Raw genomic sequence first — 72089 nt, forward strand, 5'->3', positions numbered from 1 at the left:
TTTAAAATTACAAATTCAATTTCCTTAATAGAGATAAAGATATTCAAATTGTTTTATTTCATAATGGGTGAATTGTGGTAGTCTATGTTGTTTGAGGATTTGGCCTGTTTCACCTAAGTTGTCGAAATTATAATTATAGCATTGGTTTTTGTTGTTATTGATGTTATAAAGAAAATTTATTTGGACATAGATTTTAATCTCTGTAAGGGAAAAACCTAGAAGTAGATTATTTCTGGCAAGTATGTGGTAAATATATGTTTAATTATATAAGAAACTGCCAAAATATTTTCCAGAATGGTTGCACAATTTTCTATTCCCATCAAGAATATATGAGAGTTCCAGTTGGTATACACTCTCAGTAGCACTTAGCTGTGTCAGGATTTGTTGTTGTTTGCATATATGATTGGTATTCCCCTCCCCACCAACTCCATTTTAGTAGATATGAAATATGTAATAACATCTCATTGTGGCTTTATGTTGCACTTCCTAATGCTAATGATTCTTTGCCATAGGACATTTTCTGAAGTAACTGTTCAAATTTATTTTTCATTTGAAAAATGGTTTAAATGTTTCTTTTTTTAAAAATTATATTGATTTTGTTTTTTAAATTCATGACAGCAGAATGCATTACAATTCTTATTACACATATATACCACAATTTTTCATATCTCTGTTTGTATATAAAGTAGTTTGACACCCAATTCGTGTCTTCATACATGTACTTTGGATAATGATGTCCATCACATTCCACCATCCTTGCTAATCCCCTGCCTCCTCCCTTTCCTTCCCTCCCCTCTTCCCTAATCTAGAATTCATCTATTCCTCCCATGTTCCCCCTCCCTACCCCACTATGAGTCAGCCTCCTTATATCAGAGAAAACATTTGGGATTTGTTTTTTGGGGATTGGCTAACTTTACTTAGCATTATCTTCTCTAACTCCATCTATTTACCTGCAAATGCCATACTTGTAGTCTCTTTTATTGCTGAGTAAAATTCCATTGTGTATATATGCCAATTTTTTTTATCCTTTCATCCACTGAAGGGCATCTAAGTTGGCTCCACAGTTTAGCTATTGTGAATTGTGCTGCTATAAACATTGATGTGGCTGTGTCCTTTACTATGTTGTTTTTAAGTCCTTTGGGTATAGACCAAGGAGAGGGATAGGTGGGTCAAATGGTGGTTCCATTCCCAGATTTCCAAGGAATCTCCATACTGTTTTCCATAATGGCTGTACCAATTTGCAGTCCCACCAGCAATGTATGAGTGTACCTTTTTCCCACATCCTCGCCAACACTTATTGTTGTTTGTCTTCATAATAGCTGCCATTCTGACTGGAGTGAGATGATATCTTAGAGTAGTTTTGATTTGCATTTCTCTGATTGCTAGAGATGATAACCATTTTTTTCATATATTTGTTGATTGAATGTATATCATCTTCTGAGAAGTGTCTGTTCAGGTCCTTGGCCCATTAGTTGCTTTATTACCTTTGATGTCACCAGGGTCTATATCATATCCATGATGTCATTCCTGATGTGGATAATTTCTGTCTTCTCTCTCATTTAAAAACCAGTCTTGCTAAAGGTTTGTTGATTTTATTGAGCTAAAGAAATAGTTCTGTTTTTTTTTGGTTTTCTCTGTTATTTTTTTCTGGTTTTAATTTCATCGATTTCTACACTTTATTATTTTCTTTCTTCTTATTGTCTGCTTTATTTTGTTGTTGAGAGCTCAGAATATTAATTCAAGACTTTCCCACTTTTCTAATAGATGTATTTAGTACTACAATTTTTCTTCTCTGAAATTCAATGCCATATGACATATTCTTATTTAATTTAACATGTTTATTTTCTTGATACTTATCTTTTTAACCATAGATTATTTCAAGGCATACTGTTAGATTACCAAATATTTGGAGATTTTCTTATTTTTCTGTTACCTGTTTTTATTTCCTCACATTATGACCTTGTGAGGTTGGAACTTTAGGCTTCCTCCTCAGCCTTTGTTGGTGTAGGTTTGAGTTAGAACTATTTTTGTTTGTGTGCATGTGTGTGGTATTTGCTTACTTAGAATAGAATAAGTGTTGTCTTAAAGTTGTGTGTCTAGTTAGCCTGCCCCTGTTGCTCCTTTAATTGGAGAAGACAGGCTTTCCTTGGAACACTTTATGTGTGAATCCATTGGCATTCCTTGATTACCAGCTTCTTCAACCCCATGTCCAGGATATATACAACAAAAAGAAAACACAGGGAATGCACCACATGCCATTTCTTGGGTCACAAAATCCCTAGTCTCTTCTTTGTCTTTTTTACCTTTCAGAGTCTTCTTATATTTGACTTGTTCAATGATCTTTGGATGTTATTTTCTATTGCTGCTGTAAAACATTACTGCAAATCTAGTATTTTAAAACAACACCCATTTATTATGTCATAATTCTGTGGTTAGAAGTCTGATAGGGGTTTACTGGGCTAAATTCAAGGTAACTACAGGGCTGTGTTCCTTAATGAAAGCTGTGAGGAAGAATTTACTTCCAGAATTATTTATGCTGCAGAATTTAGTTTCTTGTGATTGTAGGACTGAGGAATATGTTTCTTTGCTGAGTATCAGCCAGGGGCTGATGATTGTTCTCAGTGGCTGTTGTTTTTAGTCAGCTTTTTCGTTGCTGTGACTTAAAGACCTGCCCAGAAAAACTGTAGAGGAGAAAAAGTTTATTTGGAGGCTCACGGTTTTAGAGGTCTCAATCTGCAGACAGCAAGCTCCATTCCTGGGGTCTCAGGGTGAGGCTTAACATCATAGCAAAGAGTGTGGCAGAGGGAGGCAGCTCACATAATGATCAGAAAACAGAGAGAGACTCCACTCTCCAGATACAAAATATACCCCAAAGCTACAACCCCAATGCCCACCTTCTCAAGCCACACTCTTCCACTTTAGTTACCACTCAGTTAATCCTTATCAGGGGATTAATTTGCTGATTTGTTTAGACTCTCACAATCCAATTATTTCTCCTCTGAACTTTCTTGGATTGTCTCATATGTGAGCTTTTGGGGGATACCTCACAAGTCATAACATTCTGCTTTTGACCTTCAAAAGCTCATTTGATAATGAAAAATACATTTAGTCCGTTCCCAAGAGTTCCCTTAGTCTCAACAGTTCTGAGATTGCTCAAAGTCCAAAGTCTTCTCTGAGGCTCAAGGCAATCTTACATTGTGAGCTCCTATAAAAGTAAAAGCAATTTACAAATATCCAATATATAAAGGTACTGAGTGAACATTTCCATTTATAAAAATAGGGGCATAGAAAGAAGATATGGGACCAAAGCAAGATAAAAATCCATCTGAGCCAATAGATCCTGAAGATCTATGTCCAACATCTGGAGCATAGTGATGTTCTCTTCAAAGGGCTTGTGTAGCTCAGCCCCTGTGGCCATGTTGGTTGCAGCCCAAGTGACCTTTCTGTTGGCTTGTCTGTGCTGGATTCCTGCAGCTTTCCTAGGAGGATGTCTCACATTATTGGCGTTTCTTAATCTCCAAGGTCTCCACTGCAGCTTTAGCTTCCTCCTCATACCTCCACACTTTGCCCTCTCAGGGGATGCCCACTGGGACTCTGACCCTACTGCAATTTGCCTGGTCTCACAGGATTTATTTTGAAATAAGGCTTCTTGATGGAAGCCTCGATAGCCCCCTAATTCCAGCATCTTGCAATCTCACAGAACTATCACCCCATGGTTGACACCAAGGTCTGCCACCATCTTGAGAAGTAGTCAGGAATCCAGGGACCATGGCTGCAGCAGCTTCTGAGTGCCTGGGTAGCTGAGTATGTTGGAGAAACTTCTTAGGGCCCCCTCATGCAAGAAGGGTACATCACTGCTGTCTTCTCAATAAAATTTTTACTTTTACTCCCTTGAGCTTGAGATGAATAGGATCTTATCAATTCCTGAGATGTCCTCAAGCCATCTCTTTTATTGTCTCTAGACAAAGGCTTTAGCATTTCTTTAGTAGCAGTAATGCCTTTAACAATGGCAATTTCCTTAGTCCCAGTTTTATTTCCACCTCATAAGTCCAAGTTTTAAAAATCTTTCTGCTCTGCTTTCTGCTCCTGATTATCAGACTGAATTTGGCTAAAAACCTCTAGCAATATCCATGCCACTTCCTGAATATTCTGCTGTCTAGAAATTTCTCCCACCAGATTAAGAAATCCCTCACTTTTAAAATCAACCTCACAAAAATTCTTAGGACATAGGTAAAATGCAGATAGCTTCTCAGCAAGAACATAACACTAATGGCCCTAGTTCAATTACTGATAATGTCCTTCTTTTCTTCTAAACTTTCTTGAGCTCTGTCTTCACTGTCCAGAAGACAGTGAAGAATTGGCCATTAAGTTCAACTTACAACCTAAAGCATTCCCAACTTGCACTGCTAAGCATCTTAAAATTCCTCCCACTAATTCCAAAATGCTCAAAAAGCTTCTGAACCACATGGTCAGGTTAGTTACACCAATGACCCCACTCTCAGCACCAATTTCTGTTTTAGTAAGATTTTTTGCTGCTGTGACTTAAAGACCCAACCAGAAAAACTGTAAAGGAGGAAGAGTTTATTTGGGGGCTCATGGTTTCAGAGGTCTCAGTTTATAGACAACAGACTCCAATCCTCAGGGCTCAAGGTGAGGCTGAATATCAGGACAGAAGAGTGTGGAAGACGGAAGTACCTCGTATGATGATTAGAAAACAGAGAGACTCCACTCTCCAGATACAAAATATATACCCCAAAGCCACACCCTTAAAGCCCACCTCCTCCAGCCATGCCCTACCATTTCAGTTACTATTTATTTAATCCCTCACAGGGGATTAATTTGCTGATTGGTTTAAGACTCACAACCCAATCATTTCTCCTGGGAACCTTCTTGCATTGTCTCATTCCTGAGCTTTTGGAGGATACCTCACATCTAAACCGTAACAGCTGTGAATTCCTTCTGACAAAATTCATGATCTCCTGAAGGCATTTCTGGGTTCCTTTCATATGACCCCTCCATTTCAGAGCCAGAAATGGTGCGTTGGCTCTTCTCATTCTTCAAATATCATTTCCCTTTCTGCTGCATCTCTCTTGCTTCCTCTTTTACCACATGCATCTGCTTCTAACTGGAGACAGTTCTTTGCTCTTCAGGATTTATGGGATCTGATGGAACTCAGCCAGATAATCTAGGATAATCTTCCCCTTTTAAGGTCAATTGATAAGGAACTTATGTTATATTTGTGAAATTCTTCACCCACATAAGGTAATATATTCATGTTCTAAGAATTAGGGCACGGATATCCCTGGACTTGCAAGGGACATTATTCTGCCTGCCACCACATTCAACTATAAAGGAAAACAGAACTCAGGTACACTAGCTCTCAGCATTTCTGTAGGGGAGAGCTTTATAAACTCTTCAAGTTCTTTTTGGTTAAAGTTTCTCAATCTACTATCCTAATATTTTCTGCCATCTCCTAGAGTGACCTACCATTAACTCCAAAGTCACATTTTAGATAGATGGAAAAATGACTGTATATGACTATCAAAGAATTTTTTTTCTCTGGGGCACCCTTCTATTTTTACCTATCCCCTCCTTCCTGAATATTTCTGAATAGAGATGAACTGGCCATCTATCACGATTGTTACATTGGGAGAAAGGAGGAGGAGAAAAGGGTAAACATTATGGGAAGAAAAGGAAAACATTTCGGAAGGGAGAAGAAAGGAAGGGAAGGAGTAAAAATGGCATTAGGAGGTAAGAATGCAGGAAAGCAGTTGGCAATGTGCATGTTTTATTTGCAAAATTACCCAGCATAGTCATCTGGAGGCATAGACACACGAGAGCACACAGGGTCCATGCTAGTTTTTATGGAGCTTTTGTGAAAATAAGAACATGCAGCTTCCCTGGGTAGGTATAGCTCATGTCTTGGCAAGTGGAGACCAAGCTGGGTTTCAGGCACACCTGCATTCTGTGTGCAGTCGTCCCAATAATGGCTCCCATGGACAGATGCCTTTCCACTGTTAGTTGAGTAGAGAGTAGAGATGTCTTACCAGAGAACTTCTCACACTATTTCTAAAAGAGAACCTGTTAGCAGACAAGTTTTGTCTGGTTATACATCAAATTAGGACTCTTTGATCAGAAATCTCCCCTTCGTCTCCATCCGAAAGAAGTCTCCAGTCTCGCCTGTTTCTCAACCCTCCTGGGATTAGTTACCAGGCCAGTGTTAAAGAAAGCAGAGAATCTGGCTGTCCCTCCCAGCACCCTCCCATTTACAGGAAGTCTAAAAATCAGGGACTGTCCAGTCCTTACTGGCTATTTCCTTTGAGACAGTGGCCAGAGGGTGGGGTGGGAGCTGAAGCAGGAAGGGGACTAATGTTGTTGTTTAACAGTGCTTGGCCCAGCAGATGAAAGCCTCCAGGCCTTTGGCTGAAGATAGCACAGAAAAGGACAGACAGAGCCAAACTTCAATCATCCCTCATCAGTGTTTACATCAGACAGCCCAGGGCATTGCCCGGCTGGCAGCCTGGGTGCTAGTCGTTTTTGGCTCATGGCCTGATTGGAGAAAGGTTCCAGACTGTGAAGCTCATGGAGGAAGGCAAGAACAGCATGTCCTGTTCATTCAGAGTCTATGGAGGCCTTCAGAGTGGCTAAATATGCAAGTCACCTGCATTTGGGGTAATACACCCTCCCACACCCAGGCCACAGGTGCCAGAAGGATTCCAGGTTGGAGTCTGGAAGAGATCTTACATTAGGATCCGGTACAGCTTTCTGACTCAGCTAGGGAACATGAAATCAGTTCATTTTGCAGATAAAGAAACCAAGGTCTAGCCTTACCTTAGGTTACATAGCTGAAAACTAAAAGACCAGGGGTGATAGAGGGTGAAATAGAAACACAGTCTCTGCACCCCACCTGGGGACCCTCTGGCTAACTTAGATCAACAGGAGCAGTGCTATGGGATCAGTATTACCTGTTTTCCCTGTCTCTGCCCCCTTAATCCATACACATACCACCACCTCTTTTGGCGGGTATCTAATAAGCCTCTTACCAAGGCTTAAATGTGTGGTGTTGATTATTTAGGGATGCCATTCCATTAAGTAGTAGTCAGGGAGACTTCATGGAGGAGGAGAACATAATTCAGGTTTGAAGTTTCAGAAACTTAAAAATCTCAGAATTTGAAGAAATAGAGATAAGATAATTAAACATTACAGGAAATTACTTTTTAAAAAAGCATTTATTGTGTTAGTCATTGGCAAAGCACTCTGCATATATTATCCCATCTAACCTGCAGCAATTCTATGATGTAGGTATTAATTAATCTTGGTCTTGGGAGGTGAAATTCCTTATTTGCATTACCAGCTGATTAAGTGGTATTGGATTCAAACTTAGGAATTATCCCTATTTTAACCCCTGCAGTATGTTGCTTCTCCTGATAGAACAGGAGAGAAAACAGGGAGCTCTGAGAAGAAATAGGGAGTGTAGCTCCATTAGCAAAGTAGGTGCAGTTTATAGAAATTTCCTGTGGTCAGACATAGCTTAGGTGATCTGTACTCCCTTCAGCATGCCAATGTAATACTTTACCCTTATATTGATGTTACAGAAAACCCAGTTGCAACAATATAAATGAGATCCCAAACTCAATTTCATAGGCTGCAGGGTCAGACCATTGGTGGGTTAAGGAAATGACCCAGACAGGTTGATCACCACCAGTCATATTAAAGCCAAATTCCTGTTATAACAGGAGAGGTGCTTTCACTGGTATTGTTGGCATTATTGTTTATGTTATTCTTATTAATGTTTGTCCATGTCTTTTATTGGTCCATGTGTTCCAAGGAGTGGGATTGCTTTTATTTTTTTCAGCTGACTTCTCTCCAATTCCATCATTCTTCCTATAGGCTCTCAAAATGAGTTAACGAAATCAAATTTATTTTTGCCATGTGATTGAAAAGAGTTACAAAGAAGTAAGACCCAAGAACTTTTTTTCAAGCCTTTATTTTATTTTTATGTGGTGCTGAGGATTGAACCCAGGGCTTTGCACATGCTAGACGAGAGATCTAATGCTGAGCCACAACTCCAGCCCTTTTCAACTCTTTTTAAGATCTAAAATATTAATCTAAATTTATATTCTGATAACCAAATATAAATTGCACAGGGACATTTAACCAATAGGTCCAGAAATGCTATCTTTATGCACTGCAAACATAGGAGACCTTCAATATTTTGAAATGTCCTAAAATTCTTGGGAAGTGTGCTTTAAATCATAAATGTAAGGTCTTATTGAATTTGAACAGATATATACTAAGTCATAATTTTAGACAAATGACAAAAAGCTCAATAGGCCAAGGTGGATAGGTTCTTCATTTGATTTCCGGTGTCAGCTTTTCTACTTATTGTGTAACCTTGAGTGAGCTGGACAAATTTTCAAAGCCTTGGTTTCATAATCCCTAAAATGGGAAAATAAAATAGAAACCACTACAGGTGATTCATGTGGAATTTAATTAAGAATACATAAGCAAAGTTCCTGGCACTAGTAAATGTTCCATAAATGTTCAGTTTGGAGGTGAGATAAATTAATAGATCTGCTCCCATTATTTCCAGTCAAAGCCTATTTATGTCTCTAAGGAATGGATAGGTGACAAGTGGTATGGGTGGAGGAAGTGTTGTGGGTTGGTTGTGGGTCAGCAGCTGCTTCAGCTGGTTACATGAATCAGTGGGGAAATTATACAGGTATTGCTAGGCCTCCAGGGAACTTGCCACTCCTGTCCCCACCATTAACTGGTCACTCTAAAAAGTCATTGCCATTGGCGACATCTTAGATATAGGGTCAAGGTAAACATAATAATGATGTATATTGATTGAGCCTGAAGGGCCCAGTGATTGCTTTAACTAGTCAGGATTGTTAAGACAGTTGGAGTTAGCACTTGTCTTCACACTTTGTATGTCAAATTGTGTCATCTGTCAAGGTCATGGGTGCCATCTGTGGGCTATGGATGCCTAAGGTGACTTAGGTTAAGTGCTAGAAATTTTGTTACCATCAACAAAGAATGGTAGTTTCTCGAACACTGGAGGCCTCTGTGTACTGCCTGATACCTCATTGATTTTTTTCTATTTCTGGTTAGTTAAATAAACAACTTTCAACAAAATCATATGATTTTCGATGTATGTGATGAAACTCAACCACATGGAACTTTATAAGAGTTGCATGAAAAATCTAGAGCCATAGATTGGAGAACTCTGGGATGGATGGTTTGTGGCTAATTTAGTGCATGGTTACTTTCATGTGTTAACTTGACTGGACTATGGGATGCCCAGATATTTGATCAAACATTATTTCAGTGTGTTCATGAGGATGTTTTTGGATGAGATTAGTACTCAAATTGGTAAACTGTATAATTGCCCTCAGGCAATGTTGATGGCCTCATTCCATCAGTTGAAGGCCTGAATGGAAAAAAATAAAAAAGAACTCTATCCATGTGCCTGACCTGAAGCATTGGTCTTTTTCATCATCCTATCTTGGGTCTCAAACTTGCCAGTTCCTGGAGGGGAAATTACAGCATTGGTTCTCCTGCTTCTCAGCCTTCATACAGGAACTATATTGTACTCTTTTGTAGGTCTTCAGTTTGCTACTCCACAATTACAAGAGCTGATTTCTTACAATAAATCTCTTTTTAATCTATCTCCCTGTCTGTTTCTCATATTGTCGTTGTCTCCTTGAAGAATCTGAGTAGACCACTTGGTAAAATGCTTTTATTTGTCCATATTAGTATGCTCAGGCATTTGATGGAACTTCTAAGTCTGCCCACAGTTAAATGTGTGTACCCTTTTCCCTCATCTGCTTATTGCCTGACTGTGAACAGAAGTGTCAGAGTATCAAGAAAGAGAATGTGGATTTATAAAAATAAGTTTACATCTTCTCTTACAAAAAATCCTCCAAATTTATGTGGATTTTGTTTAAATGTTTTTGTTAAATGAGTTAAAAGTTTGATCTCCAGAAAGTGTAAGGTGGAAGAATATGTTTGACCCAATTTTATGAATGAGAGCTTAAAGAATTTGTGAAAGAAGCACTAAGACTGAGAATGATCTATCGGAGTCTCTCCTGAGGTCTAAAAGTCAATGTTAAATCAGATTAAAGGAAATATTTTAGAAGAAGTTAGAATAACTTACATGTGATGTTGCTGTATGCTGCAGACAAAATAAGTTTATCAAAACTTTAACATTTTAACATATGATAGCACTATGATGGTTTATTAAGAGAAACAGGAAAATCAAAAGCAGAATCCCAGTCTCTGTAAGGTGACATCATAGGGAAAATCTGGTTGTCTTACCACATGTCCTTTTGTGCCAATTATGAGATCTCTGGCTCCTCTCTTGCAGACCAGCAAATGTGGAATATCTTAAGGTTTTAATTAAGTTTTTATGTTATTATGGTTATTTTTTCTTTGTTGCTTGAATTGAATGTAATTAGGCAACAGGCACTGGAAATGTTTACTGTAATGTCTAATATTGTTCTCAAATGTTTTATGCATTTTTTTTACTGTCTACCATGAAAAATGATCAGCTTCTTATATTCTGGGAGCTGATGTGCTTTTAATGTATCTCTGATAGTTTTGGGCTCTATGTATTGAGGTACTCAGCATATATTGTTGAATAAAATTGAGATTATCATCTATTAAAACATGTATTGAGGCAAAATAAGTGTTACTTGCCATCTTCAGTAAGTATATTTCCAAGTAGGTGATGAGTGTTGAAGATCCTATAGGAAGAATACAGATTAAAACAAAGGAATGTAACATTTTGATTTATACAGCATTGCTTTTCTGGAATACAGAGTCCTTATCATCTTTTTATAGGTCCAGTTTTCTTGGTAAGGATTTTATATAGCTTCCTGGGTAGTATCCCACTGTATGGCTATATCTTCATTTGTTCATCCCTTTACCTATAGATGAACATTTGGATTGTTTTCACATTTGGGCTGTTATGAATATTGCATGCAGATCTTTGTGTTGATGTATTATTATCCTGTCTCTCAGGTAAATATCTACAAGTGCGATTGCTGGGTTACATGGTCTGTATGTGTTTAGTTACATTTTTTATTTTTTAAAGCTCACTCCCCACCACCACACCCAATATTGGACATTGAATCCAGCAATGCTCTACCACTGAGCTACATCCCTAGCTCTTTTTAAAATTTTGAGACAAGGTTCCACTGAGTTGCTGAGTCTGATCTCAGACTTTTGAACTTCCTGCCTCAGTATCTTGAGTTGATGGGATTATAGGCATGGACAATCACACCCAGCAAATATGTTTAACATTTTTTGTCTTTTACTTTCCTTTTCACTTTTAAATATTGAAACATGACCTTTAGTTTTATAAGAAATTGCCAAACTGTTTTATAAAGGGGTGGTACATTTTACATCTCTACCAACAATACTTTAAATTGTTATTCTGGAAACTCTGGGCTATATAAGCAGAAGATTGTGCCACACCATCAAGTATTTGTTAAAATAAAAATTCACACACACACACACACACACACACACACACACACACAAGCTCCACAACTTACAATGAGATCATCTCTGAAAAAAATCCATTATGAATTGAAAATATTATGTCAAAATCCATTTCATATACTTTACCTACCTCCAATCACAGCTTAGCCTAGCCTACCTTCAATGTGCTTCCAACATTTATACTAGCCTACAGTTTTGTGAAATCATCTAATATGAAATCTATTTTATCATAAAATGCTGAATAGCTCATGTAATTTATTGAATACTGTACTGAAGGTGAAAAAAAGTGGTCATATGGATATGCTTTTGCACTCAAAGTCACTAGGATGGAGCCAATTTTAGAGAATCTTGAGTCTACGTGTTCAACCTCTAGCTTCACACATCTCCCCTCATTCTCTCTCTCTCTCTCATCCATGTGATACCTTCCAAATATTATGATACAGCAAGAAGACCCTCAGTAGGTGGCCTCTCCATCTTAGACTTTCCAGTCTCCAGAATTGTGAGAAATATTTTTTTAAAATAAATTACTCATTCTCTGGTATTCTGTTATAGCAGTACAAAACAAACCAGGTTATCACAAATGCTTCACTCTATTACACAGATCACTTCTAATCTGATTTCCAAAAACAAATTTCTCTGCTGCCCACTGACTAGACCAGAAGCAAATGCCTTATGTAAGATTTCTCTTATAGAAGCTTTGTGACCCACTCTTGGTACTATTTTATGCATTAATCTGTTCAAACTAGATCAAATTGTTATAATAATCTCCAATTTTCAATTGCTTAAAACACAAAAAGGTCGAGTGTATATATGTCATGTGTACTTACGTCGAGTGTATATAACATTTTAAATACAATTCACTGTACCTATTGATAAGCTTTCAAATTACTTTCTTGAAATAATTACTTGTATTGACATTTCTTTGCAGATATATAAGTATATTTAAAGGTTATATTTCTAGAAATAGAATTGCTAGTTAAAAGGATATGCAAAGTTTCAAATTTGACAGACTTACTGAATTATACTCCCATCAGCTATTTCTGAGCCTGTTTTCTTCTGCCTACAACAATATTTTCATGAACTCTTTTAATCTTTGCTCACCTGAGAGTGAAAAATAATATATTATCATTGCTTGACTCTTCACGTTTCAAATTATAACAGATGTTTTCCTGCTTTTCATATAATTTAGAACTTTTTGTTGTCTTATGTGTTGTTCACATCCCTTTGTCCATTTATCTCTTAGGTTTAATCCTTTCCTTATTGAATTGCAAGAACTATTTACATCTTAAACAAGAAGTTGTTTGTTATAGAACTTGAAAATCTTTTTCTAGATCTTATTTATATTTGGATGCTACTCATTATATTTTCTGCTATGCAAAATTTTTTCTCCCTTTTATATCAGTTTTTTCTTTTTGGGATATCTGGGTTCTGGTCTTACTTCAGAACTGCCTTTGCCAGCACTAAGTCATTAATAGATTAATGCATTCAAAGAATGCATCAGGAACAACTCTCTTCTTGTAAGATGTTTTTAGTTTCATATTTCATGTTGAAATTTTTAATCTAGATTAATTTTGTTGTAAATTGTGGGAGAGGGATACATATTTATAGATAAGAACTGGTTGGCTGCAGGGTAAGGGTAGTAGTTGACCTATATTTCAATGAATATGCTTTCTTTCGCATTTTGAGTTTTGTACCTTTTCCTGTGAAATCTGCCAATATTTCATTGAAATAAGGAAATTACTGGCAGTTATGAAAATATCTTACGAAGGATGTTTCTACAGCTCTAATTGAATATCTCCCTGCAGGAATGTGAAACCAGAATTGTCAGATCTTCCAATTTTTCAAAAGAAGCTGAAATCGGGATTTTCATGTGAAATTCCCTGATGTTTAAATGTTGGGAACTAATTCAGAGTTACAAAAACACAGTAAAGTCCAAACAAAACACATCTGCAGGCCAGATGGGGCCTTTGAGTGCCAGTTTGAGACCTGTGGTTCAGACATTTCTTTCTCTTACCCTCAGAGATTCATTTAACTGTCTCTTTTATGGCCTTCGGTAGCATATTGTGGTCAACCCTTATCACAGTGTATTGTGGCTGGCCTAGGTTTTCCACTGGACTCTAAGACCCTTGAAGGTAGTATTTACAGAGTTTGATGTCCAGAGCCTAGCACAGTGTTTTGCACTTAGTAGACATTTAATATAAACGAGGGTCGAATGAATAGGTGGATGAATGAATGAACTCTCCTCCAGTAGGCTCCCTGCTCTGTGGGTCTGGACAAGGAAGATTACTTAGGTTCACAAAGATTGGCCTGATTGAAACACTGCCCCTTCTGGCTCCTCTTCAAGTCCCTCAGTGCGCCAAAAGGTCAAAGATCACTCCCCACAATGATTTTACAAACAGGTGGACTTTTCTATATTGTAAATCTTGGCCACCAGATGTCTCCCTTTGCTCGAAGGACATTCTGAAGTACTGAGGTCAACCTGAGGTTTGCTAAAAAGAAATAATAATTTAGGGTGTATCTCAGGCCACATCTTCTTCAGATGTTTGTCCTTTTGAAGAAGTGCGTGCGGGTAGCTACCATTTTTTAAAGAAAGATGCCCAGGGATAGAATACGATTTATTTTGTTCTAGAACAGCTTCTGATTCACAGGAATGCATCCTTCCATCATTGAGTGACAGTTTGTTAGTTTTTGCCTCTTGGCCACTTTATGGTGGGGCAGAAATTCATCTCACTGCTAAGGGTCTACTACTCTAGAATCTGCACTATGAAAAGCAGGATCCCTGTAAGCTGTAGCCCTCCATTGAAATGACCCTTTGTGAATTTCTGTGCATCACGTGATGGCAAGAGAGTTGTTCTCTGGCTGTGGCTGTGCCTTTTCCTGACCCCAGGAGAGTCTTCTGAGCTTGAAGAGGTGGGTTCTTATTTTAAAGACAAGGCAGAAGGAGGGAAAACTGCTATATTTATTTTATGATTCATAGTTTTTTCTTCTCCATGTTATTTCTAGCATCCATATATTGTACCTTCTGAACTGATCAAAGGCAATGGACAAATGGAGTTTTTATCTAACTCTGTCGAATTTACTCAGGGCTTTGAATTTAGTGAAGCTTGATTGTTGAATGAAATGAAAATATTAATTCTACAGGTTTTTGGTGGGTCTCCAGTTTATTATGGAAGGTTGATAGTAAGAAATGCTCTTTATTTGCTTTTTGGTTATTTAACATGTGTTGAACGCCTCTGGTTATGTTCCTCATCTTTCTTTGAGAAGCAGTAGAGAATAGGTTAACAGAACAGACTTTGGATTCAGGGTGATGGTTTCTTAGCTTATCATCTACTTAACTGTTCTATGCCTCAACTCATTTATCCTAGGGATGGTAACTGCCTCAGGCATTGTTCAGACTGGAAAAACTCATGAAAACTGCTCAGAACAGTACTTGGCACATAGTAAGTACTCAGTAAAGGTTAGCCTATACTAAGTGCTTATAGCTCACCTTTTCCTCTAATTTGCTGTCCAGGTCAGCTCTCATGTTTGCAAATTGCTATCCTTGTCTAATATGTACAGTAAGGATTTCCTACATTTTGTGAGCTGTTCCTTTGTTTCTCTGAATGCCTTTTATTTTAATGTTATTATGCAATGCCACCCTTTTCCCCTCTTAAATTCCCCTCTTAAAGTGTCTCTTAAATCACAATGACCAAGATTTGTCCTCAAATAGTCCAATAATTTCCCACCTACCTCTCCTTAAGTCTTAGTTTTGAGTCTATATCGGCTTTAAGTCTCACCATATCAGCCATAAACATCTTTTTACTTTAATTTACATTTTACACTCCATTCTTTACTCCTCCTTTCAGTTTTTTAAAAATATTTTTTAGTTGTAGATGGACACAATACCTTTATTTATGTATCTTTATGTGGTGCTGAGGATCGAACCCAATGTCTAACCCATACTAGGCGAGTGTTCTACCACTGAGCCACAACCCTAGGCTCTTCTTACAGTTAAAAAAAATTATAATAAAAAATATTGTTTTGAAATATTTTGAAATTTTGGAATAAAGCCCCCTGAAACAGTACAGGGTCTCTCCCACTCCAAATCACCACAGCACTCCAGTCAGCCATTTGTATTTGGAGGGGAGCTTCTTTAAGACAAAGCTCAAGGAATGCCCTGTACTTCTGACACACGGCCCCACCATTGGCCCTCTCCTCTGAGAGGGTTCATGATTTTCTTTGGTCTACCTGCCTAATTAAGATATTGCCTCATGAAGCAGTAGTCACTCAGAAAAAAGTCTGTTGACATTATATGATTCAAGCTTCAATTACATGATTCTGTTTGCCATTTCCTTTATTCTAAGACTCAGGTTTGCTGCTGTTTATTTTGAAAAACCAGCCTCTACCTCAGAGCAAAGCCTGTCCAAGAAAGGGACATGACCTTTGTCCTTGGAAAGACCCACAGAGCACTCCTAAGCACATTCCCACTCTGCTAAGTTGTTTATCTACAAATAACAGGAGAGATCTGCTGTGCCAGGTGTCCCTGACTCAGTCAGGCTAGGTGGGGACCCATAGCAACCCCCTAGTAGCCACCAATCAGCATGATACAGGGAAATAAATACCTGGGATGCCAGATGACCCTCCCAATAGTTTATGGTGGTTGATAACATGTTGGGAAACCATGTAGTTCAGCACAAACACTCCCTTTTGGCTTAAACCAATCAGTTCAAATGAATCCCCCTCTTGTACTTACCAATCACCCCTACCCAACTTGTTCTCGCCAGTGAATGTGCTAAATCATGTTTTAGAGTTGTCATTTGATTTTCCCGTGGTATGTGATGATTTGCTAAGAGATGCTATGATGTATGTGAAGTCCCTGCCTTCTCCAAAGACTGTATAAAACCGCTGCAAATCCTGGGCTGGGGCCTCTCAGCATCACCAGTTGCTGTGTGTGCACGCAGTAGAGGACCAAGCTAGCTCACAATAAACACCTCTTTGCTGTTTACATGGATCTTGGTCTCTGGTGGTCTTTTGTGGGTCCTGAATTGGAGCATAACAATTTCTATGATTCTGCTCTTGGGCTGGCAAATCAAGTCACCAGACTGTACATAAAACAAGCACAAACAAAGGATGAAGTTACAAGGCTAGAAGGGCTCTTCCTCAGCCCAAGGCCTTCCTCCTTCTCCTCCTCCTTCTCCTTTTCTTTGTGGAATACTGAGTCTCTGTGGGCAAGATCATCAGAGAAAAAAATGTAAGGTAGAGCAGATGGACCAAAACACATTTATTCAGCAAGTTTTGCTGCTTAGGTGAATACCTTGTTCCTGCTTCATAGGTTAGCATGTGACATTTTGTAGCAGATGGAACATTACAATCAAATTCAAGGGGCAGCATTTCCGCAGCTCTGCCTTTGCAGAAAGTTAACTTTACTTTGGCCTCATTATGTAATGACATTTCCCAGTGCTCAGCCCCATGCTGTTTCCTTTTATTCCATCCTTTGCAGGTACCTGGGTTAGGCCCTGCAATCAGGAAGCCCTTAGGAATTCAGAATTGAATTTGTTAACAGATTCTTAGGAGGAAACTGAAAGGGATAAATGGTTTATTGGTGAGTCACCAGTTTCAAAAGTACACCTTGTTTATTAAACAACCTAAATATTGGACATACCAGGAGCTCCTTTTATTAAAAATGGAATTTTAAAAACTATCAAGGGCAATCATTCATTTCAATTCAAAAAAATCAATGCCCTTGTGACATCATTAATGTCTACGTGTTTCCTCATTTTCTAGTACCTACTAAAATGCTTTTGACTAATAAGAAACTGTAGGGCTTCTTTGGTTCTGAAGGACATATGCTAGCCCCTAAGAAGTTGCTGGGTTTCCATGACACAGTGCACTGGAGGTAGATAACAGCTTCCCTCTGAGCTTCTGGCCCTCCTCACATTCAGCTCTACACATCTTGGACATTTTGTTATCTCTTCTCCTGCCTCCCTCCTCCTTCTCTTTTTCTCCCAATTTCATGGACACTCTCCCTCCCAAATAATTAGCTTATTTGCCCTATTTTATAAATACATTCCTTCTAAGAAGTCAGTGACTCAGGTGCCCCTGAAAACCATGCATTTTTAAAAAATTTTTAAAAATTTGTTCTAATTTGTTATATATGACGGTAGAATGCATTTTGACACATCATACATAAATGGATTATAACTTCTCATTCTTCTGGCTGTGCATGATGTAGAGTTTGACAGGTTGTGTAATCATATATACACACAGGATCATAATGTCCAATTCATTCTACTATCATTCCTACCCCCTTGCCACCTCCCCTCCCTTCACTCCCCTCTGCCTAATCCAAAGTACCTCTAACTCCCCACCATTGTGAATTAGCATCTGCATGTCAGAGAAAACATTTGGCCTTTAAACCATACATTTTTATATAGAGAACAGGAAAAGGGTTGTACCAAATTGAAAGGAGGGCATCTAATCCTACCTCATTAGACACTGGATCAGCTGGGTAAGAATATGTATTTTTATAAGCCCTCAGTTATTTGTATTGAGTGGAAATTTCATCTCTACTCAAAACTGGTAGATTCTGAGACAAGTAAACTGATGTAGAAAAGGCACGTGAGGAGAGTGGAATTTAGTTGACTAAATCATGAGATCAGTTTTATTTCTCCTAGGCTATTAAGAAGACAAAGGAACAATGTTAGTGCCCTGGAACAACTGGGGGCTAAAAGATAGGATCTGCACTCCTGAAAACTTTTCTATTGGGCCAGCTCTGGACCTGAGACCATAAATTTGATATTATATAAATGAAATGGCCCAGCTAGGTGGGAAAGAAGAGTGTGATCGTGAGGTGAGGCCTTCTGGGCACTATGTCTTCAACATGGAAGTCTGTAATCAATAGTTATAAGAATTTTGTCCACTCACAAAAGATATTTCTATTAGAATTTGCTGCTCTAAGGGCCAATTTCCTTCCTAAGAAGATGGATGCTTCCTCTTTTCTGAAGATGAGAACAATGTGCTTGACTGACTTCCCCTTTTCTCTGACTGCTGGGAAGCTCTGTCCCTGGAATTAGGTTCAAAATTTCTAAAACACAATAATCACGTAGATTTTTATTTGCATGATTTTCTTGTGTTTTCTATAGTTTCCCTTTCTATGGTTCATTTAGTTTATAAAGAACTGTCCCAGTTTGTGGTTTTATATTTTTATTCTTAATACTATTTTGGTCTTGTACATTTTATTGTAAACCACCTCAAGTCATGTAGAACATGGAGTACTTAATGGGACCAAGATAAAATTAATAAGTTAATGGAATTTGAAGATATCCTATCCTTTCTTTCTGGTGACTTGTTTTGTTTTAGAGTTAACGTATTATTGTCCCCCTTACCATTACACTACAGAATGTACCTGGCTCATTTAGATCTGGGGGCTATTATCGCAGATCCCTTGACCAAAGTAATTTATGAGCCAGTGTGCCTAACTTTAATACATAATAAAAGTTGACCCCTTCATACTTTTCAAACTGGATAATTCCTTAGAAAGGATACCAGTCTTTATTTAAAATGTTAATCAAGTTTAGCTCTAGGTTTTCTAAGGACCAAAACAAACTGAAACTTCAGCATATACCCTGGTGACACCTATTTGTCAGCCCACTCTATACTACCTCACCCAGAGGTCTGAGTTGATCTGGGGACGAAGTGAATTGATCATTGAGCCCTGAGAGAGAAAGCTGGAAAAGAAAACACTATTCAGCACCTCTAGCGGGCCACTGGAGCACCTACCTGCCCTCCTTGGAATTACACACTAAGGGCTGCATTCCTTCAGCTTCATGGGGTGTGACCCAGGCTGTCCAGGGTCAGGACAGGAGAGCTCCAGACAATTTGCAGTAAACTGATCTAGGGTGGGAGTGTTCCGCGTTCCTCCAGAGCATTTTTCTCACATTTCCCTTTTGTAATTTCAGATACTCACCTACGGTGGCGGGTGGGGTTGGGGGCGTGTCATTAAGTGCTTTTCTCTCCTTCCTCTCCCCAGCCCTGATGTTGACGACTCTAAGGGGGAGGAAGTGTTAGCAGAAAAATTTTTTATTTTTTTAATTTTCCTTCTCAAAGGGGGTGTGTCCCTGGCTTGTTTGCTGCTAAGGCAGTAACCTGCCCAGGAGTTGCTGGTGACTCAGTGGCAGTGTGCCGGGGCCAGCCAGCTGCTGTGCTTCAGTGCAGCGCTCCCGGGTGTCTTTCCAGACTGCTTGGGAAGGACTGAGCCTCCAGCACTCTGGACTACGGGCTGGGCTTTCGGGGCTACAGGGTGAGAAGGAGTCGCGCCAGGTAAGTCGTCCCACCGCTGCGGTGTTATTCCTTAGAATGAGGATTGTTATCACAGTGCTGCCCGTTAATGGGAGAGATTTTTCTTCCCATGGGGAAAATTCTGATTTGTATATTTCATTTCCTAAGGAACTTTAAATAAATAAAAAGATTTGAAAAAGGCAACTAGGGAAATAGGGTCCATTCAGCTTCTTGCTGTTTGACTTGAAGCCATCTGCTGGATGTCAAAGCCCAGGCCCCTCGCTAGAACACCCAGCACCGTGTAGAGTTCTTGGGGGCCCAGGAGGGACACCAACATCAAAAAAGATGACTTCACCAGGGATATCTGTTAAAAACATCAGCCACAAAGCTAGTGATAATTAATAATATGTTAACCAGAGCAATCTCCTAAAATAAATTTGTGCTTTGGAAGATTAAGTTTATTTTCTCATGAATTAATTTAAACTTTACCTGAATCAGTATAAGCATAAGCCTGGGAGGTACTTCCCAATTTAAATCCCTCCCTGGCCTCCAGAAAATCCCCAAATTGACCCTCATCAACAGCTCTTGTTCCTTCCTCAAATAAATGTAAAATGACATACTATCTTTTCTAACTCTCAAGCCTCAAAAATTTATGCTTTTTCTTTCCCCTTTTTCTTTTTCATAACAAATCTCTTTATGTAAACCTGATATCTTATGTGATCTATTCATGCAGGAGTCTAAATGATTGGCAGATACTGAATGAAGTATACAAGGAAGGTCGAGGTGGATGAAGTGTGAGGAAGTGATGGCCTTGGCTTCTTCTTGGTGATTTCCTTAAACAAAACTTTATAATGAGCCAGGCCGGAGACGACAGAGAAGAAAATAATAAAGATAAAAGTACATTATGTAATCTATCAGAATATTAGCACATTATTTTTTCCATTATAGATCCCCCCCATAACCAAAATTAAAAACAATCTTACAAAGATGGCCAAATAGTACCACTTACTAGTACTATTGACAAGTAGTATAACCTTAAGGAGGGCTGGGGATATAGCTCAGTTGGTGGAGTGCTTGCTTTGCATGTAAAAGACCCTGGGTTTAATCCCCAGCACCACACACACACACAAAAAAACAAACCTTAAGGAAATTATTTAACTTTTCTTACTCTGGTTACTTAAGTTAAAAAATAGTAGCCGCACGTAATAAGATTGAAAATGGGAATATGTGTGCACGTTGAGCCTTGGAATAAGCTTGACTTGCCAACTCTATTCTTTCATGTGCAACCACAAGTTGATATGAATTATTACTGAAAATCACACATCGTTGTTCCTCCAGAACGGCTGTAAATTTCTTAAAACATAGGGAAAGCATCTCCATTATAGATCTTTCTTTTGCTGAATTGAGGACAAGGGGAGAACATCCCTTTTGCATCAATATGCCCCGGACTGTCTTTCATTTCACAGTGAAGGATAGCAAATATCCTCCTAGAAAAAGATGAATGAGTGCATTCATTCAAACTATAGTATAAGTGAATTATTTTAGTGCTCTGGATGGGAGCAAGCAGACTCGTCAAGAAGCAAAAGAATACTGAGTATGTCAGGGCACAGTAGTGGCAAGTACATGTGTTACAAAGAGGGAATGACTCCGAAAGTGTAGGGGTGGCATTCCTACAACAAATGTCACTGATTTCACAGTTTTGCCAAGGCCACCCCATATGAAACTATGTGGTGTGTAACCCACCCAATTTAAATGTGTATGTATGCAACATTCAAAATATTTCCTTTAGCCTCCTTTTTAGCATTCTATATAGGGAATACCTATATCTACAGAGAAGGAGAAATACTATTCCCAAATATATCTTAAGATTTTGCCTGGATGGAGATGGGCTCACCTTATAGTCAAGATCTCCACAGTCCTTTACTGGGTTCATACACAGTCTTGGTAGTTGTGAAAATAATTTGAAAACTTGAAGAGATGGTGCAAACTGTCTGTAGCCATATGGCCTGAACATATTCTCTCCCAGCACAGATGGTTGTAGACTTGCTAAGCTTCACACTGTACCATACATACTAGTGAGATGGGAAGACCCTCTTATCCCCCCCTACACTCAACTCACCACAGGTAATATTGTGGAGGCACCTGTTAAATGGCTGATGGAAACCTGGGCTCTGCCATGTTGAGAATGAAAATTCATAGGAATTAATAATAAAAGTAGAAATTATAAGTAGCCCTGAAATTTCACGAAGTTGTAGATACAATAAATTCCCCACAATCCATTAAATAAAGAAAATGCAAAGAGGTGAACAGCAATGAGATTACATATATTATTTATTTATTTTGAGAAAGTGGAAATAAGTCTTTTTTTTCACACAAAACCTAAAATAACTCCAGAAGGACTAAAGATTCAAATTTATATCAGAGAAAACATTTGGCATTTGTTTTTTTGGGATTGGCTAACTGCACTTAGCATTATCTTCTTCAACTTCATCCATTTACCTGCAAATGCCATGATTTTATTCTCTTTTATTGCTGAGTAATATTCCATTGTGTAAATATGCCACATTTTTTTATCCATTCCTCTACTGAAGGGCATCTAGGTTGGCCAAATGTTTTCTCTGATATAAGGAGGCTGATTCATAATGGGGTAGGGAGGGGGAGCATGGGAGGAGTAGATGAATTCTAGATAGGGCAGAGGGGTGGGAGGGGAAGGGAGAGGGCAGGGGGTTATAAATGATGGTGGAATGTGATGAATATCATTATCCAAAATACATGTATGAAGGCACGAATTGGTGTATACAACCAGAGATATGAAAAATTAGGTTCTATATGTGTAATATGAATTGTAATACATTCCGCTATCACATATAAAAATTAATTTAAAAAATCTAAGAAGCCTAAGACTTTTTAAAAAATATATTCATATCATTAAAACAGATGAAATAAAAAGATTCAAATTTGTAAAAATTATAGCAGTAAAAACTAAAGAAATATTATAAAAAAGCATAGGAGAATCTTTTTTACAGTCTTTTTATAGGAAAAAAATTCTTATCATGACCCTAAGTTTAAAAATCCATAGTGGAAAAGATCGACAACTCTGATTTCATAAATATTTAAAAATTTTGTGCAGAAGAACATAACATAAAAGGTTAAAAGATGAAAGACAAACCATGAGCAAATATTTTAATACAAATGCCCAAGATCTAACACCCATGTTATATAAAGAGCTCCAAAGAAGTGATTCTTAAGAAAAAGATGTATATTCCAGGAGAAAAACTTAGAACAATGCCTTAAATAGTGAAGCCAGAAAAGAAAAATGGCTAATTAACATCTGGAAAATCTTTAATCTGACTAATTATCAAAGACATGGAAAACAAAACAACAGGATATTTGGCTTATTAATTTGTCAACATGAAAAAGATGTTGGAAACAGTGTAATGAACAGGCATTTCCACACCTTATCAGGGAAGGAGAAATGGGTATCAGTTAGGTGGGCAATTTATCATGTCTGTCAAAATTCAAAATATATAAACTGTTCAAAACAGCACTTTTAGTTTAACATAGAAACATCCTGGTTTGCCTGGAATTAGGATGCAGGAGGAGAAGTTTATGGAAGGAAAGCCTGAGGGCAGACTGTGGGAGTTCAATCTGCCTGAGGGCAGATTGTGAGTGTTTGGTCTTCATTCTGTACACAGCATGGGGTCTCCAAGGCTTCTGAGTATGGGTGCAGGCAATATTTTCAGGACAGGTGGAATGACAGGTAACTGGTTCTGCTTATAGAAGAATCATTTGGGAAATATTGAAAAGTTTACTTTTCCTTTCTGGTAAATTGTGATGAAAATAAAAACAATTAAAAATTGTTGATGAAAATAATATTAAGATGTATAGGAAAACTTTAATAAGAGTTACTGATTTGGAGTAGATTTGAAATGATTAAGATCTGGCATATAGCCTTGAATGAGAAGTCTTGATTCTTTACTCTTAAAAAGTAGGTCACAGAAGAAGAGATGGGAGCACCTTTAAGTGGACCATTCACACGTGAAGCCCACAGAAAACCTGTTCTGTAGGTTCTTTCCAGAAGGCTCTGTGGTTTGTGTTTCAGCCTGAGACATCTGAGTCTCCTCCAACCTTCACGGTACTCACATTTATTTTTCTGCACAAAGAGAGCTTATGTGTATGGGATTCAGATGGGGATCAAATGAACAATCATGACTGTAATTATATCATACCCCAAGCAACAAAAACTGACTGGCTCATACTCCAAAGGAGGTACTAGGTTCTTCTGGGAGAGAAATCGAGGAAGATAATTTAAAAATTCTTTTTATTTAGAATTCAGGTCCATCCTTTTAATTTTCTGTAAATATAAAATGGAAATGGTTCTTTTCTATTTTTTTTTATTTGCAGATGGACACAAATCTTTGTTTATTAATTTATTTTTATATGGTGCTGAGTATTGAACTCAGTGCCTCACAAGTACGAGGCAAATGCTCTACCACTAGGCTATAGCCCTCGCCTGGAAATAATTTTTATTTAATTTATAAGATTGCCTAAATCATCAAATCAACACATAGAAAAGCATTTAGTAAATTAGAAAGAATTATTTTTATTTTACTTCTCTGGAGTGCTGCGGCTCAGGTACATTTTTAAAAAGCAACCTACCTAAGAGGAAGCTCTATTTTGTCCTGGATTTACCTACCCTAATTACACAGTTATTTATGCAGGGGAGATGAAAATTGTCTGATCTGGGAATTCCAGGAAGGCTGGATGCCTCCTACCAAGTTGAAGGCTTGGCTGGAGGAGACAGCTGGTCACCTTCTCTGGTATGCTTTTAGTCATCCTGTAAAGGCTTGGTGAACCACTACTGATTGGAGAAAATCTCCAGTTACAAGGGGTTGGCAGGGGGCCAGCCCGTGAGGCTTATAGTCAGGAATTTTACGACGCAATTCAGCTGAACTTGTCTTCCATGGGAAAAGAACTCTAGCTGGACACCAGCAGACACAGGGCCATGAGCTAAGAAGAACTAATCATTCTGAATAATGCTCTTTGAAGATATAGAGTGTAGGATAAATAGATTGGAAAACAGAATCCTTGTTAGGACACACAGGGGACTGTGCTAGGTGGAAAGCACCAGCAAAGGGAGCAGTGCTGTCCAGTTGAAGTCCTAAGGAGTGGCCAAGGACGTGCAAACTTGTAAAAAACCTATCCCCATTGTGGGCTTGAAAAGGATGAGTCAGGGAGTAGGGTCACCACCTGGACTCTGACAGGACATTCATTCAACCAAACAGGAGGGTTTAAATAGGGATCCTACCAGCAACACTCAGCCATCCACCAGTGGTTGGCAAAAGTAGGTCTAATCATGGCTTTTTGAATTTCTCTTAATGTGTGCAATGACAGTACCTGACAGCCCTGTGTGGCTCCATTGTTAATAGCCAGAGCTTGTCACAGTGTCCAGGAAAGGGGAAGCTCTCCATAGGCAGAGGCCAAACAAACGGAGGCTTAACAGATCGCTGATGTGTCCCTGGGGAAGAGGTGACCAAGCTACGTAATTCTTTTAGTCCCTTTCAGACAAATAATTCTGGAATTCTTAAGAGTTATACCTCTGTTCTCAACCCAAGAGCTTAGTTCTTAGTAGATTCTCAGACCATAAGCAGTTTGAGGAGAAAATAAAAATAAATTAAAAAAAAATTTGGGGGTCTTTTCAAGCTTAGACCTGGTGACTGGCAGACATTAACAGAAGAACAATTAAGTAATCTTTAAATGGGAAGCAGGAAATAGGCATGTTGTAATAGAGTCTGAATATGAATGAGTCTGAGTTTGCCTTGTTCTGCCCTCTACTAAATAGAGGAGGAAACTGATTCGAGAGATTCCATCAAGTTTCACAAGTCCTCACAGAAAAGGGAAAAACCTGAGGTTAGGATCTAATTCATCCGATCTCTTCCCACCATGCTTATACTCATAAACATGCTAAAAACATGCTAACCTATAAAGTAGCATGTTTAAAGTTTTACTGGACACACACATATATAGACATCCACTGGAATTTTAAGTAATTAGATTATTATCCTTCCAGAGGAAATTAGGCTCATAAAACTCCTCAAATCTCCAAACATTTTTTTCAGATATGGAATTGGTTATATTTCCTGTCTTCCCACCTATTTTCTCAACTATCTTCTGTATTAATCTGCCTACTTAAGAAAACACAAGGAACGCTGCTTCAAAGGCAAGTGGCCTGAGTATTCCTACACAGACAGATCCCAGTGGAAATCTCACCAAAAACTTAAAATGTGAGAGGTAGAAACAACCAAGGCTTGATAGGTTCTCTTTCTAATTCTATTTGAGCCATGATTTCTTTTACTTCCTACGTGGTGACCTGCTCTTTCTGTTAATGTGTATGTGTTTTCGAATGTGTATGTGCACATGTGCAGGTATGAAAAGAAGACAGAAGAGGCAATTCTACTGGGAACTCTTCTATTTACAGAGAATGAAACATAATCCCACAAATACTGAAGCCAGAAAAGCAACCCCAGAGTTCCACTGTACCTAAGATTAGATTGTCGATAAAAATGCTGACAAGTGTGCATGTGAATAGCAAAAGGAGACAGCTGTTGACATAAATAAATGATATTTGGAGTCCATAAATACATAACTGAAAGAATAGGGGGACAATAGGCTGCCATCTCCTGAAGCATATAATAGCAAATTCTGATGATTGTTCACTGGAGACTGAAGGACACGGCTTATCAGAAATGAACCCGCTTGCATGAATTCAAGGAAGTGTCAGGGTGGGGTGCCACCCAGCCAGGCCTTCTCATGGGAGCCAGTGTTAATACAGCCATAGGTCAGGCCCAGCTGGCCTCCAGCTGCCACAGGTGAGGTGTGATGCAAATAAGCCATGCTCTGGTGACGACAGCTCCTCATCTGTGGAAGGACACAAGGATTCTGAATTTATTTTTTAATGATCAGGATCTTTCTAGCCTGGAAGGCAAGTGATAAAAGTACCATGGGGCTTATATCTAGGAAAGGAAAAGTTTTGTGGGATCTGTGATGACTCTGTACACACACACACAATGTGTTTCCTACATCCTCCCTGCTAAGGGCCTTCCTTTGAATTAGGTCATTGAATTACTGTGAAAATGTCCTTCTATTGCCTGGAGGCTGGGATCTCTCCATTTACACAGTGGTGGCCATCAAGCTGGGAGCACCATTTTTGATATGTTATTTATCGCAGAATTAAAATCTAATTCTAACACATTCCAACAAATAACTATAAAAATTGGCAATAAGATGGAAATAATAGTAATGCCAATATTTAGATACAGAGCCTCCCTCAAAGACTCAGGTGTTGAAGACTTGGACCCCAATGCAGCCATGTTCAGAGGTGGGGCTTTTAGGAAAAGATTAGATCATGAAGACTCTGACTTCATCAGTGGATTTACCCATTAATGGAGTAATAACTTGATAGGAAACTCTAGAGGGCGGGGAGCCTAGTTGGAGGAAATAGGTCATTACTGTCTCTATCTCCTGCCCCCCCCACTCCCCCCACACACAAGACATTTGGCTGTCACAAAGTGAGCGGCTTTCCTCCACCACATCCTTCTGCCAGATGTTTTGCCTTGCCTCAGGTGGTGGTCAACTACGGACTGAAATCATGAGCCCAAATCGCTCTTTCCTCTTAAGTTGTTTTTCCCAGGTATTTTTCCCCCCAGTGATGGAAAACTGATTAACAATGTCCAACAACACTTGAGGATTAGTACCTCCTAGGCACTGCTTTGGATATTTTATATGCAGTAACTAGTATGATTCTTCAAAGGACCTATGAATGAGATACTTTCCCCCCATCTTATAGGTAAATAAACTAAGGTATAAAGAACCTAAGAAAAAGTCAAAGGGCACCTAGATGATAAATGTCAGAACCAGAACCTGAACCCTAGGCAGTTTAGCTACAGAGTCTGCTCTGATCTTCTTTGATTGTGTGCCTTGAGATATCTTTTTCCAACTTTTGGTTTTCATTTATAGAATTCCCACTTAAACTTTAGATAAGTAACAATTTGTAATAACTAATAATATTCCACACTTATATTAAAAATTATTCATTATCTATTTGAAATTTCAATTTGTCTTTGTGTCTTGTTTTTATCTGCTAAATATTCAAACTCTATCCAAAAGGAATTGTATGCACCAAAGAACCAAAGGAAAAAAAAATTTAATTGGTTCAAGCTTTGGTACCCAATCCCGAAGCAGAACTTCTATCACAGGACTAGCCTAGGGTCATAAATATTTGTCTTATCCTGGAAACAGTATAAAATAGCAGCTCTCACACCTGCCTGGATGTGAGCATTGCTTGTATAGTTTTAATAATATACATGGTTGGGCCTAACCTGTTTAAGATTTAGGAGGTTTAGTACGAGATAGGGAGATCTGTATTTCCTAATGAGCTCCTAAAGGTTTTCTCCTTTCCCTCCCTCTCCTTCTCTTTCTTCTCTTCTTTTTCTTTCTCTACCCTTCTTCTTTCTTTATAGTTTCTCTATTCATGATCAGCTTAAAGACTAGTCCAAGCCCTGGCTGTCAGTTATAGTTAACATTGCTTGTGAATCCAAGGAGGCAGCCCAGGATACACCTGCAGAGTGAGAGGAAGAGGAAATAAGGAGACTGGGTAAGGAATTCCTCATCATGTCCAGAGCTGTGGCCAGGATTTTTTGAGCTGTTCTTCAGCCTCAAGCCTGAATTACACATGTAAGAAAGATTTTTTTCAGAGGAAGAGAGGGAGAGGGAGAGGGTGAGATCCATATGACTGCCAGGACTTTCATCTGGAAGCAGGCCATGGCATAAAAGAAAACAGATGACACCCACATGCACCAAAACTTGTTATGGTGTCCCTCCAAAAGACCATGCATGAGACAACACAGAAATGTTCAGGAGTGAAATGATTAGCTTAGGAAAGCCTTAACCTCATTAGTGGATTAATCAGCTGATATGGATTAACTGGGCAGTAACTAGTGTGACTAGAAAGGGCATCCCTTTGGGGTTTATATTTTGTCTTTGGTGAGCAGAATTTCTCCCTCAGTTTCTATACCTTGAGCCACTTTCCTTCCCCACTCCCTTCTGCCATGATGTTCTACCTTAGCCTGGGCCAAGAGCTTTCGAGAGGGCTGACCATGGACTTAACTTCTGAAGCCATGAGCTCAAACACACTAGTCCTCCTTCAAGTTGTTCTTGTCAAGTCCTGAGGTCACAGCATTGAACAACTGACTGAAACCACTCTGATCCTATTGGACATCTCCAGCACTACAGATCAAATAATACCTAGGAATTCAAATTTAAAGAATCTTCCCTGGAAGTGAGGAAACGTGGGAAAGAGGCTGGAAAGTACCCAACCTCCCTCTGCATTCTGGCTGTGCTTCTGGAGGTGTTGTAAAGTCAATTTAGTTAGGCTTGGCAATTTACCCATAAAAATAAAGTAAATAAAAATGAATAGAAGGTATTCAAGGCACATCTGAGAAACAGTTCAGATTTTTATGTATATATGTGTGTGTACAGACACATACACACACACATATAAAATAAAATACAGTAAGCCTCTGTATGCATGGTTTCAAATCCACGGATTCAACCAACCTGAAGGGAAAATATGCTTCTGAACTGAACACAGAGAGACTTTTCTTTCTTGTCATTATTCCTAAAATAATTTAGTATAACAACTATTTACATAGCACTTGCATTGTATTAGGCATTACGAGTAACCTAGCAATGATTTAAATAAAGTATGTGGGAACCTGTGGGTATGTTACATGCAAATTTTATGCATTTTATTTGAGGGGCCCGAACATCTACACATTTTGATATTTTCAGGGATCCTGGATCCAGTTCCCGGCAGATACAAAAAGACGAATCAGTATGTGTTTTGCCCATATTCATGTTGTACATATATTTCTTTCTGTGGGATCTCATCAAAAAGTTTGAAAAAATCCTTCTCTAGAGACAAATATCCATCATATTTGGAAAGTAGAAGCCAGAGATCATAGGCCTCACTGTAGATAAGCTTTGGGAAGCAAAACCTAGGAGAATGTTCTGGAGCATGGGGTATGGCCTAAAGATGTTTAGTGCAATGGATTTAGTAGGAGTCTTCAGTGAGCAAGATAGTGGGGCCTGAGAAGGCCCACCCACCCAAGAAGGAAAGTAAATGCATAATTGTATGTGTCACATTGCTTATTTTTCATGCTTCCTTGAAAACCCTAGGAAAGGTCTCTGTTATAAAATAGCTGTAGTAGTCCTTATTCTGCCTCTCAGGCCTTTCCCATTTCTTTAGATGAGGGAGCAGAATGTGGGACAGCTGGTGGGGATGGCAGGACTTGTGTGCCATTTAAAATGCACACAGGAAGCAGGGGAAGGGAAGGAAGGGACAGACCCACTTTGTTCTCTGTACTGCTAATCAAGGTCAGTCATTCCAATGGTGGGAATTACATTTTAAAAATATTTTCTCCTGTGGAGGTGTAAAAGAAATGTTGAAAGGCCTTAGATAGGGAAATGTTCTCTCAAGTCCTATCAATGCTATCCATTGAAACTTCTCAGTGATATGAGTGTTCATCATATGCCACCCAACATGGTAGCCACTAACATCATGTGGGTATTGAGCATTAGAAATGTGGCTAGTAGGACTGAGAAGCTGATTTTAAATTAACTTATGTTTTAATTAAAGTTAAAATACAGAGACCCACAAGTGGCTAGTTGCTACTGTATTGCGCAGGATATTTCTAACCTATTATAATTTTTCTTTGACACCAAAAAACTTGGGATGAAGGATTAATTTTGTGACCATGTCTATGTGCTGATTTTTGTTCAAATTATTTGAGATAGCTTTAAGTTTGAGAACGATTTGTTGCTAATTACATCAGCTAAAAAGAAGGAAATTTTCTGGAGTGGTTTAGTCTTATTTTTGTTTAAACATTCAAAAATCTATCCTTTTATTTATGGTTCTCAGGATCTTGGGTTATTTTAATGCTTTATTTCCTGAGATGAAAAGAAAGCATCAGTGAAACATAAGTGCACCTAGTAATAATGTTAAGCAAGTCATGATTTAAAAAGTCTCTGTTTAATCAAATTTGATCACCTAGAAGAGAGGTCTACTACAATTTTCTACTAAGCTTGCAAAGACAGAAATTTACTCGTTCCAAATGGGAGCTGAAGTCATGGTGTCACAGGCTATGTGAAGTGGAAAACTATTCAAACATGCAAGAGGACTGCCGGGCTCAGTTAGGCCCTTTGGTGGTGTGCATTTCTACATTTTGATTTGCAATTCTTGTCTTTGTATCTCAGCCTTAAGAGGTGCGCTGCCTGTTCAGTCATAGACTATGTACCTGGCTGCTCACCTGCAGTCCAGGGAGAGGAGAGGGACTGCGGAAAATGAGAGCCGGAGTGTTGTGGCTCATCTCTTTCTTCACTGTCTTTAAGGGCCACTGCAGCTTCCTTGGGGTGAGTTGGCAAATGTTCATTTTTCTTCTCAATCATCTCTCCTCTCTGCTTCTGGCACTTTTAGATTGGTTACTCCCCAGGTAACTGAAGCTGCATAATTTAATGGACTTGTAATCAGAAGTCCTGAGTTCTTGTCTCAACATTAACATTCACTATAGTGTCTTAGATAAGTCATTACTTCTCTTTGGATCTCAGATGACCGAACTGCACAATGATCTTTGAAACCATCTTGGAAAACTTGTCTAGTTCAAGCATTCTCTAGTATGGCTTTTTGGACACACAAAAAAGCCTATGGATTGACATGAGCAGTGTTGGAACCCTCTCCTTTATCTCAACTCCCTTTCTGATGCTTTTTTCCAGGACCAAGGTTTGAATGATTTCTGCCTGTTGATGACTCTCAAATGTGTATCTCCATCCCAGACATTTCCCCTGAACTCCCCCACCCCACACACACCCCATATCCACTTGCTATCTCTAGCTGAGCACCCAAAGGGTTCTCAACTTCATGTATCTAAATCAAATTCTTGATTTCATCTCACTAAACTGATTCCTCCTTTGCTCTCTCAGCAGGTGGTATCACTTCTTCAGCTGCTTAGGCAAAAAACATGGTGTCATTCCGTGATGGTTCTAATAATCCATATCTGAATCATTTGCTTTATCTTTAAGATACATCCAGACCCAAACACTTCTCACTCTCTCCATGACTCAACCTTATTCCACACCCTCTTTATCTCTCCCCTGTGTTGTTTCAAGAACCCCTGAAATGCTCTCATTGCTCCTGTGCTTGTTCATTTTCAATGCGACGTAAGAAGTGAGGCTTCCAAAAAGTAAATTAAAGCATGTGCAAAACTCTCCACCTCCCACTCAAGTAAAAGGTAAAACCCTTTCTGCAGCCGGTAAAGCTCAACACAACCTGCCTGCCCAGAGTTGTAAACTCATCTCCTCCTCCTCTCCTCTCACTTGCCCCCTTCAGCTGCTCTTTCATCTGGGCTTTGCTTTCACACATCAGGCATAGTCCTATCCCTGGCCTGTGCACTTGCTTTTCCCTCTGCCAGGAGAGTTGTTTCTCCCAGGGTTGACGCTTCCTCACCTGCTTTAGGTCTTTGCTCAAATTTTTCTCCAGGGCAACTTTTCCACCATGCTTGGCTTAGATTTTAGATTCAAGATTTTAATTCATCTGGGAAACTCAAACCCTTATGATGTTCAACTTTCTAAAGCCTCACCATAACCATCTTTTCTCCCTCTTCTTTTTAACAGAGAAATGATGGCGTCAAAACAAAAAGAGTACTCAGTGTGGAAAAGGCAGGTGAGACTCCATAGCCTGGTATAGTGGGCTTCAGTTCCAAGAGAACAGGGTTGTAACCCCAGCAGTGCCTCTGACTGGTTACATGATCTTAGGCACATTACAAAATAGTTCATGCCTGTGAAATGAGAATAACGGCAATTCCTAAGAGCAAGATATCTGATGATTAAATGATGTAATAAAAACATGTATCTTGTGCCATTCCTGGGTCAAATTGCAGCTCCATATTCTTCCTTTTCTTCTATGCCTTAGTCCTAGTGATGTAATTCATGGTAACAACCCTCAGGCTAATAATGGATTGTATTCTGAAATTCAATTCACAAATCTGATGTTTTAAGCACAGAATGTATTTCCTCACACAAACGGTGATCTACATGGATAATAATAAGTTTCCTGGGTCAGTCCACAAAAATCTTTTAACCATGCAATGTATTTGTTATACTATAATGTGCTAATAGTACCATAGAACATACATACCACCATGACAGACTACATTTCTTTAGGAGAATGAAATACAAATTTCAACTTGGAATGCTGCGAATACATTTTCCCTGACAGTAGAAATGCCAGAAAAAAATATTGAGTTGTTACTATTTGTCAGACACTATTTTAAGTACTTTAATCCTCACACCAGTCCTCTTAGTGAAGTAAGACTATTATCTATATTTTACTGTGTTAGTCAGCTTTTTGTCATTGTGACCAAGACACCCAATAAGAACAACTTAGAGGAGGAAAACTTTATGTTGGCTTATGATTTCAGAGGTTCAGTTCATCATTAGCTGACTCCATTACTCTGGGCCCAAAGTAAGGCAAAACGTCATGGTGAAAGGGCATGGTGGAGGAAAGTTGCTGACCTTATGGCAGGAGAGGGGGTGGGGGAGAGAGAGAATGAGCCAGGAACAAAATATAATCCCCATCCCAGTGACCTGCTTCTTCTAGCCATACCCCACCTGCATATAATTACCACCCAGTAATTCATTCAAATTATTAATCCATTAAATGGATTAATCCAGATTAGGGTACAAATCTCCTAATCATTGCACCTCTTCTAAATATTCTAAACATTTCTGCATTGCCACACAAACTTTTCAGGAGGACATCTCACATCCAATGTGCAACATTACAGTTAGTGAATTGAAGGCACAGAGATAGGGACTGTAAGTAGGATTTGAACCCAGTTAATCTGGGTCCAGAACCAGTACCTTTAACCACTGACAGTGTGACCAGCATCATTTATTCCCCTGTTCTCACCTCTTAGGAAGAGATTCAAGCCTTTAAAGAGATAGGCAGTGTATGAAAAATAGCTGAGATGATCTATGAGTCATCGATAGATGAGCCACAGAAATTTCAGAACAAGTTTTATGTGAATGTGCCAAAATGAATTTGGGGTGGGAGAAGACTCCTGGAATTCATCTTCTCTCTCAGTCAGTCAAAAACACTAGAAAGCTCACACTGGCCCCCAGAGTTAGGTACAGTGGTCATCTTTATTTTACAGATAGAGAAGCTAAGGCACAGAGATAGGGACTATAGGAAGGATTCTGGCTCCAGAAACAGCACATACAAAGATCCAAAGATGAAAATATGTGAAGGCAGAGCAAGGACACCAGAAACAAAAAGTGCAGCAGATCTGCTCTTGCAGAAAGAAACTTTCTAATTCCAGATATAGTTAGCTGGAGATAAAGATACACAAAATCTAGAGTCAAGGTTTAGTTTTCTTTTGCTTTTGTATTTCATGTCAATATTCAAAAGTCAGCTAATTAATGAAACATTTATACAGGAGAAGAAAGTGTTCCTTGGAAAGTGGGAGATTGGAGGGGTTTCTATTAGAGCTACTTCCAGGAGACCAGGGCTGAGAAAGGAGGAGGGAAGAATGAGTAGGATTTTCTCATTCTTCTCCCTTCAGTCTGGATGAGACAGAGGGCACTGGAACCATTGGCCTGGCAGAAGTGAGAGGAAAGACATATATTAGGCATGTGTGGGAGTGAACTGCTTGTGTTCACTCTGGATGTTCATGTTCAGTCTGCGTCTGGATGAGCAGAACTCAGTAACAAGCATCATGGTTCAGCTTGTGACCTCTAAACAGAATCTGTTGACTGCTTCTGAGCTACTTCCTCAGCATCTCCCCCAGCAAAGATGGAGACTGCTAACTGACAATCTTTCTGTTCAGTCCAAGATCAGGAATATGAGCTTTTGCTTCAGGTGACCTACAGAGATTCCAATGAGAAAAGAGAGTTGGAGAGTCTTCTGAAGCAACTGAAGGCTCCCTCGACATGCTTGTCAGCACCAATGGAGATCATCAGGGTGAAGACCACAACGTGTAAGTCCCCTCTGGTGACTGAGAGTGTAAGTGTGGAAGGTGAGCTCACCAGCCAGGGTAGGTTAGGTTATGCTGTGGAAACAATCATCCCCACAATCTCTATGGCATTAAAGAACAAAGGTTAGATTTCTTCTTCATGTTTTATGTTCTTGCAAGTTGGAAGAGGGGCCATGTCTGTGGTCATTGCTCAGGTATCCAGACTAAATGAATCAGGCCTTATGGCAAATATATTCATTCTGAGACAAAAAGAAATGGAATACTAGAAAGTCTCACATAGGAACTTTTGACTTAGAAGTGACATATACTAATTTTGTTCCCAATATATTGATCAGAACTGGTTCTATAGCAGGCCAAGATGTGAAATCCTTCCCTGTGCATGGAAGATAGCAAGAAATTTGGCAAACAGCACTAATAATCACAAAAGTGGGGTTCAGAGAAATTGAATGGCTTGTATAAGGCAGTGATTCTCAAAATGTGGTGCTCAGACAAGCAGGAGCAACATCAGCATCACCATCAGGAAACTTAATAGAAATTAAATTCTTGACTCCATTTCAAGTGTACTGAATCAGAAACTCTGGAGTGAGACCCTCCAGGGGAATTTTTTTTGTGCTTGATAAAGTTTAAGAACCACTCACTGAATATCTCCAGGGAACCATTCATTGCTTGCCACTGTGCATGTTTTCACAAAGGTAGCTGTTGACTTTGTTTGTCCCTGTCCCTTTTTTAGCCTATTAAAAATACTGATTTTTGTCCAAATACAAAACTATGAACATACAGGATTGGCTAATGGAACTTTTCATCATGGCTCTCCCCAAATAGTTTCTACCTTTGCCATCCTGCTTTTAGGGCCTACCTTGGAGTGGTAGCTTGTGGAAGAAGGGAAACTCCAATTAGATAGTGGTCAAGTGCCCTTTAGAATCTTTCAAATATCTCCCATGTTACAAATATACTCTTCTGCGTCTTTCTTCCATTGCAATGGATATTTATGGGGCATACATCCTTCTTTTGGATGCTAAGACCAGCCATGCTAGTTTTATATTTGGTAGGTTTCCATTACTAACCTTGGACTCTATTGAGGTGGACATTTCCTTAACTTAAACATACCACCATCTTGATTTTGTCTTTCTAGCTCTTGGTGAGATATACTTGCTTCAGATTCCAAGTCAGTGTCAAGGATCAGAACTTGGAAGTAGTCAGCTTATAGATGAGGCTTTGTGAGGCCAAGTTCTGTTTTCTTGTGCAGACTGTAGCAGCCTGAATGGGATCCTACAGTGTGACTGTGAAGACAGCCACCTCTGGTTTCCTCCTTCATGCCTGGATCCCCAGCACTGCTATCTTCACACAACTGGATCTCTCCCAAGCTGTGAATGTCACGTCAGCAACCTCAGCCAGAGCATCAATTTCTGTGAGAGAGCAAGTAAGCACATTGGAGTTCATTGAGCCTCTGGGCATCTCCCAATTAAAGGGAAGGTACTCTGGCCCTTCACCTCACTGAGGAGAGTTAATACTTAGAGGGAGATTGGAAGATGATGGCCATGTGCTTTTTATCCTTGTCTTACAGCCAGTCAGAGCTCCATAAGTGCAGGAGATACAGAAATGCAAGTTGGCATTTGGGTGTCATTTCAAAATCTAGGTACATCCAGCTCAGCTCTGCAACTGTATGATTCTATTAAGATTTAAAGAGAGCCCCTAAAATTCCAAGTAGGCAACTGTTTGAGTCACCAACATTTTTCTTCCTACTTTCTTTTCACTCCTTTGGCAACATCAGTTCTAATGATGTGAATGCAGGGAAGAACACATGCATAATGATTATGTTGAAAGAACTCTGAGTTGTCAACAAATATGTGTGCTGAGTGCATTAAAAGAAGAAGGAAAGGCAAGCAGGCAGATGTTAAAAATTTAGCTCTGGAAAACTGTTGCTTTAGGATGATTTTCAATGAATGTTGAGATGAACTAAATGATATGGACTCCAGGGCTTAAAGAAATTTAAGAAGCTTCCCCAAAGACTACTCTGGTCATCTTGAAGCTCTGGATTCTAGTTGAGCTCAGGATAGACAGAGAGGAGTCTGAAGTAATTGGGCATCCGTGGTTTTCTTTCCCACGACCAAGTTAAGTTAAAACAATGTGCATGTATTAAGTACCATCTTTATATCCAGTTCTAGAGGATACACAAGTGTTTTTGTTTTTTTTTTTTTTTGCTATTTATGAATTATCAGGCTATTTGGGGAGGCCAAGAGATGATACAAGAAAGGAAATGATATAATTTCTTCAGCGAATATAGATAGAAGCCTACCTTTTCTAAGATGGTCCATATCTGGTCCATCTTCAAGAAATACAAAGATGGATCGAAAGGGTATTACATTCATAAGGGTCTTCCCATAGTATTGTGGGGATGTGTATAGATGAGACACATATGTAGATATTTTGGTACAAGAGGCTGTAAGGGAGGTATGGAAAAAAATTCTGTAGGAATTCACAGGTAGAAAAGGAAAGGGTTTGCAGAAGAGCTGACATTGGACTAGGTCCCAATTGAAGGAAAAACAGGATTTGTGTATTCAGAGAGCTGTCCCAGTGCAAAGGAATACTAACAATGGGCAAGTAAGCAAGGAGTGTGTCAGGGTTAGCCAGAAGTGCTTTAAAAAGTTTTGATGGGGGCAGTGCTTAAGCTCAATGCCTAGATGAGGATTTCTTTATTTCAGAATTCAGTGACTATCTTTTCTATCCACCCATGAGTGGTCATACATTTATCTACTTCAAAGGTTGTCTTGATGACCAGCAGTTTCCCATTACTGTTGAAAATACACAGTTTGAAAACTCTGGTTTTATATGTTTTCTATTATTTAGTGAATATTCATCATAAAATAGTTGAAATACCACTGGTGATAAGATGTTTTCTTGAGTTACACCTTTATAATTTTATGCGGCTAATAAAATCAAGTTAGAAACTCATTATCTAAAAATTTCTTTCTATTTCTCATAGAGATTTGGGGCACTTTCCAAATTAATGGAAAATTTACAAAAGACCTTTTAAATTCATCTTCTGCTAAATACTCCAATTATACAACTGACATTAAAGATAAAGTAAGCACATTTTACTTATTGCATACGAATTGTTCACTAAATGCTAACTCAGATATTTTCAATTCAGTATATACATTTAAATACATTTAAAAAAAATTCACTGAGTTATTACAGAGAAGTTATTTGCTGTGCTCACAGTTGGCATTCCTTGATCATTTTATTTCCCCTAGGATAGTTTGTCAGTTGACTTGCTCATGTGTTCAGTTTTGCTCACTTACTTGAGCATTTACACAAAGGATTCTTGGTAATTTTCTGATTTTCATGTGTCAAAAGAAAATTTTTACAACCTAAGTTCAATTGTCAGCATTGTGGATTCTTCCATAAAAAAGAATCTCTTGTTGGAGGCCAAAGCGAGTTACTGAGCAAAACTCTGGGCTTCATAATGAAGTCACATGAAAACCAGATCCATCGTTGCCCCTCTGCCTGAGACTGTGGCCCAGGTGTGGTTCATGAAGACATGAACAAATGGATTCAGTTTAAAGACCTATGAAAATTAAATGGCTTGATTTTGATATGGATAAAATAGATTTGGGATAAATTTATTTGGTACCAAATCCATACCTTATCCTAAGCAGTTGGTCATTCACTCTTGAGTAGTGATCTCAAAATTAAATTTTACGAGTCTCTAAGTCTGCATGTGTGTGTATGTATATGTATATTCCCAACTGTGATTTTAACTGTGTATTTGTTATGACCTACAACCATTTCCCACAGTACCTCTTTCCTTTGCTTATTTGCTATTTTTGATTCCCTTATCTTCTGCAGCCATTTTTTGTTCAAATGTCTTTCTCAAGTGCAAGGACAGAGATAACACATTGCCTTTTGTTTTCTTTCTAAGCTTACAAAAGTATACAAAGAAATTCAAGGTTTTGAGTCAGTGGAGGTTACCCAATTTCGGTAAGTAGCACAATGTCCTTAGAAGGGCATCTCCAGAGCTGTGTACCAGTCCTGCTGAATGACACGTCCTATTCCCAGGTGACCTTGACAGAAAACAGGGCAGAGCTAGTCTTCCTACTAGGGTTCTTACTCTGATGCTTTCAAAGTTCTGAAGAGGAAAGTCTAGATTCTCCTTTAGGTGAATTTAGGAACTTCAACATTGAAGAACATTTTCAAAACTGTGGTTCAGGAGTAGAGCTATAAAAACAGACCTTGGAAGGAAACAGGAGTGTGCATGTCCAGGAAGGGGAGAGGGTGGGGAGGAGGGGTGAGGGTTATAGAGGGATGGATTTTTTCCTCCCACAGCCATAAGGGACATGATGCTGTATGATTCAGAGCCACGGGGCGGGGGCGGGGGGGGGAGACTTGGGTGAAATATTATCTTTTTGTGTAGATGTCACATATATATCATGATTCAGAATCCAGTAGTCATTGTCTATAGCAAATAAAAAGATATTTAGTAAATTATCCTTTTGTTTATGCTTTAACTCCAAAAGTTATTTGCTTAGTTAACCATGTGTACATTGATTGCCAACTATTAATAGTGTGCTTAATAGAGGAAATAGCTTAGAGGTCAGAGAACTTGACTCATTATTATTATTTTTTTTAACAATTAACTTTTAAAAAAAACATTGGGAATTTTCAACAGCATTTGCTATAAATTCGTTGTCTTGAGCATTCCCCTTTAAGTCATCCTGTGTCTCATATAAATAATTTCCTTTAAATTTAGTACCAGGAAAAACACTGCTTTCTTTTTTCAAATGTTGAGTCTGTATCATTGATCATATTTTCCTTTTGACTTTCCTGTCATCCAACTTATAGCCAAAATTGAAACTCAATCACAATGATTTTTGTATTCTATATTATAGTTTTTCCCCATCTTGGTCCTGATTTTCTGCCTACATTTCTAATTTACATTTCATCATGTGTGTTTTATAAACTGTCCCCAGTAATTTATAGACACAATCACAGTCAAAGGAGGCATAAGCTTATAAATATTAGGATTGACTCTTAATGTACATGATTTAAAATCAATCTTTCTCTCACTCAAATTACTTATCTGTCAAACAGGACATTTAGTACCATGAAACCTGTTTTAGTTCATTAAATCAAATGAAATTATAGGCAGGAAAATGCTTCGTAAATAACATAGAAGGGTGATAAAATGCAAAGACACTGTGACCACTGCTACACAAAAGGACATTTGTATTTATTGTGAAGTGAGCAGAAGTTTGACCTAGTAATTAAGGATTTGAGCTTTGGAGCATCACGGTTTTTAACCTATTAATTAATAAATAATGATCACCTGGCCCAACTTCTCTTTTGGCCTCATTTATCTTTAAATGTGGGTAACACAGTGAACCCTAACTGCAGGGTCACCTGATTAACACATGTGAGCTGATTTATATTTGATACCTTTAAACACATCTATAGGCTGGTAGTTTCTTTGCTACTTGAGCTTGGTCCCCACCCTAAAGTCCATTTTCAAATATCCAGCTGCCAACTTGACATCTCCTCTTGGTTTTCCAGTGGACATGTCAAACACAGCACACCTGCACTAGGTATCCCCACAACTGTTCTGCTCCTGGCCACGGCCCACCTCACCATCTTCCACATCTCAGATACAATAATGCTGTCCTTCCAGTTGCACAAACTTACACTTTGGAGCCATCTTTTGTTTTGATTTTCTTTTGAGATATGATTTGCATACAGCAGTGTGTTTAAATCTTAAGTACACTTCAATCATCTTTGACAAACATTTGTATAAGCCCTTCCTATGAAGACAGAGTATTTCCATCACCCAGAAAGTTCCCTCATGTTCCTTTCTAGTCAATTTCCACCCCTACCTCCCACACTCTCTACCGCTGGTCTGATTTCTTCTAGGTTACTTTTGCCTCCTCTAGAATCATCACCTCACCCGTGGATTTTTGTATATCTGGCTTCTTTCACTTAGCAAAATGATTGAGATTCATCTTTGTTTTCTGACTATTTGTGGTGCCTTCCCTTTTATTGCCCAGTACTATTCCATTATATAAGTACACTAAAGTTGTTCTTCCATTCCTCGAAATTATTCTTGACTGGTTTCTTTCTCTCAAATCCTGCTTCACTGGCAAGTTCTATACTGTCTTCCAGTCCAACCTGAATCTGACTCTTCTCTCCAATGTACACTACTACCCCACAAGTTCAAGTTCACTACCTCCTTCCTTACTTGTCTCCTTTGAATTTATTTTCTACATAGCAGCCAAAGTGATGAGCTTAAAAAATAAATATAATCATACTATTGCCTTTTAATAAATTCTAAAACTTTTAAGATAAAGAATCAAATTCAAACTCTAAGGTCCTTGGTGATCTGGATCATGGCGATTTATCCAATATTACCTTTTATGTCTTTCTTTTTTACTCATTGAATTTTATTCAGGCCAGTCTTTGTCAAATTTATTTTCCTGCCCCAGATCTTTGCATCTGGTGGCATACTATCCAATATTCTTTTTGTCACTGGAACTTTTCTTCTCTTCCTTTGGGCTTGAACGCTCCTTCATACAGAGAAGCCTCCCTGATCAGCTTTGTTTAATGTGGGGTCTCACCTCCATCTATTATTCTGATCACTGTGCTTGTCTCTCATAATACTGAATAAAATTTGGAAATATACAGAGGGGTACACATGTGTGCATGTGCATGTGTGCATTTGGAAGTACCTTGTTTCATTTCTTACTTACCCTCCTTTTGTACTTGAAGAAGCATACCAAGTCTGTCTGGTTTATGCCTCTGGAACCCTATGTCACGTACACACAGATTAGGCTCTGATTGAAGGAATGAATAGTGCATCTCATTTTTCTTTCCTGCCATCATTGCAGAGAGGGAAGCATTGTTGTTGGGTATGAAGTGATTGGCTCAAGCAGCTCCTCTGAGCTGCTGTCAGCTGTGGAACAGGTGGCTGCGAAGGCAAAGGCCAGACTGGGCAAGCTGTTTCCGCTGAAAGACGGATCCTTCATGGTGTTTGGAAAAGGTGATACTGGATTTCCATTTTTTTTTTTTGCTTTGATTAAGGGACTTCTTTAATTAGTGAATTTGTATCTTCAGGAAGTAGATTGGAATTTTTTTTTTCAAGAAGGAATTGTTCTAAAACAGACTTTCAATGGAAACAGGCAGCTGTTTCCCTCATCTTGGTAAAACTCAACTTTAGCTGACTATTTTAAATCCTTACTCATCGCTGATCTGATCTCCAACTCCTGGTATAAACATCATGGAAGACTGATTTCAGGGCAAGCTGTGATGGAAATTACTCAGAAATGGTGTACTGGTACATGTTGAAAGAGCCCTGGGGCTGACACAATTTCTAAATCACAGTGTGAGGACCCAAGAAAAGAATGCATACATCCTTGTCTTTAACGAAAACAGACACATGCACACACACCACTTTTTCTTGAAATAGTTTTGTTTTCCTTTTGCTTCTTTTTAAAATTTTTATTTGGTTTGACACATGATAATCATACATGTTTATGGGGTATACTTGCCTATATTGTGTTATGATCAAATCAGGGTAATTAGAATATCCCTCATTTAAATATTTATTTATTTATTTGTTGCAATGAGAACCCTCACAATGCTTTCTTCCAGCTATTTTGAAATATACAATATGATTCAACCATGGAAAAGGATGAAACCCTATTGTGGGATGAACCTGCAGGGCATATGTTAAGTGCAATAAGCCAGGCAGAGAAAGATAAAAGACAAATACTGCATGATCTCATTCATATGTGGGATTTAAAAACATTGATTGATGTCATGGAAGTTGAGATGGGGAACAGAATAAGATCTGGTATTCTATTCAGAGTAAGAGGCCTGTAGTTAAAAAATAATATGTATTTCTTTTACTTCTTTATATTAAACCCTAGACCTCTCTTGCCAAGATTTTTGCCATTGTCTTTCAATAACATTTATTTGACAAATATTTACTAAGTGTCTAGGCACTTAGGACATAGCAATAGGGAAAACAAACAAAACCCCCAGCCCTATAGCTTTTGCATATGATATTTCCATTTCCCAATTTCAGTCATAATAAGAATATATTATTAAGAGCCAGTTGCATGGGATCCTAATTAGAATAAGTTATACTTTGTGTATGTATAATATGTCAAAATGCACTCTACTTTCATGTGTATCTAAAAAGAACCAATAAAAAAATTAAAAGAGGAAAGTTAAATAGAGATTGATTGCAATGTGAAATGCTGTTAAAGGGGTATAGAAGATATCACCTTTTGACCACATAATTACTACTTTGAGCCATAATGCCTTGAAGATTTTCTGACTTTCTGGTATTTTCTTAAAGAAAGAAAACATGTCCTAGGGTTGATCATATCTTCCCTTATTTTCACCTAATACTTCCTAGTTGGTAGCTCATCAAAAGGCAAAAATCAGACACATTGAAGAAAGAGCCAGCCTCAAGATGGAGGCATCAGGAAGGAGTACAGGTGCTCAAAGGAAAGAGGCTAGGTTAAATGCCTAAACAGAGTCACACTTCCTCCTTCTGAATTTTGCCTGGGTTTTATATATGAACATATGACTTCTAAAGTCTTTAAACACTACTACATGGGTCACACAGAGTGCTGGATATTCTGTATCATTTTTCCTGTTTTTCAGTCCAGTGTAACAGCATTTTCTTTGGATTTGGGTCTAAGAATGATGAATATACCCTGCCCTGTAGCAGCGGCTACACTGGAAATGTCACAGCCAAGTGCCAGCCCTCTGGATGGCAGGTCATCAGGGAGTCCTGTGTGCTCTCTCAGCTGGAAGAACTGCAGAAGGTGAAGTCTTTTCCTTTTGTGGACTTAGCCTGGGGTTTGAGTTTCACAGTAAGCATCTCCCAGTAAGCACAGCTTAGGGAGAGGGCAGAATATATCAAGTTGTATCATTGGCTACTTGCAGAAGGTGAGGCTGACATCAGACTGTGGCAAACCCAGGGAGTGTGGGCATGAATGGCAGAGTCTAGCTGACAGCTGAAAAGGTCAGAAAAGGTCAGTCATGCCACTTTATTTCAATAATATTTATTCAACAAATATTTAATAAGTGTCCAACGTGTCTAGGCATTTAACACCATCAGAATTGATGGTTTTGTCTGAAAGGGTGCTGCAAAGGAGGAAATCAGTGCTAAAGTCTATCATAAATGGTAGAACAGCAACTGATCTGGCTTTAGAAGTCCAGTGGCCTAAGAAGTGAAGATTAAAGTAGAAGTGTGAGTCAGAGGGCAATAGGTTTAATACAAGTGAGGATGTACACATATCAGTCATTGGGGCAGGGAGTGAGTCAGGCAAACCTGAGCCACAGAGAATGACAAATCTGCAATGGACCTTAGGGTCATTGGGTTCACAACCTCCTTCTGCAGGTTAGGAAACAAAAGACCAAGGAGCCAATGGTCTCTCTAGAAGCAATAGCATTGATCTACAAATAGTTACTTGATTCCCAATCCAATGATTTGATCTCTTCTCTTGCTCTCTTAGAAAGTTTTAAATACCAAGACACAGTAAATAGAATGAAGAAAGTGAAGAGTCAGGAAATAGAAGAACTTAAATCACAGCAAAGAATGACCTCAAGACCAGTTTACAAACACCATTCTGCTAGTAGGTCTCTACATTGAGTAGTATGTATATCCTGGCCACAGACCTGTCTATTGCAGTAGAGAACCCCAGAAGAGTATTCATCAAAATGTTGAGGAATAGTCATTTCTCCTTTTATGTACTCAATTTCTTCATCTGTAAAGAGGAGTTAGAGAAGGGAACCTCTAGGATCTGGTCTCTCCTTTGGCCTTATTTTTTGGACACGGGCAATATTTAGAACTAGTTCATCCCAGAATGTGAGGAAGGTACATTCCAGGTGCCCTGGGCAGATAACAGCCCTCTGAGCTAAAAAGAACAAGGAGAAGAGGTGGGGTCTAGGATCGTGGGGTGACATGTGTTGATGGGAAGGTAGCACCCTTCCCTTGCTGCCTTCCACATTAACCCAGCACAGCAGAAGCAGATGGGAGCATGAAAGAAGGAATAAAACTCCAAATTCAAGGGCAAAGTCAGGGTTGGCAAAAGTCTAGTAACTTCCACCATGTCCCTCCATCTTCCCATCCAGTGGGGATATAGCCAAGCATTAGTACTATTAGACCTTACACACCACTTTCTTGCTGAGTAGTTTTCGGAAGATCATCAAATATCACGGAGCAACGGTTTCTGTATAATTAGGATAATGATTTATATAAAGATGCTTTTTTATCTGATAAAATTTATTTATTTATTTAAGTTGTGGGAATTTATTTATTTATTTCCTTTTTTTAAAATTGATTTTATTTTTAAATACATGACAGCAGAATGCATTACAATTCTTATTACACATATAGAGCACAATTTTTCATCTCTGTATATAAAGTATGTTCACACCAATTCGTGTCTTCATACATGTACTTTGGATAATAATGATCATCACATTCCACCATACTTGCTAACCTCATGTCCCCTCCCTTCCCCTCCCACCCCTCTGGCTTTCTAGAGGTCTTCTATTCCTCCCATGCTCCCCTTCCCTACCTCACTGTGAATCAGCCTCCTATATCAGAGGAAACATTTGCAACTTGTCTTTTGGGGATTATCTAATTTCACTTAGCATTTTCTTCCCCAACTCCATCCATTTACCTGCAATTTTAATAAATATTTTAAGTTTCAGTCTTCTTAGCTATAAAATGACAACAATAATGGTACCTCCCTCAAGGATGTTTAAGGAATTCAAACAGTGAGTCCCTGGTAGAACATTTGGCAGTGTCTGTAATAGACAGAACCCTGAATGACAGTCATTTTTTAAAAAAATGACTGCTGTATACTTACTTTAGTATACACAACCCATACAAATGTTAGTACTAGGTGGCCAAGATATTAGATTTAAATTTGATGAAACCCAAACATTTCTGTTTTCTAGAACGTAAACATTTTTTATTTTGTAGAATTTCAGCCTGATTGCAAACAGCGCTACAGAGATGGACATGTCATCTCTGGTGCAAAATCTTTCAGTCATCATTCAGCAAAATCCATCAACTACAGCTGGAAATCTGGCTTCTGTGGTGTCAATTCTGGGAAATATTTCATTCCTGTCAATGGCAAAGAATTTCAAGGTGTCTAATTTGACGTTGGAGGTATGGTTTTCCTGTGTTTGCAGGGCTTTCTTTAAATGCTGCATCTTGTAGGAGAAATGACAAAGTCCTTAATAATGGAGGATCCCTTTGGAAAGACAGAAGAGCCATCTAACAGTCCTCATGTGAACTTTGTTCTTTCTCCATAGGATACAGGAACTCATGAGATCAATAGTGTGAGTTCAAAGTAAAAGGGAGTTACACCTGAGCATTCGGCATGGGCAGCACCTGCCTTAGAGAATGGGATGGGCTTTTTTATTATATGACTTGGGCTCCAGAATTTTGATACATGTTAGCAGCTTATAATCATTCTTTCCTGTGGCCATAAGCTCTGACTTTAGCTGTGTACATTACAAGAACTCTCTTTTCTCAACTGGGGAATTCATGGTTTCGTTTGGATATTTAAAAATTAATTTAAGATCACACAGATGGTATATGATCACTATAAGAAATGCAAATAAGCAAAAAGAAAATTAAGTGATCTCTAATCTCATCATCTTAGAATAGCAGCTGCTGCTTATATTCCAATTATCACCCCAGTGCCTGGAAGAATAACAAGTGGTGCACAGCAGTGCTCAATAAATATTTGCTCAATAAGTGTCCTTCCAAACATTTCAAATGTTTGCATTTTATATTTGAAGGTCTGTAACATTTTACAAAATCATATTATGTAATTTATGTAACAATCATACTTGACTATGTATGATGAAAATTATGTCGATTATGACATTAAATTTGAATAAGTTAAAGTCATAAAGAAAAGATACTCAGGTTTGTTTTTTGTATTTTATTCATAAGAGACCAGCTGAAATAATATGAAACAAAAAGGATAAGTATAAAATTAAGAGTGAAAACAGCACACAAACAGAACAAGAGAAAGCAGAGGATCCTGGGGGAAGTAGAATAAACTCACTAGGCTCTGGGCCAGAAGACACAAAGGGCTGGATAGGGTAAAACCTGGCAGACACCTACAGCAAAATGCCCGGGAATCAGAGTCCAAAGCCAGAAAGAGGTCCTGTGGGAGGAAATAGCAATGTTTAAGGAGTTGCTTGGAAAAGGAATCTCTTAAACTCAGAGTGGCCCTAAAAACCTACAGCAATTCAACATCGATTTGATGCTTGGGTCTAGTTTGTAAGGATTTGTATTTTATATGTTGTATAGTAAACAAACAAAAAACATGAATTAAATCTTGACCACCCATGACATGGATTTTTAACTTCTGATGTTAGCAAAACAAACATCATAATATGGAAATTTGTCAAAATAATGTCTCCACATTATTACTCAGGAGAATGGGAATGCACCTTTGGGCACTGAAGGATGTATATTCAGCCCAGTGTGTTTCTGAATGCCTTGGGGTGGTCATCCTGGAACCAAGTTTCTTTCCCCAAAGTCTCTGCTGTGCAGAGTAGCAGAGCTGAATTTAATTGATGAGCTTCAATGTGATCCTCAGCTGAGTCAATTTTCCAAGCATTTTCCCTAAACTTAACACAAATAACTATCCACTCATAGACCTCTCATCTTTTTTACTGAAAACACTAACTTTCATCTTTGTGTTTCAGAATGTCATCAATATAGCTGATCATATTCTTAATTCATCATCAATAACTAATTGGACAATTTTATTGCAAGAAGAAAAGGATGTTAGCTCACAACTACTGAGGACATTGGAAAACATCAGCATTCTGATACCTTCAACTGCTCTGCCTCTGAATTTTTCTCGAGATTTCATTAACTGGAAAGGGATTCCAGTGACCGAAAGTCAGTATGAACTGGGTTATAACTATCAGATTGAAATGTTCCAAAAAAATACCTCCATTCCCATCAGAGGCCACGTGTTAATTGGACCAGACCAGTTCCAGAAGCCCCTTCCAGAAACTATCATCAACATGGCTTCATTGACCTTTGGAAACATTCTGCCCATTACCCAAAATGAAAATGTTCAGGTCAATGGGCCTGTGATATCCACAGTTATCCCAAACTATTCCATAAGTGAAATTTCCCTGATATTCTCTAAGATAGAGTCAAATCTGAGAAAGCCTCATTGTGTGTTTTGGGATTTCAGTCATTTGCGATGGGACAGTGGAGGCTGCCACCTAGTAAATGAAAGTCTAGATATGGTGACGTGTCAATGTACTCACCTGACCTCCTTCTCCATGCTGATGTCACGCTTTGTCCCCTCTGCGATTGTCCCTGCTGTGAATTGGATCACCTATGTGGGACTGGGTATCTCCTTGGGAAGTCTCACCTTATGCCTGATCATTGAGGCTCTGTTTTGGAAGCAGATCAAGAAGAGCCAAACTTCACGCGCACGTCATATTTGCATGGTGAACATAGCCCTGTCCCTCTTGATTGCAGATGTTTGGTTTATTATTGCGGCCACTGTGGATACCACCATAAACCCTTCTAGAGTCTGCACAGCTGCAGTGTTCTTTACACATTTTTTCTACCTCTCTTTGTTCTTCTGGATGTTCCTGCTTGGCCTCCTGCTGGCTTATCGAATCATTCTCGTGTTCCATCACATGGCTATGAGTTTGATGATGGCTATTGGGTTCTGTGTGGGCTATGGGTGCCCTCTCATTATATCAGTCATCACCCTTGCAGTCACACAACCTAGCAATAACTACAAAAGCAAAGATGTGTGCTGGCTTAATTGGTCTGATGAGAGCAAACCTCTCTTGGCTTTTGTTGTCCCTGCATTGACTATTGTGGCTATGAATTTGGTTGTGGTGCTGTTAGTTCTCTCGAAGCTCTGGAGGCCAGCTGTTGGAGAAAGACTGAATCAGGACGACAAGGCCACTTTCATCCGAATGGGGAAGAGCCTACTCATCTTGACCCCTTTGCTGGGGCTCACCTGGGGCTTTGGTATAGGAACATTGGTAGATGGCCAGAATCCAGCTTGGCATGTTCTTTTTGCATTACTGAATGCATTCCAGGTGAGACCCCACCCACCCTCCAAATAATAATCTATTACATTCTTACATAACTGGAATAAGTATAGATAACTCAGGTAGACAAAACAATTCTCTAGTAAGATTGTAATGAAAGCTATACGGAAACTATAAATTTTTTAAAAATGATCTATTTTCCTCCAAAATTAAGGTCATACTGAAGCAGAATATCCAGAATATCCAGATTTATACAGTAATCTACCATAGAGCTTTGAATCTGTTGGAGTTCCCATAACTAATGTTAATCCCTCTTGCTGTTACCTCAGTCCTCTTTCTCTTGGGCAGATCTCTGAAAAAACACAGAGACAGAGAAATAAATAAAAAGTACTTGTTGACTCTGAATGGTGCAAAGGAAGTCCCTAGAAAGCAAATAAGCAGGGCCAGCAACTGAACACCAGCAGCCTGTTTTTTTGTAAATAAAGTTTTATTGGAACACAACCATGCCAGTTCATTGGCCTTGGTCTATGGCTGCTTTCCCTACAATAGCAGAAAAGTTGCAATAGAGATAATGTGGCTGGCAAAGCCCAAATACTATCTGGTCTTTACAGATAAAAGCTTGCTGATTCTGCCACAAAGAATGAGTTTTACATTTTTATAGTCAAAAAGTGCTCAGAGTAGATGGATAAAATAATCCTTAGTTATTAATATATATGGAAGAAAGCTTTCAATCCTGGTTTAATGCAGGTATTTTCAGGTCACCTGGGACAATGACTGGAAAGTGGTGGTTAAATGTTTGAGCTCTGGAGTTAGGTATGCCTCAACTCAAATATTTATTGGAAGTCAACTATGTGGTCTTATTTGATCTCTCTGTCTTTCAATTCCTCATCTGTTAAAGGGATCTAATAACAATACTTACATCAAAGAGTAAATGTGAGGATTTGATGAGATAACTTAGCATTTGGCATAGTGCATGGAAATTAGTAAATGTTCAACATGTGTCTCCTAAAAGCAGCTATTTCTCTGCTCTTCAACATAGATCCTACAGGTGGTGGTGCAGATGGCAGTCATAAGGAACGTGCACCCCATGATGAGAAGCATAGGTGTTCCTGTCAGGGCAGGCACATGTCTGTATTCTGTCTGAACAAACATCAATGGAAGGTTCTCTGACTTGGAGAAGGATTTCAAGGTTGAAGAAAGCCCTTGCCAAGATTTTCTAAGAGCTGTGCTTGAAAGAAAGGTTGCCGATAGAAGTCAGCTTCCTCTGCTTGGCCCTTGGGTTGGACCTCAGTGCCAGCTGCTGTCATAAATGCATCGTAAATATTATTAAATGGCAGGTCTAAATAAGGACTGAGATACAGAAGCCAATGGAAGTGATTTGCTTCAGGCTTGGGATGGCACAGTAGAGGAGAACGAAGCTCCAAAGGCACTTATAACTTCATTCACTTCAATCATTTACTTATTTACACACTCATGAAAAAGTCCTTGAGTTCTTTGTGTTGTGCCAGGCACTGGGAAGGTCACACAGTGTTCCTGCCCTCAAGAAGCCTGCAGTCTAGTAAGGAGATAGACAATAAAATAAATTCAATGTTGGGTGATAAAACAGAACTAGGTTACATACAGGTGCTTTCTGTTCTGAAAAAGAAAAAAAAATAATGTGTGATTTTCTCCTTTTTCTTGTTAAAGGGTTTTTTCATCTTCTGTTTTGGAATACTGTTGGATAGTAAGGTATGTGCATATTCATTTCTCTCTTCATTCCCTAACACAGGCCTCTCTATGCTCACACCCCCACCCCTCACCCCTTGACCCCCCACCCCCCACCCCACTTCAGTTCTGAGGCTTTTATTCATATAGTAGGAGGTTAGGCAACAGGTACTTTTGTAATAAAATTCTATAATTTTACAAAGTGTAGGTTCAGCCAGAAGACAGAAATTAAAATGGTCAGTGTTGACAAAGTTGTATAGAATTAATCACAACATGTAATTGTGGACACTACCAGAAGAGAGAGAAATTCTTTCTACTTTTGATTTTTCTAACTTAAATTATGGTGTGACAATGATTCAAGAGCAAAATTCCTCTACTACGGAGTAAATTCCCTTTTGCCACTTTCATTGTTCATTCATTTAAAATATGCTAAAATTATATCTACTTGCTGTGTTTTTAGAGCTTTGCATAGCAAATGTTAAAATAGTTTTCCACATTAGATAAAATTCCTAAGGAAGGACCACCAGTTTAAGTGAAAGATAATAGAAAAAAATTAATGAAACTTATTATTTTCCCCAAGCATTGAGCAATTCTGTTGAGAGAGATGAAGACAGAGGTGAAGCTTATTGATGTGTAGACACTGTTTTAATAAGATAGGAATACTTTACAATTAGCATAATTGTTGCACATCACAAACCTCTATTTACAAAGAAACAATCTGCTGTTCTAATTGTACTAATAATTGCCTTGTTTGTACCATTCTCATGGTTAGGAAAACCTTTCACTTCACAGATAAACTTCAATTTAGCAATTATTGCCAATTACTGATGACTAGAATCTGAGTTATTGTGGCCTTGGAAGTGTTGTTCCTTGTTTAATGCTAGTTTTATTTATTAGTAATGAGGCTAAGAAAATAATCTTTTTACTAGATGGTCATGCCTGTAGTCTTAGAAATAATAATTTCAATCTGCAGTTTTTTTCTTAGTATGTTTGTATGTTAGTATATATGTATATTATATATATGTGTGTGTATGTATATATATACACACACATATATTTTATATATACATATATATGTGTTCCTCTTCTCTATTTGTTTTTGCCCTTTTAGCTACGACAACTTCTATGCCACAACTTGTCCCCACTAAGCTCTTGGATGCAGACACTAAAGGTAATTATCTACTGCTCCAATGCACAGAGTTCCAGTTTTGCATTTTTTTCTTTGCGGAATTTTGCAGCAGTCCAGTTCTATATGAACTCCTTGGAGGTTTTTGTCACCACTGTAATATCCTGGTGTCTCTAAGGGTGCCTGGCACAGGGTTGATACTCTTAAAAGGAGCTACTGAGGGAGGAAGAGATTGAACTAATTAATGTAAAGGCATGGGAACCAACAAGGATGCTGAAGCATGAGGTCTGTGGGTGTTTGTGAGTATCTTTGAGCAATATTGTTCATTTCAGTTCCTTGCAATTTTAGCTCTTAAGTCTGCCATGTGATAAATTTATATGAAACCGGAGGATTTCTGCTTCATTCTTTGCCACAAAAGTGCAGTCCTACGATGATAGTATAGTTTGAAACAAAAGTACTTGCATACCTATTTTCTATTTTCAATGTTGATTTAGACTTTTTTTCTTTCAGCAAGAGATAATGGGCTTTTCAGAGAGGGTTCTAAAGCAGAGATATCTGTGTTTGATAAAAAATCAACTGACTTAACTGTGTCCAAATGTGGGTGTTCAGAGATTTTTACCAGTGACGGTATATCCTTTTGAAATAAAAATTAGTGAGGAAATCATTTGGCATTAAGAAATCTTCCTTGGTATGCATCTCCCACTGGAAACCTCTGCTGTGAATTAGGGAGGCGTGGCCCATGGGCAGGCAGACCTGCCCTATGTTTCTGACTCTGAATCCAATTGACTGTGTGACCTTGGGAAACTTCCTTAGTCCTTTTGAGCTTCAATTTTCTCAGCTGTAAAAATTAAGTGTTGGCTTAGTTACTTAAGGAAGTTCTAACATTCTGCGATTTTGATTTTATGTCTTAAAGAATGAAAAGTCCTTTGAAGCAGAAAATGTGAAACTAATGTCATTATTTACTTTAAAGAAAAAAAGGAAGTTATGGAAAGAGAGGCCTTTACTGAATAAATGAATCAGGACATTCCCGACCCAGCAAAGCAGGAAGTCAGATTTTTTTTTTCTCATTTGGACATGAGAGAGAGAGGAGAGAGAGAGAGAGAGAGAGAGAGAGAGAGAGAGAGAGAGAGAGAGAGAGAGAGAGAGAAAATGAAATAAAATAAAGCAAAAGAAAAATGCCTGCAGTGTTTCTCCCTGTTTCTAAGGTCCTTTTCAGAAGGTAGGAGTGAGTGATCAGTGAGTACTTTGCTTTTTCTGGAATTACACCCTTCCCCAATTTTGTTTCCAACTTGGGTGATAAAATAAGATTTTGTTATCTGTTAAATAGCTCATCTATTCTAAAATAACTATTTGTTTTGCAGAAGAAAAGATGAGTATTTGTAATTTTATGAGGGAGTTTGAATGAAAAGCAGAAACCTAGATTTTGTATGATGAGGTGAAGAAGAAATAAGACTGGGTACTGATAGTCCTATCAAGAAACTCACTTATGAGTTTAAAAGGGAGGGAGAGAGAGAGATAGGAAAGGAACAAGATGTGGACTCAGGACCAGGAGTGATGGGATCATTACGATTACTAGGATGGATGGAAGCAAGTCTGTATGCTGGGAGGGATGAATCAGTAAAGGCAGAGTTTAAATACAAATGGGAAAGTGAGGCTAAGGGACACAAGAGGATTCCTGGGAAGATGGACTTAGTGGCAGACTAAAGATAGGGTGACTAGCCACTACTCTTGATACAGGAAGTACCAGATGGATGCAGATAGAGCCACATGTACAGATTGGCATCATGGTGTTGAGAGTTCACTGAGTGATGGCAAAGTGGTAACGAGGTAGGGATCTTGGCAACATCAGTGAAAATATGATGTTTGACAGAAGGGAATAGAAGAGGAAGCCAGCAATGCTCAGCAAGGACCATCCTTCCAGCCACCAAAACTCTATGTGAACCCACAATGTAATTTCTTTCAATAGCCTCTTCATGCTGAGGTTCAGAGTTCCTTTCTTGGCCCTTCATTTCTCCCAGCCATGTTCTCTATAACTCTGCACTAAGAGGCTCACTCTGGTGGCCTCTACAGACACTTAGCCACAAAGACTGAATTTATAGACCCACCTTTCAGTTCCAGTGATTCAGATCCTGTTGTTCAACAGTTTAGATCCACATAAATTTATGTCTGACATGTTTCTTCCTCCACCTGGTAGAGTTTCTGAGTGTACTGTAATCTAAAATTACTCTTTCCACATGGAACAAGATGCAGTTTTAAGTTCAATGCTCCCTAAGATTTTCCTTTAGGGTTATAACATTATATGAGCCTCGAATTCTGGGAAATCAGTTGTTTTGCTTTGAAAATTACAGACCTTTTCCTTCTATCTATAATTTATTTTCAGAGCTCAGTATGAGGTAATCACTCATATAACTCAGTGAAGATTGGGAAACACTCACTGGTCTACCTACTGCATATAATAAAAACCTATTTCTCCCACCTTGGTTTAGCTTCCATATGACATGGACTGTAGCAGGGATTGGAAATTGTTCCTTCCAATATTCCTAGTGCTTAAAAAACAGTGCCTAATATACAGAGACATTCAACATTAGAAGTGAAATTAATGAATAGATGAATGATATATTGAGTAAAATGTGTCTAAACACCTTTATCTTTTCCAATAAGTGCATGCTGTCTCTTTTTTAAATATGTTATTTCATTTTGATAATTAAGTTTTAAAATTATTGGACTCTATATCTCTGCACCAATGACTGAGGGATTATTCAAAAGAGAGATAAATGTTAAATTGTAAAAGAGTAACCCAAAGTTCTAACAGACGGCATTTTTACTAGGAGTACTGGTTTTTCCGTAGGTTATTCTTTCAGTGACAAGGGTGTGAACCAAAGAAACATAAGCATGATCTTAAAAAGGGATGATATTACCAGGCTTAGTGGTGCATGCCTGTAATACCAGCTACTCAGGAGATTGAGGTAAAAGGATCATAAGTTCAAGGCCAGCCTGAGCAACTTAGTGAGACCCTGTCTCAAAATAAAAAGTAAAAAAGACTGGGGATGTGGGGATGTTACTGAGTGGTAGAGCAGCCCTGAGTTCAATCCCTGGTGTAACCAAAAAAAAAAAAAAAAAAAAGAAGAAGAAGGAGGAGGAGGAGATCATTATCTCCCTTAAATCCATTGCATAATTGTTGTTAATAATAGTTGTGAAAATATAAAGAAAGGTGAAATTCATTTGGAGGTAAGTTCTAGGCATTTCAAGTAGATTAAAGCAGAGAAAGGGGTAGGGACTACTCTAAGTTCTTGAAAAGAGAGTCATGCTGACAGAATAAAAGATGGTTAAAGCCACCAAAAGAAGTCAGGAAATGCAGACCCCATCACCAAAAGAATACTATGAACATTCAAATGATTTGTTTTTCTTTTGTGCAGCAAAACTCCTCAGAGATATCTTCCAAACCCAACCGCTCAAAACGTTACTCAGTGCAAAACAAAGGTAAATCACCATAAAAATAATTATCACAAAAGGTGGGAAGAAAGAATATGAAAACATAATGCAAAGACAATTCAATGGCAGCTATTAAAAAATCTACATGAGAAGTGTGAGAGAGTATCACTAATTTTGCTCAATGCTGATACAGCAGTATTGGGGATTTGATGCTCAGGGAGACTACCAAGTAGTAGTTTCATCACAAATTATCCCATTTCCTCTGTTAGACACAGGGTGTGTGTGTGTGTGTGTGTGTGTGTGTGTGTGTGTGTGTGTGTGTGTGTGTGTGTATGCACATGCACAAATGCATGTAGATATCTGTGGTACTGATCATCCAAGCCATGGCGTTGAGAAGTGGGTAGATAACATCAACATGTATCCTAATGGGAGAAATCACCCCATTTGTGCCAGTTGCTAAGCAGCAGGAATGGGGCCATGTGATTATGTCCAAGTGCTGGACATATCCTGTTAAAATGTCCCAGGGGAGGGAGGAACCACACCTTCTGAGCATTAGACAGGACTCTCTCCTCCACCTATGATACTCATTGGTCCTACATTCATATACTGGAGTTTCATTAAAGCTAAAGTTCATGAAAGCTCTTTTATGCATTTGTTCCTCATGAATAAAATGGAAAACTAAGAGACTGCTAAGGTTCCTTCCAGTGATAACATACTGTGATCTCAAATCTGTTACGTTATTTCCCAATAATATCTGAAAAAGATAGTACTTCACTTCTGAAATGAGAGATGCCTGACAAATGCAAGCTTCAGTGATGTCAGAAATGCTCAAAAAAACACATCTATATCTTCCCTAACATCTTCCTAAACTAAGAGATTCCCAGCTGATTTTCATTTTGGTCTCACGCTTGATTCCAACATGGTAACAATAATTTTTATTCTGTTTTTCCCCCCTCAGGCAACAATGCAATTTCTCATAAGGGAGATTCCTCCAACAATATCATGCTTACTCAGTTTTTATCAACTGAAGAAGGTCAGGAACCATAAAGTCAAGGAAAAAAAGTTGGAGCAACTTGACATTTGGAGTTCAATGTCAGTGAAGAAATTATGGTCACTAGTGGCTTCATCACTGCCTCCTTTATCTTAAATTAATTGGAAAAAACTATTTTCATGTGGTTTGATTTTTTAAAAATGCTACATGGCTGCAGAAGAATAGGTTTCATTGGAAATTGTGTTAGTTATACCTTCCTGACTATGAAATATGGTTTCCTTTTTCATAAAAGTAATACTATTCATGTAGTATTTCTAATCACCTGAATTGGGAATACGAAAATGTCCTGAAGTAGCCTTAGATAAATTGATAAACTATGCTCACTTTCTTCTCAAAAAGTCACTGGTGCCAATTTCTAGAGAAAAAGCATTTCCTCTCCAAATTTTCCAGTTGAATTTGATGCTTGTTTTTGCTTCTTAGGTGCAGTCTTTTAATGTTGGAAGTTAATCAGACATAAAATAAAAACTTCCATTTCAGATATTTTTGTAGTCATTTATCAGGAAGTATAAGAATGTGATTTGATAAATGATGTGACAGTTGCTACTTTACAACACACTTTTGTGTGGTCTGCCACCAGCAAAGTGAAGTGTCCAAGCAGACCAAGCACAGATATAAGGAAATGGGGACCCAGAGGTAAATTGACTCACCAAAGATTGTGAAGCTAAGAAAGGGCAACAGGGAATGCTTCAGTACTTTGGATTCCTTGTCCAGTTCTATAGCCTCAGGACAACCTAGAAAATTATATACAATTCTAAGAAATCTTTATGAAGTTAAATGTATGATTCATCACTCCTAGAATTCTGTGTAAGAGGGGAAATTGATGGAAAGACTTTGCTTCCAAGGAGGTACCTCCAAACAACATGATTTTCTTTTACTGTAGGAGCTTTTTGGAAGTTATTCACATGTACAGTCAATGCTGCTTTCAGATGAGATCCAGAGTACAGGTGAATAGATGCTAGAAGCAGTGTTTCTCTTACATAATTCTGTCACTTGGGGTTCACCTGAGTTTCAGCCCTGACCACAGTGCACAGAAGAACTAAGCCCTCAGATTCAGAGTTTTGAGAGTTACAGAGTTTGAAAGTATCTGTTAGTTCTTGACATGAAAACCTTCATCATTATTAAATAAAGATAGCATAGGGGAATTTCTATTTAATGGAAGTGGCTTATATAGACAGACATAGAGAAAATTCACAAGCACCAATATGCAGCAGCATACATGAAATACCAAAGGTTAAAGGAAACAACTGAGGACCAGTTAGTTAGGTATTTCTATATCCCACGAAGATATAAAAGACTACAAAGAAAATTTTATCAGAAACATTTCCTTGGAAAAAACTGATACATGAGCCTTCTCACTCCACCTACTCATAATGTAAGAGAAGGAGGAATGCTTGGCCCCTGACCTCAAATAAAGTGAAAGGACTTTGCAGATAGCGTTGTATGTGACCACAACAATTAGAATGTATTGGGTCCTAATAGGGTTAGATTCTTGCATGGAACTATGGCCATGGCTTTGGTGGGGGAGCCCGTTTAGGACTTTGTGTTGGGATTAGTCTGTATGCCCAGTGTGTGTGAGGGCAAAGGATATGTGTGATTTCCCATGGGCCATGGTGAGATGTATGAGAGAGCCAACTTGGCTTTGTGTTGGGTTCTCTGATACGGCCGTCCAAAGAGGTAAAGGAATCCCAGAAGCAAGAATTTGCAGATGAAACCATGGGATAAGGAACAAGTCACAAGCGACCGCCATGACATAGAAGAATCTGCACAGGCTACAGGAAACACAGATGAGAACTTAGGGCGAAGAGGATTATTTTTTTTCTAAAGTCTTCTGGGATGTTTCCTCTTTCATTATTTTGAGTTATTGTCCAGAGAGCCTGAAGGTGACCTTGTCTCATAAAATACCTCTCTTCCCTGTGGCGTTGGGCACAGGAGGTTTTCTTCAGTGTCCATGGGGTAGAAGAAGAATGAGAAAAACTAAACCACTTCAACCAGCAAGAGAAGATGTGTTAGTGCACGTAGAAGTCCAAAGTGGGACTTGGAGAACAAGAAAAATTTAATGCTAACTTGTTTTTAGTTTCTTTTTTAATGCATGATACTGGGAATTAGTATTTAAATTAATATTAAATATTTAAATTAATCAAGACGTTGCTATTACCCGAATGTACTGGCATATAACAGTATATCAGCGGGAGGGAAAGTGTCTCTCACTTAATAAATTTTATTAGAATAATCTGAAACTAAAAAAAAAAAGTGTGTTTCATCACACACCATGTGTGTCTAAACCATTGATTATACACATGTGCCTAAAAATTCTTTTAAAACAGCAATAAAAGGATTTAAAAAAGAAAAATATTGTCATGATTTTCTATTGCTATGATTTCTATTGTAATATTTTCTTCGATTTCTATTGTAATCACTTTCTACTGCTGGGTAAAAATTGCCACAAACTTAGCAGCTAACAACCACGCTCATTAATCATCTCACAGTGCCGTGGGTAAAGAGTTCAGGCACTGCTTAGATGGATTTTCTGCTTAGGGTTTCACAGGCTATATTTAAGGTGCTGGCTGGTCTGTGTTTTCATCAGGGGCCTCAAATGGGGAAATAATCTACTTCGAACTCATTCTGATTGTTGGAAGAATCCATTTTCATGCCCTAGAGCACCTGTAAGTCCTTACCATATGGACTTCCCCAGCTTGGCCATTCATATCATTAAGTTTTCAAGCACAATCTCTCACTTCAGCCTGCTTTTAAAACAGTCTTTTTGAGTATAAGGTAATCAGGGGAGTGATATTCCATAATGTTTACCATATTTCTACTGGTGAGAAACTAGTCCTCACCACAATCCAGGGAAGGAGATTTCAAAAGGTACAAATACAGAGAGTTAGGGATCACCAAAATTCCCAGTCAGGAACTCTCAAGAACAGGAAGTGAGACAGGAGATCATAGCAATACTACTTTGGAAAGCAGGTGGGTTGAGTGCTAACTAACTTAGAAAGTTAAATATTAAGCCAGGAATGGGGAATATGAAGAAGCCACTTACTTTACACTTCAGAATCCCCAGGGGAATCAAGACTTGGCAATACCTTAAAAAGTGGTGTGAAAATTACGTAGACAATTGCATAAACACTTCACCCAGGAAGACACGGCACTGACAAGAAACCACATAGTAAATATCTGCCGCCATTAGGGAAATTCAGATAAAAGCCACAATAAGACAATAACCATCTACTTACTTGAATCTAGAAAATGCAAGATAATCTATAGTGACAGAAAGCAGATCAGTTGCCTTGGGATGGGGGCAGGTAGGAGAATAAGGCAGACAAGATAGCAAAAGAGCCTGAGGAACTTTGTAAGTTGATGCATGTATGCATATCTTGATTGTGGTTATTGTTTCTATCTGTCAAAACATTTCATCTTTAACATGTAGAATTTATTATGTTTTATTATAAATAAATAAACTTGTTAAAAAAGGCAAAAAAAAAAAGTGGAGTGGATACAGGACTGAATAGGATAGTTGGTTCAAAGTGAATTTGGGAAGCAATGAGATCCCCAGAACCCTCTGTAAGCCATGTATTCAAGAAGCTGTCCCTTCCACCATCCTAGCCATAGGTTATATGTGGGGAAATGAGAGACACCAGTCCAATGAATAGGAAAGGAATAGGAAAGACAGTAGAATGAATCGGACATAACTTTCCTATTCATGTATGAATACATGACCAGTATAACTCCACATCATATATAACCACAAAAATGGGAAGTTATACTCCATGTAAGCATAATATGCCAAAATACATTCTACTGTTATGTATATCTAAAAAGAACAAAAAAATACTTGCTTCTTATTGAATGAGACTGTCAGCCTAATGCTCGCTCTCTCCTATCAATTCTGAAAAAAAAAAAAACCAAGAAGGAGCATTTTAATTATTTTTTAAATATGGAAATAAACAGAAGTAATCAGTTTAAAGAGATTTGTCTCTAAGAGACAGAGGATTATAAGAATTATTTAGCTGTTAAAACCATATCCATCTAACTTTGGTTAAATACAAATAAAAGTGTGTGTGTGTGTGTGTCTGTGTGTGTGTGTCTCTGTGTGTGTGTGTGTGTGTGTGTGTGTGTGAATTAAGGAACATGAGTACATTAAAATTAGAAGGCACTTTGCTTCATTTGCTTGACCTCCGAGGCTTTGGTGCTCTGTAAGCTTAGGTGGCACTGGTTAGCTGCCCTAAGACTTTGAGATGCCTGTGAGACAGACAGTTTGAGATGTCAGAGAGCCATTGAGTATTGTAGCCTACTGTTCAGGGGAAGATGTGTCCTGGAGGGTCACCAGCATAAAGGTGGTACTTATAGCCACAGAGCCAGAGGAGATCCCCTGGCAGGAACTTGTGGAAAATTGAGGAGGTCCTTGTCACACCCCATCATTTAAGAGATAGAGAGAAGAGAAGGGTCCAATAATGGGGAATGAGAAGGTAGGAGGGAAACCAGTCTTGTCCCCTGCTAGGAGAAACATGTCAAGAGGGACTTGAAACATTCCAAAGAATATTTCATGGACAGCAACAGGTTAAATATAGCTGCGGGTCAGAGAAATAAGGACCCCAATTAGACCATTTGAATTTGAAACCTGAAGGCCACTATCCTAGGCTCTTAGAATAAGAAATTCCACTGTGGGAAATCTGAATACATATTAAGAATTGTCTTTTGACTTTGCATGGCCCTGTGTAAGTGTTTCCATATCTGTAAATAGCTACTTTAAGAAAAATTAATTCTCTTACTTTCTCTATCGCTTCTGGAACAAATAAAGATGCTGAGAGATTGGCACTCTGTAGCATCTAGAATGTTCTTCAAATGGATGCAGATTTCAGTAAAAACTCCCAATCTATTTCCTTGCAAGTGGTTGAGTGGAAAGAATTTGCCTTTTGTAAGAAAGCAGTGAGCTGTACTGTACTTCCCTTATCAGACTTCAGGGGGCAGGCTCTGACCAAGAAACAAATCAGGGTTAAATTGCTCAGCTTAAACACACCTGAGATCCACTCTAGAATTTGGGGATATAAAAGAAGTTTAATCCCATTATTCTAATTATGGAGAATTTGCATTGTTGCTGCTATGTTTATCATAATAGAGAGATTATGGAACTAAGGGCACAGGAGCTCGGTTTCCGGATGACAAACAATGCCTCTGTTTCCTGGGTTTATAACCAAGGTGCTGGTAAACAGTGAAGGCTGCTTCTAAGCAAAGGAGGAATGAGCCATCATCAAGGATGATTAGAAGGAAACAGCAGTTTTGCCTGCTAGAAAACTAGTGCTTCATTTATATTTTCTGAGGTATCAGTGGGCTATACCTTGGACACCTTGGACAAATAGACAGTTAACTCAAGTGCATAGTTCATATCTTATGCTTTTGGGAAGAAATAGTTTGGAGAATTTTAAACTGTATTGTCAGGTTTAACCACATGTCACCATGGATGAGTAACCCAAACTCTTCACAGACTGAATTTGTACCCAAGATCTTAGGGGTAAAAGGAAGAAAACAAAACAAACATTAAAAAAGTAACTTGTATGCAGAACAAGGACCTACCAGATCCTCAAGGATTGGCCAGGGCCAAGTGCAAATGGCACATGCCTGAAATCCCAGCTCCTTGGGAAGCTGAGGCAGGAGGATCTCCAGTTATCTTTTAAAAGGATACCATTCCTAACACTAAAATCATGAGGTAATTTTTTTTTTCTAAGAGTTTCTACTGGCAGATTATCCTGATAACTAAGGCAAGATAGAAGAAAGACTGGGACAGCAGAAGACAGCTAAAGGTGAGAAATCATGGAGGAAGAGTCCCATAGTTCCCTGATCACCACTAACTCTCTCATACTGAATCCACATCACACCAGGCTTGATCTTAACCAAATGTGCCTGGTGACCCTTCCCCGATTAGCTCCTGTGAGGTGATGTGGAGTTTTCTCTCTGGATCAAGGAGCCCTTGGGAGGCCTGGGCTCTAGTTCACCCCTTTGTATCTCTTCATTTCAGTTTCCCATCACAGATCTGCATTCATTAGATAAGCTGAAACGTCCCTTCCAGCCCTTTCTAGGCCTCTTCATGGGTAACACCCTGGGAGAAGAGAAATTTATCACCAGAGAATACCAGCCCCAGTGGGTTTGGCAAGTCCTTATCTTGCTGCGTAGGAATCATAGATAAAGCATGGCCAACAACTCCATTATGCCAACTGAACGGGAGGCAACACCCCGATGGAATTCTGACCTGATGCTTGAAATCAGAGGAGAGGAGCTCCCCAGTGTGATGTGCTGCCAAGGGACACATTGGTTTTGTGGATAAGGCTTCCTGACTCTTAGATCTCACTCCTAACCCTCAACAGGGCATGGGGAAGGATCTGTAAATTCCATGACCACATGCAGCTGGGCACTGCCAAGGATAACTCTTTACAGCATGAAAACTTCGCCTGTTGCTGGTGATAATGTGACTGTTTTCCTGAAGTAGGCCGGGCAGGAGAGCCAGCTCCACCTGTCATCTATTTCACCTGATTTCGGGAAATGTTCTACAGTCCCCCTCCCCAACTAATTGACAAAGGAATAAATTTTTTAAAAAATCACATTCATGAAATCACTTGCAGAATTTTGTTGACAACTGTTTATGATTGAAGTCGGCAACAATATGAATTGCTCGTGACCTGCTTTCCCTCAGTCTAGAGAATGATCCTCAAAGTGTATTCCCTGTCCAGCATCATCAGTGTTGCCAAGAACTTATTAGAAATGCCAGTTTTCTGAGTGGGGCTCAGGGACCTGTGTTTCACAAGCCTTCCAGGTAACAGATCCATGCTTGGATTTCAGAACCACTGGTGTGGAGTGATAGAGACTGAGTGTTACAGGCTAAGGATCCCGGGGGATTGGAAGCTTCCCTCCCTTGGGAGGATAGGGGCCCCCTGAGGGCTTTCTTGTTTCCTTCTCTATTGCCAACACTTCTCTGAGCCTCAGTCATCAGGAAAGTCTTGGGAATGGTTTGATCAGAGAAGTATCATATTGGAGGGTGGTATTCTGGGCATTATAGTAAAACTGCTAAGAATGAAAAGGGTTTGAAATTTATTGACTCGGTTACAGGGCCAAACCTTGTTACGCCATCTGTAAGCAAAGGGTAGTAATTCCTTCAAAGTTATCGTTGGGAGTACATGAGAGAAGCCTGAAAGTTCTTAGCATAGCTGTTTGGCCTTTGGTAAACAAACAACAAATAGTGGCTATTGTTAGTACTAATAGTGCTCAAGGGTCACTGCTGCAAAAAGTCATGCTGAAAGTAAAAACACAGTTTGGGCTCACTGAGCAGCAAGGACAGGCCAACTTATCTCTATTTATTTATAAAATGTGAAAGATGACAATAACCTCACAAATAATTGGGAGACTTAAAACAGAAAAGTAGGTAAAGTAGCTGTTTGGTGCTTGGAATACTAAGGGGGTTAAATAAACATTTCTCTCTTTTTTTTTCTTACTCCTAGCCAGTGGAAAAATAACCCCCCCCAATTTAAGAGTACAAAAGTCAGTGTGCTATAGATTTATTCAGGCAACATATACTTCTATTGGTATTCTATTTGGCTGGCTTAGGGAATGCCTGTTTAAAGATAGTGGCATGCGCGGGGCGCTGGATTCGATCATCAGCACCACATAAAAATAAAATAAAGATGTTGTGTCCACGGAAAAACTGAAAAATAAATATTAAAAATTTCTCTCTCTCTCTCTCTAAAAAAAAGAAAAAAGTTAAATAACTCTTGAAAGAAAAATAGCCTAAACAAAAGAAGTCTTTTAAAGAGAATAATGCTGAGGAGCTACAATTCAAAAGCTGTTTCTAATTTTTTTCTCCATTAATACAAAATAGACTTTAAAAACTTTGTCAGAAAGCAAAGAGTATAAATTCTATTTGGGAGACTTCCAAATGTACCATATTCTCAGGGACCTATATTGCAATTCCTTTCTAGCCTATCTCTCTCTCTGCCTTCTGTTTTTTTTACTCTAAGGAAGTCCAGCCACCAGCCTCAGGGACCTTCTTCCAGACTCTCTTCCTGTCTCCCTTTCCCACCAGCAAATGTCTATCCATTTTCCTTATCCAGGCCTTTCAGATGCCAGGAGTGGTCATGTGTGGCAGTAATATGCATTCGACTGTTTAAATGAACAAAGTTTATGTTCTAAGCATGAGCAGAAGATACTACGGAGATGTGACTATAAGCTGGTGAGATTGACTCTTTGTTTTTCAAAAAGGAATTTTTATTTGTATTTATTTATTCATTTGAGGAAGTCTGGTACAGTGGCTTGTACTATAGAATCTGGACCACACTTGCATCATAGCTCTTATATGTAACCATGCACCCTCTGGTAATTAATTTAGTCTCTCCAAATCCTCAGTTCTCCAACTGTAAAATAGGGAAGTCATGGAATCTGCCTACAGGCTTGTTATGAGAACTGAACAAATAACACCTTTAGCAAAATTCTTGGAGCACAGTATGTGCTCAATACAAATTAACTATTATTATTATTATTAGGTTTTGTCTTATTATTAATGTAAAAACATAGGTAAGATAGAAAAGTCCTTATATTCACCTTCCTGGCCCCCATCAAGAAGTAATCATTATTAAAAATTTAGAATGTATCTTTCAAGAGTTAATCCCTCCACATGGATGGGATCCCACCTTACACATGTATGCATTCTGCTTGTAGTCTTATATTTGAAGTTTATTTCAAAAAAATTCATCCAGGCCAGGTGCGGTGGCACACACCTATAATCCCAGTGGCTCAGGAGGCTGAGACAGGAGGATCATGAGTTCAAAGCCAGCCTCAGCAACAATGAGAGGCTAAGCAACTCAGTGAGACCCTGTTTCTAAATAAAACACAAAATAGGGCTGGGCATGTGGCTCAGTGGTCAAATGCCCCTGAGTTCAATCCCCAGTACCAAAAAGAAAAAAAATTCACTCAGCAGTGGCATATGCCTGCAATCCCAACAACTCAGGGGGCTGAGGCAGGAGGATGGAAAGTTCTAGGCCAGTCTGAACAATTCAACAAGGTCCCTAAGCAACTTAGTGAAAACCTGTATCAAAGTAAAATATTAAAAGGGCCAGGGATGTAGCTTAGTGGTAAAATTACCCTGAGTTCAATCCCCAGTACCAAAAAAAAAAAAAAAAAAAAAAAAAAAAAAAAAAAAAAAAAAAAGGAAGAAAGCAAAAGGAAAAAAATTCATCCAAGAAACTTGTGAATTTTGTTTTCTATGAAAACTGAGCCATATATGAAATACAGAAAGAAATCTGTCTCATGACATTAGATCTAGTCCTAATGCTCTACTTGGAACTTTTAATTTATACCTAACTTTCAAAATACAAAACTATCTTGCTCTACCTTGTTACTCATGTCCACAAAAGCCATGTCTAGAGAAGTTTTTTTTTTTCTTAAAAAAAAGCCAAAAAACAAAACAAAAAATTCATACCTATCTCAAAGATGTCACATTGTTTCCATCACAGATATTAAGATTGTGATGCTGTTCCTGAGGGTAACTCCAAGTGAAGTATTCACTCTGCCCCCTTGTTATTCTATCTACTCCAGCCTCATTCCCCCATTCCAATCTCCCTGCATCTCAATACCACTTTCAAGTTCCAAATCGAAGTTTAACTCTGGGTCTCTTCTGCCCCTGAAGCCAATAAACTCCAGTTTCATGTACAACAGTATACCAGAGACAAAGGTGTGAGCAAGCAGCAACTTTGTTACAAAAGTATACCTTTTAAAAAAATTAATTGATTTAATTTTTTTAAATACACTACAGTGGAATGAATTACAACTCTCTCTCTCTCTCTCTCTCTCTCTCTCTCTCTATATATATATATATATATATATATATATATGTATATATATCACAATTTTTCATATCTCTGTTTGTATATAAAGTATGTTGACACCCAATTCGTGTCTTCATACATGTACTTTGGATAATGTTGTCCATCACATTCCACCATCCTTGCTAATTCACTACCCTCTCCCTTTTCCTCCCTCCCCTCTTCCCTATCTAGAATTCATCTATTCCTCCTATGCTCCCCCTCCCTACCCCACTATGAGTTGGCCTCCTTATATCAGAGAAAACATTTGGCATTTGGTTTTGGGGAATTGGCTAACTTCACTTAGTATTATCTTCTCCAACACCATCTATTTACCTGCAAATGCCATGATTTTGTTCTCTTTTATTGCTGAGTAAAATTCTATTGTGTATATATGCCACATTTTTTTTATCCATTTATCCACTGAAGGGCATCTAGGTTGGCTCCACAGTTTAGCTATTGTGAATTGTGCTGCTATAAACATTGATGTGGCTGTGTCCCTGTAGTAGGCTGTTTTTAAGTCCTTTGGGTATAGTCTGAGGAGAGGGACAGCTGAGTCAAATGGTGGTTCCATTCCCAGATTTCCAAGGAATCTCCATACTGTTTTCCATAATGGCGACACCAACTTGCAGTTCCATCAGCAATGTATGAGTGTACCTTTTCCCCCATATCCTCACCAATAGTTATTGTTGTTTGTCTTCATAATAGCTGCCATTCTTACTGGAGTGAGATGATATCTTAGAGTAGTTTTGATTTGCATTTCTCTGATTGCTAGAGATGATGAGCATTTTTTCATATATTTGTTGATTGATTGTATATTCTCTTCTGAGAAGTGTCTGTCCAGGTCCTTGGCCCATTTGTTGATTGGGCTTTTTTTTTTTTCTTTTTGGTGCTTAGCTTTTGAGCTCATTATATATCCTAGAGGTTAGTTCTCTATCTGATATATGAGGAGTAAAAATTTGCTCCCAGAATGTAGGCTCTCTGTTCAGCACACAGATTGTTTCTTTTGCTGAGAAGAAACTTTTTAGTTTGATTCCATCCCACTTATTGATTATTGGTTTTAATTCTTGTGCTATAAGAAGTTGGGGCCTAATCCCACATGATGAAGATAAGGGCCTACTTTTTCTTTTATTAGATACAGAGTCTCTGGTTTAATTAAAAAAAATTTACAATAAAAAATTCAACCAGAAGGGTGGGAGTAGAGGGTAATGGATAGGGAATGGTTAATGGTTACAGGGGTACAGTTGGATAGAAGGGATAACTCCTAATATTTTATAGCACAGTAGGGTAACTATGGTTGACAACAATTAATTATATATTTTAAAATAGCTAGTAGAGAGGATTTTGAATGTTCCCAGCACAAAGAAATAATTAATGTTTGAAGTGACAGATATGCCAATTTCCCTGATATGATCATTATATGTTGCATACATGCATTCAAATGTCATATTGTAACCCATATATATGTACAATTAATAAATATCACAAATAAATATATAATATATATACATGTGTGTAGCTATATATATATATTCAGACACATGGCTGATCTTTGTTACCCCCAAGGACTTAAATCAAGTCCTCCTATGCTCCTCCTCCCTACCCCACTATGAGTTGGCCTCCTTATATCAGAGAAAACATTTGGCATTTGGTTTTTGGGGACTGGCTAACTTCACTTAGTATTATCTTCTCCAACACCATCCATTTACCTGCAAATGCCATGATTTTGTTCTCTTTTATTGCTGAGTAAAATTCTATTGTGTATATATGCCACATTTTTTTATCCATTTATCCACTGAAGGGCATCTAGGTTGGCTCCACAGTTTAGCTATTGTGAATTGTGCTGCTATAAACATTGATGTGGCTGTGTCCCTGTAGAAATGTCATTGCTTAGCCATTAAATTCTGAGTTCATGTAAAGGATTTGATTGTTGGGCTGTCCTCTGAAGACTACATAGCCCTCTGGAGACATCAAAAGCTGCATTCCTTCCTTCCCTGATGTTAACTTTCACAAGGTGTGGACAGACCAGACAAAGGTGACAAAAACATTCATTGGAGAAAAAATAACCTCTTCAAAAAATGGTGCTAGAAAAACTGGAAATCCATATGCAGTAAAATGCAATTAAACCTCTATTTCTCATCCTCACAAAACACAACTCAAAGTGGATCAAAGACTTAGGCACTAGAACAGAGACCCTGTGCCTAATAGAAGAAAAAATAGGCCCAAATCTTCACCATGTTGGCTTAGAAACTGATTTCTATAAGTTATTATTTGGAGCATTTTTTTCCCTGAATGTATCCAAATGTTTGGGAACACATCCTTCCTCTGCATTTAGTTGCAGAAAAATTAGGGGATTTGACCAGATTTGAATCCAGTATGCATGATAAGCTCTGTCACACCTGGTCCATCCTCAGACTCCACAGATGAGACAGAAAAAAATAATTAACCAGGTGTTTGCAAAGGTTGAACACTTTTATGGCCTTTATTAATGTTGGTAGTCATGCAAACTTTGGAATGAGCAATCAAGTTTAGTGATTCTAGGCTTGGGCAGTGAGCAGATTGGCTTAGAAAAGGACGTTCACCTTCATTCACTTCTAAGGGAAGAGAACATTTCTTGAGTTCTTTCACCTTTGCTATCCTAGCTAGATCAGCTTGTATTTTTAGCAAACACCACTGGAGTCCAACCAATTAGGAAAACAAACAGCACTAAGTGCATTTCCTGAAAATGGTTCTGCTTGGGCAGAGTGGGTGTGTGGACTGGGTCGTACATTAAGCCTTAAAAACAGTATTTCAAGATTCATTCATTTATATTGCAAGAATTGGGTGGATGCTTACTATGAATCAGACACTGTTGTAGTACTGGAGATACAGTGATAAACAAGATAAACAATGAAGATGAAGTTCCTGCCCTTATGGAAATTAGGTGTCTGTCACTCATCATGCATCCACGGGTTACAAACCCATTACAAACTCCACAACTTTCAAGTTTGTCTGGCCAGTGTCTTGCTTCTTTTATCTTCTGCTATCTTGCAAGGGGTTATTTTTTTAAATTGATTTGGAGAACATAGACATTATCAATCAATAATTCAGTGCTCATCTGCTTTTATGTCTAGTTCCAAACAACAACAACAACAACAACAACAACAACAACAAACTTTTCATTCATTGTGCTGTTTCACTCACTTAGAAAACCCACTCATTTTTCCACCTTTACTAATTTCATGCCTTTCAAGGGTCAGGGGTATCCATGTCCTTCATGAAGACTTTCCTGTATCCATCAAATCCTCTGAATTTTGTAGTACTTAGATAGCTGCCAGAATGCTACAGTGGAGTATTATTACATACCTTTTTTTTTTTTTTACATCATTTGCTTGTTTTTACTTCCTTTAATCTTATTTTATCAGCTAGATTGTGCAGTCCTTACCATGAGGATGGGGCTTTATTCTTTGATGGCAGCTAGCTCATTGGCATGAGACTTAAAATATATATTAATGGTAGGTTTTCACTTGCCAATTAAAAAGTTTTCAAATATTTGAGTTATGTTCTGAGTGATTTACATACATAGTCACTTACCATATTTTAGTTCTTATTATGTCCTAAATGATGGGTTACTGTAAGTTGAAAGCATAGTGGTTCCCATTGAGGGACTCATGTTTTCTTAACTGAATGAAGAAAAACTAAGCAACAATTCAATAATTTTGAAATAAAAAATAAACTCATCTTGTAATTCTTGTTTTTTATTCTCAGAAACTTCTTGTATGTGAATATGTGTGTGCATGGGTGTTTGTGAGTGTGTGGGGTGTGAATTATTTTTAATTTATAAGAGGAAAGATCAACTGTAACCTATCTTAAGGAACTTCTATATTATGCTGAAATTTTCCACAGGAAAACAAGGTGAGTGGATAAAAACTAACATCATCCAGATATTCAAAATGTAGAGAAGAAACCACCAGAAGACTGACCTATGTTTACTTAACACTAAACAATAAATCCTTGAACTGGTCCTCAGTAATAGGACTTTTTCCTCTTCATGCAATTTGAAAAATGAATATCACTGTGGTCAAAACAATTTTTAAACCTGGTATAACAAAAAAAAAATAGCTCTGGATAAGATAGGGAAAATATGATCAAATGAGATGAGAAAAGTAAAGCCCATTCAATTCTTGTGGCTTCATACATTCACCTCAACACACTGTGATCCAGAGCCATTCACAACTCTGTTTTTCTTTAAACACACAAATGAAGGCCTTAAAGTAGCTTTTTGATATTTTTTCACTTCAGTGCTCTCTATTGTTTGCCAAGCCCATCTGGGCAAGCCAAAATGAGACCCATTTCCTTCTTGGTAGCTGTTTGGTGTGTAAACTTCTCACTGTGTATGTTTTCATGTGTTCCCTGCCTGCTTATAGGAAGATTTCTCCTGTGATCCAGGGCTTTCAATGGTGCTTAAAATGTGGGCTTGTTCTTTAACTTAATAATAACAACACTGACTTATGAAGTGCTTGAGGAAATACCTAATGTTGCATAAAAGAGCTGCCTTAGATATAATTCATGGCACACAGCTGTCATTAGAAATGGAGCCAAAGACAATTTCAATGTCCTGAGAACAAATAGTAATGGGGGTTAAGAGGGATGGCTTCTTATTTCTCAAGGTGGGATGAGCTGATTTTTACTCCTGGATTGCTACAATTTTTGTTCTGATCCTGTTGTGATGCTTTTTACTTTGTGTGCATATATGTGAACATGTACATGTTAAAAAATATTTCTGATTTTTTATTCCACAAATCCAAGTAAAACAATGATTTATACTTGTGGTTTGGTTTGTTTTGCTCTATGAAAAATGGTAAAGCCAGAAATGGTGCCAGGTGGATTAGTATAAAATCATTCAAGATTAAGTTTGGAAACACTTGGGACACTTTTTTTTTTTAACATGGTTGCTCTGCCTTTCTAGAGTCTTGAAAATCAATAAGATGTACTTTGTGTCCAAGAGTGAAAGGAGAGTAAGTGGTCAGATTCCAAAAGAAATAGAAGAAATTGAGACTGTGGGCAAATAAGGTGGCACATGCTTGAGTCTCCATCCTAATACCATATGCCAGTATCTGTTTATGGTCTGGAAAGTAGAGGACCCACAAAGAAAGGAGAGTTCTAGGTTAATGCCCTAACTTCTATGACTCTGAGTGACTTCTTATTGATTTTCTGTTTCTAAACTGGAACATGCTAGAGCAATTTGGGTTTCCATAGGGTAAGAAGACTCCTTTGTCACATGCAGTAGCTTATCCTTTACACATTTCTTTCTATTGCCAGATTTCAAGACCTATAAGTGGAAGACCACAGGGCTCACTCATCTGTATATTCCCCAGTCTTAGTATTGATTCCATAAAATTGTTCAATGAATGAAGGAGTGAAAGAATTAATAGCAGAGAAACAGAGAATCCTTGCTGAAAACTCTTTCTTCCATGTGATTTTCCAAGGAAGATTTCCACTTACTTTTTAATTTTATGTATTGACACAAAGCCTGGTTTGGGTCTACAATTAACAGGAAGGAAAAGGAAGAGACTCTTATTTCATTAAAAAACTGTAGACCTAAAAGGGGGGCACATATCCTTATAGAAACTAAATTTGGACAATTGAAAAAAATCATTACAGTAGAAGATGGAAATATATAATTGTTTAGCTTAAAGATATATCTTCCATACACATCACTTCTGACATACTCTGTCTCATACACCCACAGATAATGTAAAAGATATACACAAGAGTACAGTCTACAAATTTCCCTCTGTCATTAGTAAGTTTAAAAATAGAATTTTAATGGGTATATTATTCTTTAATGGTGCTATACTAAATTTAATTTAAACAATCCCTTGTTTGACTATAAAATAAAGAATTATCTTACCCAAAGAGTAGCCTGGCTGTTGCCCTTGGCTACCTAGATAATCTCTAGGCCCTTGCAATATCCTAAGCACGTCTTTGTTACCTGGGGTCTTGGGGCACATGTAAACAGTCTAATAATATGG

The 72089-nt window shown here is 38.4% G+C and overlaps 1 protein-coding gene across 6 annotated transcripts; it reads left to right on the top strand.

Annotated features, from left to right (window-relative positions):
• Positions 1-19437: 19437 nt before the first annotated feature.
• On the top strand, positions 19438-56347 carry Adgrf1 (adhesion G protein-coupled receptor F1). 6 transcript variants are annotated; one of them, XM_078019927.1, is made up of 16 exons: positions 19450-19806; positions 23754-23899; positions 31078-31233; positions 32491-32539; positions 34704-34853; positions 36097-36270; positions 37834-37934; positions 38773-38831; positions 41726-41877; positions 43512-43675; positions 45847-46035; positions 47595-48968; positions 50607-50648; positions 51736-51795; positions 55167-55230; positions 56141-56347. In XM_078019927.1, exons 3-16 carry the CDS (start codon positions 31165-31167, stop codon positions 56227-56229), a joined length of 2736 nt encoding a protein of 911 aa, XP_077876053.1. In that variant the 5' UTR covers positions 19450-19806; positions 23754-23899; positions 31078-31164; the 3' UTR covers positions 56230-56347. The 6 variants fall into 6 exon arrangements, 5 of the variants coding, with proteins under 5 accessions (XP_077876053.1, XP_077876054.1, XP_077876052.1 ...); XM_078019928.1 differs by having other exon boundaries at positions 23757-23899; XM_078019926.1 differs by lacking the exon at positions 23754-23899 and adding an exon at positions 28284-28417.
• Positions 56348-72089: the final 15742 nt, after the last annotated feature.

This window comes from Ictidomys tridecemlineatus, chromosome 8, assembly GCF_052094955.1.
Source record: "Ictidomys tridecemlineatus isolate mIctTri1 chromosome 8, mIctTri1.hap1, whole genome shotgun sequence".
NCBI classification, from domain to species: domain Eukaryota; kingdom Metazoa; phylum Chordata; class Mammalia; order Rodentia; family Sciuridae; genus Ictidomys; species Ictidomys tridecemlineatus.

Excerpts from the sequence above, each read along its gene's own strand:
- Adgrf1 (XM_078019927.1), top strand. The coding sequence starts at position 31,165 with ATGAGAGCCGGAGTGTTGTGGCTCATCTCTTTCTTCACTGTCTTTAAG. Across the intron at positions 32,540-34,703 it reads ACTCAGTGTGGAAAAGGCAG|TCCAAGATCAGGAATATGAG; the intron begins GTGAGACTCCAT and ends CTTTCTGTTCAG. Across the intron at positions 43,676-45,846 it reads AGCTGGAAGAACTGCAGAAG|AATTTCAGCCTGATTGCAAA; the intron begins GTGAAGTCTTTT and ends TTTATTTTGTAG.